This window comes from Peromyscus maniculatus, chromosome X (assembly GCF_049852395.1).
Source record: "Peromyscus maniculatus bairdii isolate BWxNUB_F1_BW_parent chromosome X, HU_Pman_BW_mat_3.1, whole genome shotgun sequence".
NCBI classification, from domain to species: Eukaryota; Metazoa; Chordata; class Mammalia; order Rodentia; family Cricetidae; genus Peromyscus; species Peromyscus maniculatus.
The window spans coordinates 97,918,310-97,990,398 of NC_134875.1; the positions used below are offsets into that span (position 1 = coordinate 97,918,310).

Below are 72,089 nucleotides of genomic sequence, written 5' to 3' on the forward strand. Positions count from 1 at the left end.
TTTTTATTTATTCTTTGAATTCATATACATTTACCCAACATATCCCTAATCCATAGCTGCCCCACATCCTTCCTCCAACACATTTCCCTCATGACAGCATGTCCTTTTTAAATATATAATAACCCAAAGTCCAATTTTATTCCCCACATGGACATGGATGTGGGACCATCCACTGGAACTTGGTTGATTATTCCTCTCCTAGCAGCCATTAATTGCCAATAGCACACCATATAGGTGCAGAGACTCATGACCCAAACTCCCATGCTATCACCAGATTTTTGAAGGCAGTAATAGGTAATACAAGTGATCTGATCCATTAAAATCTAACATTCACTTAGTAAAAATGGTGAATAATTAAGACAGAAGGAACAGAGTGGAAATCAAAGGAAAGGAGAAATCTGTATAGATCAATATAATCCAATAGAATTTTCTGTATTCGTAGACATTTTCTGTATCTGTGCTGTCAAATATGGGAGATACATATGATCATAAAACATTTAAAATGAGCAGAGTAAAACAACAGGCAAAATTGTATTTAAATATTTTTATTCATTGAGAATTTCATATAGTGTATTTTGATCATATTCACATTCTCCTCCTTCCAAATCCACTTCCACCCCCCATGCCACTTATTTTTCTTTCTTTAACCAATCAAGTCTAATTTCTGCTGCCCATGTATTCATGGGTATGAGGACATCCACTGGAGCATGGTAAACCTCTCATGAAGTTGACGTTTAAGGGTGATAGGTAAAAGAACACACAACACACACACACACACACACACACACACACACACACACTCCCTTACACTGTTAATCAAAACCCTAAGCTAAACAAAAGTCTGTTGTGGATATCACTCTGTATAAATAAAATTCTGATTAGCCAGTAACCAGGTAGGAAGTATAGGCAGGACAAGCAGAGAAGAGAATTCTGGGGACAGGAAGGCTGAGTCAGGAAATGCTGCCAGCCACTGCCATGACAAGTGAGATGTAAGGTACAGGTAAGCCACGAGCCACGTGGCAACTTAGAGACTAATAGATATGGGTTAATTTAAGATAGAAGAACTAGATAACAAGAAGCCTGCCACGGCCATACAGTTTGTAAGCAATATAAGTCTCTGTGTGTTTACTTGGTTGGGTCTGAGCAGCTGTGGGACTGGCAGGTGAGAGAGATTTGTCCTGACTGTGGGCCAGGCAGAACTGGAGAAAACTCCAGCTATGAAAGTCTGTAGTACTATACCTCAATAATAGAAAATAGGTCAAGATGCTTATTAACAAAGAAAAAATGTAGAGGATAAATCCACAATATTTCATAGTTTTCAAAAATACAATGCAAGGAGAATATTTACCTCACACCATCTTAAAAATAAATTGCTGGAGTTAAAGCTTATGATAAAAGAATCAGACACTTGTTGCTTGAATCCAGGTTCTACTGTTATTAGTTATGGATCTTGAATAAATTATTTAGCTTCCCAATATCTTTTTAAGGACTTCAGAACAGTTTTCATGAATACTTAAAATTATGTATGCATTAATTTTTTCTTATCAGAAACATTTGTGGACTAGAGAGATGGATCCACAGCTAAGAGTGTTTTCTGTACTTTCAGAGGGCCTAAGTTTGGTTCCCAGCATTCACATGGCCGCTCACTATACTTCAGTGCTTTCTGCTGGCCTCTGTGTGTACCAGACACACATGCAGGCAAACACTCATACAAATAAAATAAATGATAATAAATCATTAAAAATTACTATTTTACTTTTGTTTGCACAGAAATTAGTTTAATTTTAATATAGAAAGAAAATTGATCCTGACAGAATTTTTTAATTAAGAAACTAAGTTCTGGGAATAATAACCTATAACAATTCATGATGTCAAAACACTATATGAGGATTTTTATTCATAATTTGGAAAATCAATAAGAAGGATCAATGTTAAAATAGTTCAGTCCTGGATGTGGAAAGTGGTAGCATTAACCCCCCACTCCCTGTTTTGGGTAGGATAAATGAATCTTCCAGGGGCAGTGAGATGGCTCAGTAGGTAGGAACATTTGTTACTAAACCTGGTGAGTTGAAGTTGACCCCATGGACCCACAAGGTACAAAGAGAGAACTCCCTCAAACCATTCTCTGATTTCTACACATGCATCATCACATTCTTGGTAATAAAGTTCTATGAAACTCACCTTGGACCTCTCCCTATATTCTAATGTCTCCCACTTCAACATTTCTAAAAGAATTTCAGGGCTGGAGAGAGGGCTCAGAGGTTAAGAGCACTGACTGCTCTTCCAGAGGTCCTGAGTTCAATTCCCAGCAACCACATGGTGGCTGAAAACCATCTGTAGTGAGATCTGGCTCCCTCTTCTGACCTGTAGTCATACATAATGCATACAAAATAAATAAATGAATCTTTAAAAAAAAAAAAGAATTTCAACATTTCCACAGAACTACATCTAGTTCTCAAAGAACCATCTTATATATCAAAGTTGTTTAATTATTTTCCACATGTGACTCTCAACTCTCTTTACATGCAAAATTTTATTGTTGTTGTTGTTTGAGACAGGGTTTCTCTGTGTAGCACTGGCTGTTCTGGAACTTGCTTATAGACCAGGATAGCCTAGAACCCAGAGGTCCACCTGCATCTGCCTCCCAAGTGCTGGTATTAAAGGTGTGTGCCACCACACCCGGCTTACATGCAAAATTTTTAAATGACTCAGCAATATAAATATATAATGTAGGTATACCAATAAAACATTTACTGATAATTAAGTGATATGGAAATATAGGATATAGTTATGATAGGATAAAAGGGTGGATTGTTGAGCCTACTTTTATAGAATAACTTGTTTAAAATGTTTTACATTGGTATAGATTTTAATTTATTGATACAAATTTAATGTTAACTTTGTTATACTGTATGTGTATTTCTACTCTTGTTTAAGGTATTACGTTTGACAGCTCATTTAAATTGTAATGGATAATTAAGAAATACAGATTAATAATTAGTCTTCTATGATAGTCAAACTCATAGTCATGTTAAGTTTTCTAGGTATACATAGATATGTTTCAATTAGGTAAGTAATCTTCAGACATGTCAAAGACCTACAGAATATGGCATTTAAAATGTTTTAAGAACTTTGACTTTCTGGACATTGAGACATGTCTGCTTCTGGCAGCACCAGTCTACTTGAGAGAAGATAATGGGTATTGAAGAAACTCATTACAGAGTTTGCTTTCTTCATGGCAAAAATTAGTCACTGGGCAAAAAATTGCCCTTGCATTGACTGATTGACAGTATGTCATATAAATTGGACATGCAGGACCCATAGGAAGGTGACCATTGAACTTTGCAAGGCAAAATGGTCCTTCAAGTCCCTGTTTCATAGAAGAAACTGCCAGACATTCTACAGAACACACAGAGAAATGTAACAGAGAGACTCTAGGCCTGTAGGCTGAAGAATGGATGCCCCAACATTGCAGAAGAACTTTGGGTAAGTGTCCAGGTAGCCAGCTGTCTCTGTCATTCTAGATTTTTGGAAGTTGCTTACAATTCTCTTCCTGTTTATTTAAATAATATTGTATCTTTCTGAGGTCTTTGATGTACTTGAAGACTAGATAGTTATAATTATAATATTCCTTGGTTATGATCAGAGATAAGGTAGGTATGAAACCTTAGACTCACAAATATAGGATAGATAGAATATATTCTTTAATTTTGCCAAATACAAATAGACTAGACATTGTAACTGTAATTCTTGGTTGATAACTGTTTTGTTATATGTAATTTTACTATGTTGAAGTTAAAGCCTTCCTTTTAAATAAAAAGAAAAGGGGAACTGATAGGTGATGTCACTCTGTATGCTGTGAATGTGTTGCTATGATTGGTTGATAAATAAAGTACTGATTGGCCAGTAGCCAGGCAGGAAGTATAGGCAGGATAAGCAGACAAGGAGAATTCTGGGAAGAGGACGGCTGAGTCAGGAGTTACCAACCAGACATAGAGGAAGCATGATGTGAAGGCAGAACTGAGAAAAGGTACCAAGCCACATGGCTAAACATAGATAAAAAATATGGGTTAATTTAAGTATAAGAGCTAGTCAGTAATAAACTTGAGCTAATGGTCATACAGTCGTAAATAATATAAGCCTCTATGTGTTTACTTGGGTCAGAGCTGCTGCAGGACTGGCAGATGATTGAGATTTTTCCTGACCATAGGTCAGGTGAAACACAGGAACACTTCAGCTACAATTAAACATAAGAAAATTTATTTAAAGCAAATTTACATAACAATGAGGTATATATACTTGTTTATTTCTACATAAAGAACCATATCATGGGGTCTCCAAAATGGCTCAGTGGGAGTCATTGATGGGCACCTGCTGCCAAACTCAATGTCCCATCTTTGATCCCCAGAAACCACATGGTGAAAGGAGCAAGAACCACATGGTGGGAAGAGAGAATCCAATGCCCCAAGTTGTTCTTCGACCTCCATACATATGCCTCAGTGTGAAATCATACAAAATAAATATATAAAGTATAAAAATAAGAAATAAAGAAATATATAGAGATGCTGCCATCAGGATAAATAGTCTTCCCCAGAGATGAGCACACTAATTGGTTAGACAATACCAAATGGTCAGCCCTGAAAACTTATATATATACAAGTTACTTTATACAGACTGAGCAAGTTGCACTTATATTACATGGTACTGGAAGGTACTATGCACGCTGCTGTACTGGGAAATGCAGAGGGTGAGTCATCTACAGTCAGCTGTGAACCTTATATACTGTAATAATGAACTGCATGTTTAGGGAGTTATGCTGGTGAGACTTTATGGGTGTGGCTTCAGACAATCTCACAGCAAATTCCATTATCCCCTGGCTCTTACAATCCTTCCACCCCCTCTTCTGCAATGATACCTGAGCCTTAGGTAGGGGAGTTGTACTGTAGATATATCCTTTGAGACTGGGCTCCACATACATGGAGTTGCAGCTTTCTATAAAGGTCCCCATCTGTTGCAAAGAGAAGTTTCCTTGGTGTGGAATGAGGACTACATTTATCTGTGGGTATAAGGACAAATATTTAGAATGTAGTTGGGGATTATTCTGGTTTAGTAAAGTAGCAGTTATAAGTTCACCAAGATTCCTGACTCTATTAGTCCCACATAGTTGGCTATGTTTTCAGTAGCAGGCATGATTTCCTTGTTGTTGAGTGAGTCTTAAGTACAATTAGAGAACTATTGGTTATGGCCAAGGTATGGATCCAGCTACTGCCTCCCTTAGGGTTATCATGATATGCTGTGTTGTGGTTCTCGCCATACATGGGCGAGATTATTGGTTGCTTCCCACCTTTGAAAGCGTATATGGTACCTTCTGGTGGTGGCGCATGCCTTTAATCCCAGCACTCAGGAGGAAGAAGCAGGCGGATCTCTGTGAGTTCAAGGCTAGCCTGGGCTACAGAGTAAGTTCCAGGAAAGGCACAAAGCTACACAGAGAAAACCTGTCTCAAAAAAGAAAGAAATGTGATGTTTGTCTTTCTGAGTCTGGGTTACCTCACTCAAAATACGTTTTTCTAGCTCTGTCTGTTTGATATTACTTTCTTTTTTGAAAGGAATTTTTTTATTCATTTTACATACCAATCACAGATCCCCCTCTCCTCCATCCTCCCCTCTCACCTTCCCCCCACCCCACCCCCCATTCCCTCATCCAACAGAGTAAAGCATCCCATGGGGAGTCTGCAGAGCCTGGCACATTCAGTAGAGACATGTCCAATCCCTTCCTTCTGCATAAAGGCTGTGCAAGGCTTCCCACCATAGGTAATGGACTCCAAAAAGACAGCTCTTGCACCAGGGATAGATCCTGATCCTACTGCCAGGGGGCCCCTTAAGCAGATGTTTAATACTACTTTCAATTGCAGTTAAAGCTATAAAGAAATGTTGTCAAAAGTATGAAAGGGGCTTAAAAATGAACGAAAATTATCATGTGACCTGAAATATCTTTTACTCTTTTCTACTGGAAAACTCAAAGTATTGATAGTGTTTTAGGTGGGTTCAAGTAACATTTTGAGCCAATATTGCTTTATACACTCTGATACTATATGGACAATTTTATGCCTGTATTTTAATAAATATCCTTAGCCATCTTTTAAAAAAGCCCTGTGATTACAGAAATAAGTCTTAGCAATGGAAAATGATTGCTAAAACATTTAATATGTTTCAGAACATTTTGAGCTTCTGATCATGACATTTAAACAAAATAGTTTTCCTTTTCTGAAAGTGCTATCAAGTTATCACAGAGGGTAACAGTGTGACTATCTGACACACAAGTCTATAGAATTAAACCCAATTTTTTTCCTTTTATTGAAAATAAATAAATAAATTTTCCCCCTCACATAATATATCCTGATTATAGCTTTCCTTCTTCCCTCTACTCCATGTTACTCCTCCCCTGACCTCTCATCTGGATCCTTGCCCTTTCTGATTCTCATTAGAAAACAAACAGGCTTCTAAGTTATAATAATAAAATTAAGATAAAACAAAAGCTACCACATCAGAACAGTACAAAAAAATACAGCAAGAGAAGAGTCATAGAAAAGACAAAAGAAAGAGTGATGCAAAGACCCACTTGCCACTTGTTCATACACTCAGGAATCTCATAAAAACACTAAATTGGAAGCCATAATACACACACACACACACACACACACACACACACACACACACACACACACTCACACACACACTCACACACACACACACTTCCAAGACCTGTAGCATACAAACGAGAGAAATTAATTGATTCTGTGGGCCATGTTCTCCTGGTGTTCTCGACTCCTCTGGCTTCTACAATCTTTCCTTCCCTTCTTCTGCAGGGCTCCTTTAGCTCTGCCTAATGTTTGACTGTGGGTCTGTGGGTCTCTGTATCTGCTCCCATTAGTTGCTGAATAAAGCCTTTCTGATAACAATTGGGCTAGGCACCAATCTATGATTATAGCAGAGTATCATTAGGAATCATTTCATTGTTTGGTTTTATTGCCAGTCATGTTTGGTTCTATTCTAGGTCTCTTGTCTATTCAGCCTCTGGATTCTGGCCCTGCAGGCAATGTCAGTGGTGGGCTCCTTCTCATGGTATGAGTCTTAAGCTGGACCAGTCATTGACTAGCCGCTCCTACAAGTACTGTGCCACCATTACCCCCAGCATATCTTGCAAGCAGGACAAATTGTAGATCGAAGGTTTTGTGGATGGGTTGATTACCCAGTCCCAGAAGCCCACAGAAAAAAAAAAACTAAGCAAGGCTCATAGGTGTTCACAAAGAAATCTCTGAGTTCGGTCCTCTGCATATATGTTATGGTTGTGTAGCTTGGTGTTCTTGTGGGACTCCTAACAGTGAGCGGGGTTATCTCTGACTCTTTTGCCTGTTCTTGGGACCCTTTTCCTCCTATTGGGTTGCCTCATCCAGCCTCAACATGAGGGTTTGTGTCTAGTCTTATTGTAATTTGTTATGCCCTGTTTGGTTGATATCCCTGAGAGGCCTGGTCTTTTCTAAAGGGAAATGAAGGAATAGATCTGAGGGAGAGGGGAAATGGTGGGGTAACTGGGAGAAATAGAGGGAGAGGAAACTGCTGTCGGGATGTACTGTATGAGAAAAGAAGAAATTTTTAAAAACACACGGAGAAATTATATATGATAAAAAGAAGCCCTGAAAGGACATTATGAAGGTAAATCCAAAGATGCCACAAACTTCATTTTCTGTTGGCCATCTACTGATTGGTGTACAGCATATATTTAGGAATAGTTTGCTTCCCCAGTGACACACCCTAGGAGAAAACTAAATTTTTATGTGTAAATGGCTATCAATTGGAGATAGCTTCTGTGTTAGGAATGGGGGCATGTGTCCACTTATCCTTCCAGCTCCAGGATTCCATCTGGAGCAGACTTGTATAGATCCTGTGTGTGTTGTCTCAGTCTGCGAATTCATATTGCACTGATCATGTTGATTTAGAAGGCCTTGTTTCCTTGGTTTCCTCAATCACCTCTGACTGCTGTACTCTTCATCTCTTACTCAGGGTTCCCTGAACCCAGAGGGGAGGGATTTGATGGATACACACTGTTTAGGGGTGATTGTTCCTCGGCCTCTCACTCTCTTCCTACTGTCTTGCTGTGCAGGAGGAAACTTCTTTGATGATGGCTGATCTAAGAGTATAGCAGAATGTCATTAGGAGTCATTTTATTGCCACATTCTTTTAGTAGAGCACTACTACTTGGTTTTGCCCTAGGTCTCTGGGCTGTGTTGGGTATGGGTTCCATCTCATGGAATGGTCCTAAAGTCAAATCATATATTGAATTGTTACTCCTACAAATGTGTGCCACCATTCCACTAACATTTCTTGCAGGCAGGACACCATTGTGGACCAAAGAGTTTATGACTGGGATTGTGTTTACAATTTTCCTTTAGTAGCCTGCAGAGTACCTTCCTGTACCAGAGATGCTAGTAAACAGGAGTATAGGCTCTATGCAGACAGCAGATCAACTTCTCCACAACAGCCTGAGTTGTTTGGGTGTTCTCATGGTACTCCTCTTGCCAACAACTCAATTAAATATGACCCATTCCTGATACTGGAAGCTTCTTTTGGTGACAAGAGATGTCCAGTTGGGGCTCTGTCTCTACCACATTTTTGGAGTTTCATTTAGATCATCTTCATATGTGAGCATTTTTAGTAAGCTTATACTATATTAGGTTTCCATACTACCCCTTAAATGGCCCTTAATTTTAGCTGTCTCTTCCCATATTCCCTCCCTCATCCCCCTCTTCCCAACCCCTCCCGACTTAATCTTCCCATTCAAGTCCTCCCCAAATCAATCTACAACTTTCTAGCCTAGTTTTCTTGTCCCTTATTCTATGCCTTACTTCAGTTCTATGGACTTGGTCATCATTGGCTTGATAACTAATACCCACATACAAGTGAATACATACCCTATTTGTCTTTCTGAATCTGGGTTACCTCACTCAGGATGATTTTTTTCTTGTTCCATCCATTCACCTGTGAATTTCATGATTTCATTCTTTATGATGGCTGAGTAATATTCCATTCTGTGAATACACCACTTTTCTTTATTCATTGTATGTTGAGGGACATTTGTTGTTTCAAATATCTGGCTATTATGAATAGAGCAGCAATGAATATTGTTGAGTAATTATCTTTGTGGTAGGAAGAAGCAACTTTTGGTTATATGCCCAAGATTGGTAGAGGTGGATCTTGAGGTATACCAGTCCCCAGCTTCCTGAGGAACTGTCATACTAGTTTCCATAATGGCTATAAAAATTTGCATTCCCACCAGAAATTCTCTTACTCCACATCATTGCCAGCATGAACTATCATTTATTTTATTGATCTTAGCCTCTATGACTAGTATAAGTTAAAATCTTAAAATTGTTTTGATTTACATTTCCCTGGAGACTAAGGATATCGAACATTTAAGCATTTATCAGGCATTGGAGTTTCCGCTTTTGAAAATTTTGTTGATATATGTACCCATTTTTAATTATGCTATTTTTTTTTTTTTTTGGTTTTTCGAGACAGGGTTTCTCTGCGTAGCTTTGCGCCTTTCCTGGAGCTCACTTGGTAGCCCAGGCTGGCCTCGAACTCACAGAGATCCGCCTGGCTCTGCCTCCCGAGTGCTGGGATTAAAGGCGTGCGCCACCACCGCCCGGCTTAATTATGCTATTTTTTTTAAATCTAGGTTTTTTAAATTCTTTTATATGTTTTGTATATTGGCTCTTCTGTCAGATGTGTAGTTGGTAAAAATTATTTTGCCTTTCTGTTCTTCATAGGCATTTTCTTTTTTTTCTGTGCCTTTGACATGGGTTTCTTCTCCTTCCTCCATTCTTATTATTCTTAGATTTTGTCTTTGAAGAGTATCTCAGATTTCCTGGATGTTTTATGTCAGGATTTTTTAAGATTTAAGGTTTTCTTTGACTAGGTATCCATTTTTTCTATACTGTTTTCAATGCCTGAGATTTTCTCTTCCATCCTTGGTATTCAGTTGGTGAGGCTTGCCTCTGAGGTTCCTGTTCGAGTTCCTAAATTTTTCATTTCCAGATTTTCCTCAGTTTGGATTTTCTTTACTAATTCCATTTCCACTTTCAGGTATTGAACTGTTTTATTTATTTTCTTTCACTCTTTGTTTGTGTTTTCATAGATTTCTTTAATGGATTTATTAATTTCCTCTCCTCTTTAGGGACCTCTATCATATTAATAAATGCTATTTTAAGGTCTTGTTCTTAAATGCTTTAGCTATGTTGCAGAATTCAAGACCTGCTATGGTAGGTTTGCTGGGCTTTACTGGAAAAATATTGTCCCAGCTGATATTGATGGTGTTTTAACATCAGTACCTAGGCATCTAGGTTTAAGATGATTGTACTTCTAGATGCTGATATTTGGTCTTGAGTTTGGGAGTGGGTTTTTTCCTTGTTTTTTGTTGCCCTCTCTGGTTCTGAGGAAGTTGTGATAGCTATATGTTACTTGGTAGGAAGTTCTGGGATTCTGCTAGTTGTGCCTGGGTGGGTGGTTCTGGGTAAAATGTGTTTCTAGGTATTGGGAAGTAACATTTAGAAATAGGAATGAGTTATGAAGGGGGACTGAGGGAAACTGCAGAAAGAAGGAAAGCAGGTTGTTTCACCTGGATATGCTTAGTCCCTGGAGAACAGAGGCAGAGAGTGAGGAGGGGCATCAACAGTCAATCTGCTACAGAGCTGGGATGAGACTAGGGGATAGGACTTGGAGAAGTGGAGGGAGAATGAAGATCTGAAGCTCACCAACCTGCTTCTCTGGCAGACTTGGCTGATAGGTTCCCAGAAAATTCCTGCTGGAGTAGGGGGCTGGGATAACAGGATGAATGGGGAGGAGGGTTGTAAGGAAAGATCTGCATGACACCAGAGATGGGTGCAAAGAGGCTGAGCAGATGGTCTGCTAAAAGAGTTGGGAATGAGACTTCTTCCCCAGCTTGAGTGGCCTGTGGTTTTCCAGAACCAGAAAATGCCTGCTCCCACTAAACTTTAATTTCAGCAGCATCTATACTTCTCATACTTCTTATTGATATTTTTATACTTCTTGAATATTTTGCTTGTCATTTAATATGTTCTGGATTTCTGATACTCATTGGGTTTTGTTACCAAAGAACAACTGGTTTTGCTTACTTCTTCCATGAATTCTGTTTTGTTTTCCACCTTTTGATGTAAACTATCTTCAATCAAGAACATAAAGCCACAGAAACCTTAATTCTATGAATTTTTGACTTGGGTGATACATTTGACATAAACCAAAGTTTAAAGCCCCCTCTAGTTCACAAACATTTAATCTAGATATCTAACTTTCAGTCAAAATGTCACAATCAAATCCACTTCATTAAATAAGTTTATAATGTGTTCAGGTTACCTGGCTATCATACGTTTATTTGATGTTAAAACTTGGAGGAAAAAAATCCATGCATTTTATACTTTATTTTCTCTGTCAATCACTGGTAAAATCTGAAGTTCAAATTGTGATGTTAGTTGTTTTGTTTTATTTTGTTTTGGTCCCTTTATTCTTGTTCTTTGAGTATTCTATGCAATTTTTAGGCTATTTTCTCCATAGGGGTTTTTCTTAAAAAGGAGTATTATTGTTAACAGCTTAAGCAAACATTGCAGCAGTCAAATCAATGCATAGTCAGTGGAAGAAGAAAAGAAGCAAGGAGCTGAGTTTCTTAACCCATCTGCAAACTGAAAAGAAGTAACTAGTGGCAGACTTCTGTCATTATTCATAGGTAGTTTGTGTGTTCCAAGTTCTTTGTTCTAAACATCTTCTAAATTTTTCTAGTGGCAAACACGAAACAGCTTGAAAATAGCAGCTATCACTGAGTGGGACAGATTATGCTATTTTGGTTACTTTGCTTTACAGGTTGTTTTAAAATTTCCTGCCTCATTTCAATGATAATTTTGAACAACGAACATTAATACTTTTGAAGAGGAAGTTAAAATCTCTGGTAGAAAAAGTATAAAAATATTCTGTACAATAATATGTCACTTTGCAAAAGTTGAAATCAATTTATACATTGATGTTTAAATTTCTTCCTTTAGCTTCCTTTTTACTCTGTGATGAAAGAATAGCATGTGGTTGCACAAAATTATAAAATTATAAAACCTGAAGTTGCTTCCTGCTTGTAGTGGTTACTCTGTGGATATGTTTCAATTGCAACTTTTTTCTAGCAAAATTGCAATGCTCTTTTTGTGCAATTCCCTGACACTTTTACAACATATTTAAACTTTATCTAGCCAAATATTATGGAGGAAAACAATAAAGTACTAAAATCCAATGGAAGAGACACTACTAAAATGTATGCTGGGAGAACAGATTTTAGAAAAGGTTCTATTTAATATCTTTATGAATTAGCTAGAATATTTCTAAAACATTATGTTAATGACTTTCATGGGGTTTATTCCACTGGGCGATGTGGGCACTAACAACCACTAATATTGCCCAACAGATGTGAAAGTAACATCTTAAAATTGTTACTCATCTGCTGTTTTTTAAAAAATGCCAGCTATCCTTAGTCATTCATTTCCTTACATTTAATAATATTTTGAAATATGGCACTTAAGAAAGTAACTCCATTAGCTCAACACCTGGCTAATTGCCTAACATTTTAAGTCCACATTACAATATTAATATTTTTCATTGTTTTGCACCTTTATCTGAGAAATTGCTTTAGTCTGTCAATTTATTTGAAGTCTCTGGAGAGAAAAGGATATGCTTCTCCTAAATTGGGCTATTCAGATTTACATAGACCATGTCTGTAACATTGCTCTGTGTTCCCATCTCCATTCTCTAACTTTCTCTTTTTCAGACAAATACATGGTGCATTATTTCTACACAGTCTATCTATCTACATTTTCTGAATTAATTATTGTTCAAATAAGAGAAAGAAAATTTATCACCCCAGTCTCCATGTACAGAAGCTGGAATGAAGCAATCTTTTTTTTTTTTTTTTCTCGAGACAGGGTTTCTCTGCGTAGCTTTGCGCCTTTCCTGGAACTCACTTGCTGGCCTCACAGAGATCCGCCTGCCTCTGCCTCCCGAGTGCTGGAATTAAAGGCGTGCGCCACCACTGCCCGGCTGAAGCAATCTTTTGATAGAAGTATATACTGTATCATTTAGATAAAATATAAGCACTTTCGTGGCTTCTATGTTATTATAATCTCTGTCTAAATAAAGCCATTTCACAGTATACTAATTTTTCTCTTCCAAATATTCTCTTTCTCTACTAAGGATGAATATTTGCCCCGAGAATATTCTTTTTACTTAGATTCCCTGAAGTTTAGTCGACACACCCCTGTGGAACAGAGAACTTAGGCATGTGCTTTGATTACAGAAGCCTTAGCATGGAATCATTTTGGAAGGGGGAATCTAGAGAGTCATACATTTAATGTCACTCTTTTGACTATATCTCTTAACAATTAGGCATCTAAAGTTAATTTTAGATTTGGTGGAACTCTAATAAGTTTCTAAATTGAATTTTTAGAAAAAATAAATAACTGATACTTCATGTCATTTATTAAAATATCTTTGCACCTTAGATATTATCTTTGTGGTCACTAAAGATCTTTGGTTCTGAAAATGTGTTTGAAATGTATTCTTCTTCCCTTCAAGGACCATTGTATTTTCACTGAAAATATTCACGAAAACACAAGCTATCTGTTAAGAAAATCCACAATTTAATCTCTGAATAAGCCTTAAAATGCAATGTGGAAAAATGGCAGAGAGGCATGTTTTTCATGGTAAACTAGGTTTAGAAAACTCATTCTCAAACTATATTATCACTTTGAGAGTTTCCCAGTACACATCAACAAATTGGGGTGGGGGGCGGGGCGGTTCTGGGAGACTGCAGTGAAAACAAAATTGGAAGCTAAAGCATGCTCAACTTTGATTAAACTGGCTTACTCTAAAATTATTTGACTTTGGGTGGTGTGTGTGTGTGTGTGTATTTATAGCCAAATATACCACCTATCTTATTTTGGGAAATGCTGGTGTTAATATCATTTCATCACTCTTTGAAAGATTTGTTTGAGTCCCAGTAATACTTTTGCAAAATATCCATTGCCTTCAACTCACTTGGAAGTCCTCAAACTTGCTTTAATTTGAGTGTCATGATTTCTTGATATATCTGAATTTCCCCTATGAAATGAGAATAATATAGCTCCAGTGTCCTACTCCACCCTTATTGTGAGACTTGAGAGTCCCGAGCATAGTTACAAGCAGAAGTCTCTCCTATCCTTCTTAGATCAGTTGTCAAGCATGAGGAATGAGGAAAAGAGCTGGTACGTTTCTTTGTCCAGTGTTATTTTCTTTATATTGGAGTCAGCCATTTGTTTGAAGGATTCCAAATTATTGGAGGGAGAAATTTCAGATTATTTTTAAGAAGCAAGATAAAGACCCTGATTTGATGGGCCCAACAACACCAGAAGAAAATGATGCCATATAAAATTGCACCTTATCTGTCAACTCTGATATGGCACAGAAAGAATAGGTCATATGAAATGTCTCTTCACTAGGAGTCTTAGAGGGGAAATGACCTTGATTTGAAGGAAGATGATTTTAGATCACAGAATGAATATCAAAAGAACTACCTGGTGAATACTGGAAATCATCAAAAGTAAAACTGACAAAACTCCATATAATTCAAATGTTTGCCTTGGTGTTGATCTCTGGAAAAATTTGCAGACAACTGGACGAGGACACCACAACAAGCCTTCTTTCTTCCTCCTTTAATACTAGTCAGAGTAATCAAAGCTGACTGTACTACCTAAAACTATTCACCTATTACTTTTCATTAAGCTATCATCTTCCTTTTCCATGCTTTCAAACCATACTTCTGACTGTGATAAAGATATCATGACTGTGTGCAAGAAACATTAGTAAGTATATGTACAAATAACTGGTTCACAGGATGATCTGAATCCCAGAATACCTATGGTCTTATATAGTGCTTAATAGATGAGTACCAAGAGCTCAGGAAGAATTAGAAAGTCAAATAAAGAATTTTCTCAGCTCTCTTCTAGATTATAAAATGGCTTTATCAGTTAATGAATGATTTCTTCTCAATAATCCAGTGAAAGAGACATGTTGAAAAATGTCATAAAAATATAAAGAACACTTTTGGAATTCCCCATGGGAATTTTCAAGCTTATTAAATTGGTCTTCAAAGATATAGCAAAAGGAGGAGGCCACTTTTATGACCCTGTCAAAAAACTGAACTTCATCTATAATAAGAGAGTTTTATTTTATTACAATAACAAAACTAGCTTCTACATGACTGTCTTAAGTCTGATATTCATACAGCACAATGAAGAAGAAGTTCTTCCTTTCTGGACAATGAGACATGTCTGTTCCTAACAGCACTGATTTACTTCAGAGAGAAAGATGGGCATCGAAGACACTCCATATAGAGTTTATCTTCTTGGCAAAAATAGCCATTTGGGCCAGAAACTGTTCTTGCCTGGACTGCTTGACAAAATGTTGTATCAACTGGACATTCAGGACCCATAGGAAGGTGACCATTGAACTTTGCAAGGCAAAATGGTCCTTCGGGTTCTTGCTTTGCAGAAGAAACTGCCATGCATTCTACAGGACATGGAGAAAAGTGACTGAGAGACTCTAGCCCGATGGGCTAGAGATGGATGCCCTACCATTGCAGAGGAACTTTGGGTGACTGTTCAAGCAGACAGATGTCTCTGTCATTCTAGATTTTTAGAAGTTGCTTACAATGTTCTTCCTAGATAACTATAATATCTTCCTAGATAGTTATAATTATGGTTTTCCTTGGTTATGATAAGAGATAAGGTAGATATGAAACCTTAACTCACAAATATAGGATAGATAGGATATCTTCTTTAATTTTGCCAAATACAAATAGACTAGATATTATAACTCTTGCTTGATAACTGTTTTGTTATATGTAATTTTACTATGTTGAAGTTAAAACCTTCCTTTTAAATAGAAAGAAAAGGGGAAATGATGGGTGATATTATTCTGTATGCTGTGAATGTGTTGCTCTGATTGGTTGATAAATAAAGCTGTTTGGCCAATGGTGAGGCAGAATAAGGTTAGGCGGGACATTCCAACTAGAGAGGGATAAAGGAGAAAGAGCAGAGCAGAGGAAATGGTGCTAGCTGTCATCAGGAGAAGCAAGATGTAGAAGTACCAGTAAGCAACAACCCATGTGGCAAAGTATAATAGAAATGGGTTAATTTAAGATGTGAGAGATAGCTAGTAAAAAGCCCGCCATGGCCATAGTTTAAAAATAATATAAGCTTGTATGTGTTTATTTGGGTCCAAGTGGCTGCGGGATCATGGGGTCATGAGAGATGGACAGGACCAAAGAAAACTTTTCAGCTACATTGAATAGGGAAACAAAAATGTGTGGAGTGATCAAGTCTTTTTGTAGGTGGGAGATGGTACTAGTCTTATTCATGCTATGCAAACACCCTACCACTGAGCTATACTTTTAGCTTCCTATTAACTAAATTTTAAAAATAATTTGAAGTCATGGATATCACTACATTGCTCAGAATAGCCTTAAACTTTTAATCCTTCTGTTCAACCTCAGAGTATCTGAGACTACAGATATGCCCACTTGAGGTAGTCAGTTATTGATTTACCTTATTCCATTTAGTGTTTATGCTTATAAAATTAAAATACATGTACGCACCTAAATTTACCTGGCTTATTCCAAAATGTAGAATAAATTAATTGGTAATGATCTAGATCTCTTGATTACTGGTTTATATCATACCCAGATTAATCAAAAATCTGTTCTTTAGAAGAACTTTGAGTTTTGTCCAACTGGGAAGGATACTTCCACACAAATATGTAACAACAGCAACAACAGCACTAGCAACATCAACTGAAAATACCATAATGGAGAAATGCTGGCTATTTTTTTTTTAAGTTTTTCAAGACAGGGTTTCTCTGTGTAGCTTTGGATCCTGTTCTGGAACTCACTCTGTAGACCAGACTGGCCTCGAACTCACAGAGATCCGCCTGCCTCTACCTCCCAAGTGCTGGGATTAAAGGCATGTGCCACCAATGCTCAGCCATCCTTTCCTTTCTTAAGTAGCATCTTCTCTGTTTACAGTTCTTTTTCTTTGGGCTCTTAGAGCATGTGGTCAGATTCACAAGTTAGCAGCAGCAGTAAGACTAGGTTCCCAGTGTGAACTTTTCTTTTTCCCACACTGTTCATTGCATACCCTCTGTACTTAAGGCAAAACTTACATCCCTTAATTCACATTTCTTCATAATATCCTCAAATATAGCTACTCTCTTATGGAGTATCCAGTATCTTATGGGAAATTGGCAGTATTAACAAAAGCAAGCATGTCCTCATTTAATCTTTGGTCTAACCTCCTTAAAGGATTCTGAATAATTCTATTTATAAAACATTGAATTAGAGTACAGAGCCAAAGGAATTAAAAAATTATTACCATAAATGAACCTTTCAATAAAAGAGAGGAAAAAGATGATACATTGTGACAATAGCATTACCCACATGTGCAATGTCAAGTAATTGCAAATTTAGGGATCATACAAACATTCTGCATAGAGATATTTTCCATGACTGAGTTAAATCAATTAAAACAGGGGTAATATCAAACTCATACTAATTGTTATAAAGGACTATACATCACCAGTGTTTTTTCTCTGACAACTCAGTACCTGTGGCTCAGAGCCTGGCATGTTTTGTGGAGTTACCCTCACTTCACATTAGACTCAAAGTGCCAGTGGTCAACTTTACTGTAGGGACAATATTCAAGAGGTTTCATGGACACTTAATTTTTCAAGAAATCTCTAAGGGAAGGAGAAAAAGAAATCTATGAAAGAGTACTAAAAATATACCAACCCATTTAAAAATTATAGTCTTATTTAGCAATCCATCTAAACCTGCACTCAAGGCTGGAAAGATTGCTCAGCAGTTAAAAGCACTGGCTGCTCTTCCAGAGGTCCTGAGTTCAATCCCCAGCAACCACATGGTGGCTCACAACCATCTGTAATGAGATCTGACTCCCTCTTCTGGCCTGCAGGTGTACATGCAGGTAGAATACTGTATACATAATAAACAAACCTGCACTCAGTCCTCAAATGCCTTAGGCAGGATATTCAAACTAGACATCTCTCTTGAGGTGAGACAGAATATTGGCCTAAGGTGGAAACTACAGTTCAGAAGTGCTATGATCCTTAGGTTCTTAGATACCCAGTAAGAAACCTAAATTAACACTATTTGAGGAAGATGAAAAGTGTGGTCCCTTGCAATATTGACTTTACTCACAGTTCTCATAAGACATGAATGTCCCTAGCCTAATGTGGCTTATCCAACAGGAAAATAGAGGGAAAGCAATCTTATTGGGAAAGAACTCACACCATAGACAGTAAAGAGCACATGGCCAGGTCCTGTTCTTAACTATGGAAGAACTCAGGGGGAGCTATGAAGCTGAGCTATGTGCTTAGTTTTTTTGTTTGTTTGTTTGTTTGTTTGTTTTGTTTTCTGGATGGTGTCTGGGAATAATTAGCAAGATGTAATAGATTGAATTTAACTCTTCACAATCAGAAAGATGTCACTATAAGGAAATAAGGTGAGGACCCACTCACAGGATGCTCCTGAAAAGAGTGGTAGACCAAAAACATCTGTCCTAAGTCACTGACACAATAAATCTAAATGTCCCAAGTCTGGAAAATGGACAAGTAGGGAGGGAGGGGTCTTTACAGGGATAGGAGGGAAGTAAGAGAGGGATGGGGGAGAGTACCCAGGATGCATTATATATGTGTATGAAATTGTGAAAGAAATAATTTAGAAGGAAGGAAGGAAGGAAGAAAGAAAGAAAGAAAGAAAGAAAGAAAGAAAGAAAGAAAGAAAGAAAGAAAGAAAGAAAGAAAGAAAGAAAGAAAGAAAATGAAAAACAATGCCATATCCCTATTTCTATATCCGTGAGGGTTGAGAAATCAGTCTTAACTGAGGCATGTGTACACTTCTACTCACATGAGTGAAAAGGATGAGGACTATGTTTATGGCAGGTGGAGTCAGAAAAGTAGAAAAAATCTCAGGATCCTCAGAATCCACTATGTTGAGCCAGCATATACAATATGGGGTGCTCCTTATTTCTGCCTTGAAAATCTCAGTAAGGAGACTGATAGAATGTAATGAGCAGGCCTCAATTCTGCAAGGAAGAATTCTTTTTCAAATTCTAAACACCCTAAATGGGAAAGAGCAGGACTGTCCCCAATCAGGGAAACTCAGAGTTCTGCTATATAGCCTGAGAAACAAAAGCTGTGGATTCATGTAAGGCTTGGCTAAAGTGTCTGCTGTGACCTGGGAAGGTATGGGTTTCCTGTGGAGGCTGGAGGGCTTCAATAAGTACACTGAAAAATTACCTGGGTCTGCTAAACCACTCCAGAATAAAAGGAGGACACCAAAAGTCTTAACTCTATTTTCAGCCCTGTGAGCCAGAGAGAAATCTGTTAAGCTTTATGTCATATCTAAACTTCCACTCCCAGGACTAAGACATAGGAGGGCAATGTTTTCTGCTGGCAAATTTGAATCAATAGAGGAAAGGATCCTAGGACAAGTAGAAACTGTTCCTGATTGTGATGTACCAGACAGTGTTACAATCTTGTTACTCTCCTCTCTGGGAAAGCAGAGAAGTTTATCTAAAAGCTGAGAAGAAAGTTCCAATTTGGGAGGGACAAACAATATGGGGCAAGGCACACAAAATGAGGGGGTTTAGGAGGATTTGAGAAGTGGATGGAGGGATAGTGGGCAAAATGGGGCATTTGCTGCAGTGGGCTTCAGAGGCTCAAACAAGGAACTTTGTGTGCCACAGACTGAAGAGTGTGAAGGTCTGAGGAAGCTTGAATACAATAAGGAATTACAGGTTGTCTTCCATATTGAACTGATAGAGGGGTTACTTAGCAACCTGGCCTTGCTGTCAATCTTGAGAGCCAGCCCCTGACCGGATGTGATCTACTCTCACTTCCTATTGGAAGAGGAGGAACTGGGTTGTTGGTGCCCTGGGCAGAGGTGCTGGATGCCTTCTCGTAGACCAGCTGCCGTTCCAAAAGAAGCCTTCACAGTCAAGGTAAGGAACCTGAATATGTACTAAGATGATACCCCTCAGATAAGCAAAGAGGCTGCCCTCAATTCTACCTTTATGTCATGGGGCTTGTTCTGAGAAAGCCGTGGGTTGCAATATGTCTTGGAAGGTCTCAGAACAGAGAGGGGACCTTGATCTTAGAAAGGAACTCTGACACTGTGGTGGTATCCTATGCGATGATTAAAGCCAAACTTTGGACCCTACGTGATAAAGAATGCTCAGTCTAAACAATTGTGCTTCCACACTCGGCCCCGTTGCATTGTGCTCTAGAAGACCCCATGAAGATTAGGCAAGTAAACATGGAACAACCTGACTAAATCCTCAGTGGTTAGGGATTCTGTAGCATTCCCTCACCCCAAAAAAGAAAAAGAAAGAAAAAATAAACAACAGTAAAAAGAACATGTTTTTTTTTAATAAAAAAAAAAGAAAGAAAGAAAACTAAAACGCCCCAAATACCATGTATTTAGACAGCAAAGGAGCATGTGGGAGGGATGCAGAGGCAGGAAGAGATATGTTCAAGAAGCAAGGCCATCCTGAATTGTGTAGTGATACAATGTTTTGAGTGCAAGGAGCAGAACAAAGAAAACACAGAAGGGTTTAATCCTGTATTTAAGAACCACATACAATTTTAGATATAAGAGGTTTATGAGAAAAAAAAAAGTCTCTGAAGAAAAAGGAGGCAGGGAAAACGGGACAATGGCCAATGAATATAATCAAACTGTGTGTGTGTGTGTGTGTGTGTGTGTGTGTGTGTGTGTGTGTGTGTGTAAAATTCCATGATGATTCACATGATTTAGTATAATCAAAATATACAAAAAAGAAAGAAACGTATTAGTTAAGAATGTTGAAGCATAGTAGTATGTTGCAAGGGCTGGAAACAAAATGAAATACTGAAAGCGGTATAGGACTGATTAAGGCTTGTGAGGAATCTGACAAAATAAACTGTTGTCTCATTCTTTTTCCAGAGGGAGTGGAATAGGTTCACTTAGGCCTTGGTTTGCAGTGCCTAACAGAAGTAAAGTGTGTGGCAATGAACTGTGATGAGGGGACCACTTTCAGAAAAAAAAAAAAGAGGCCCATTTGGAGCCCCAGATTTGTTGTAAGCGGTGAAATGCTGCCATTATTAGCCGTAATCAGTGCTCTCAAGGCATTTTCACCTTCGGAAAGCAAAGGGGCGAGCTGCCACTTTCAACAGTTCTTTCATCTCGTTATTTTAGCCCAAAGGGTGAATATCCTCAGTCTAAAAAGCTTAGCATAGAGTGGGTGGTGCCAAGATTTTCCGGGAACTTAAGCAAGGGACCTGAAGGAAGGTTGAAGACCCAGGAGGGCCCAGGACAGAGAGGCTTTGCTAATCTCAGCACTCTGTGTACTCAGTGCAGATGTACTGAAGCTCCCTGAAGCTTTCTCCCTCAGGATTACAAGCAACCTTTGAGCTGTCGAATGAAAGTAGCAGAGGGGAGTAGCCTGTAAGATAGAAAGAGTTGATATAATCCTAGAACTGAGAGTGCTCAAACACTAGGAGACAGGGAGCCTTGTTGAACCTCAGCAGTGCCTGCCGTTAGTTACTCAGGAGACCAGGAGCCCTGTGGATTTGGGCAAAGTTAAAGGAATATTGATAAAAGGCAATACATTCAAAACATAATTAAGGTGCTTATATTATCTCATTTTCTCTGTCCACATATCCAAGGCAACTGCTCTGTGAGCTACTCTTTCCTGCTGTCACTGACCATATCCATCATGCCCAGGGGAAAAAAGAGTAAGGCCCGGGCTCGTGAGAAACGCCGCCAGACCAAAACAGGGTCCAAAGAGCTCCAGGATACTCAGACCATGACACCAGAGAAAAGAGAGTCATCCTCTTCCTCTGCTCATGCCTCTGGAGGTGCTGCCCCAAGTGCCTCTTCTGATATCTTTTCCAAGTTGTTTCAAGAATTGCCTGATGCCACCACTTTCAGTATGTGCCTTGCCAGCAAAAGCTCTGATAAAAGTGCCAACAGCCGACGGAAGAAAACTGGGAACTCCTCTAGGGCCCAGCACTCCAGGAAGAGCCCACGGAAGGATCTTCTAACAAGGAAGACAGAGATGCTGATGGAGTACATGCTCACCAAGTACAAACAGAAAGAGCCCCTGTTAAGAGAAGAAATGCTGAATGCAGTCAACAAACGTTTCAAGGAGCAGTTTCCTGAGATCCTCAAGAAAGCTTCCAACCGCTTGGATCTGGTTTTTGGCCTAGAGTTGAAAGAAGTCCAGCCCAATGGTCAATCCTATGAGCTTGTCAGCAAGCTAGATTTCCAGGATGATGGAAGTAGGAGCAGTGAGCTGGGTCTTCCCAACAGGGGCATCCTGATCCCTCTCCTAGGTGTGATCTACTTAAATGGCTACTGTGCCCCAGAGGAGGAGGTCTGGCACTTCCTGAAATCGTTAGGAATCTATGATGGGGTCCCACACCTCATCTTTGGGGATATCAGAAAGCTCATCACTGAAGAGCTAGTGCAGGAAAAGTACCTGGTTTACCATCAGGTTCCTGATAGTGATCCTCCATGCTATCAGTTCCTGTGGGGGCCAAAAGCCTATGCTGAAACCAGCCAGGCAAAGGTGATGGAGTTTCTGGGCAATGTCAGTGAAACTGGCTCCTCTACCTGCCCATCCAGTTATGAATCAGCTTTGATGGAAGAAGATAGAGCTCATGCTGAAGGTGCAACCCAGAAAAGCACTAAATGCAAGACTAAGAGACGTTCTAAAACCAAGTCCAGCCTTCCTACCTGCTAGTGAGATCTAAGGTAGTCTCTACTACATGACTGAAAGAACCTACTAATCTTTGCTTTTGTGATGTTCAAATTAGTTATTGATGAAGCTGTTTAGTGTATTTTATCCTAACGTTCACTTGAACTCAGAAGTTAAAAAGAACAATACCATAGATCATGCCTTCATTGCTGTTTACCAAGGTGAGGGTTGAAAGTTTGATTTGATGTGAAATGTGATTTGAAATTTCATAGTCAACTTTGGTGATGTACCATAAGGTAATATGGAATTAGAATATAAATGTGCCTGAGAGTAGGAGAGAAAAGAAGATATAGAAAAAGTAATAGACTTTCAGTTCATTTTTTGTTTTGCTCCACACTTTCTTTTTTTTAAACATGTAAGAGATGCATACCTACTTTGCTTATGATATTAAAGGATGTGTAAGAAACTAAATCACAATAAATTGGATTTATAGTTCAAGGTTTGTATTTTACCAAAACACTTAATTGAACATCTGTTCTTGGAAAGTCTTACTGGAGATGTTAAGAAAATAAGACCCAATACCTGCCCATATAATTATAGGTTCTAGAGGAAGCTCTTATTATGGATGAAAGTCAAATGTGGTCTACTTCCTAAAGAAGAAACAGGGGAATGTATGCTTGAATAGAAAACATTTTTCTTTCATTTTTCATTGCTTTGTGACAGAATGTTTTTGTTTTCTCTTTGTGTTTGGGGCCCCCAGAACTGTATATTTTATGGCATCTCCTAGGGTAAACATGAATAGAAATAAGCTCAGGTGGATACTACCAATGAAACAGCTCAAAATACTCACATTAATGAGTGCCACCCTTTAGTAAGACATACAGGACAAGTCAGATACCAAAGCCACACATTCAACATGAATCTTACTGGTCTTAAAAAGAGAACTCTAATAAATTCACTTCTTCTTAGTGGAGAGTTTGAGCATTACAGAATATCCTAATGTCACCAAGTTCACAGGGATAGTAAGTAAGATGTTCATAATGGGCCCCTGATCTAGAGCCTATGCTACTTCATTCATAAGCTGAAAACCAGAACTGAAGGTCTTTTTTCAGTACTCCTCACACATCATGTTTAATGTAGAAAAGGAACTTGTGCCCAAATTATGGAATTAGAATCCATAGTTAGAGGAAAAAAAATAGAACAGAGGGTCTGCAAGATGGCTTAGCACCTTCCACCATGCCTGAGAACCTAGGCTTTCTCTCTAGGATCCATGTGGTGGAAGAAAAACAGACTATCACAAATTGTCTTTTGACCTCCATAAGCATGCCATCATATGTGCCTCTTGCTCCCCCAAATAAATGTGTTTTAATAAATAATGAAATCAGATTAATGAAAGAAAAGTGGTCATTTAACAACAGTGTGAATATTTACATTTGCAATGTTATCCAATGTTGAGTGATTAGGTACTTCAGGTCAGGATGGTGAATACTTTGTTGTACAGCAACCCCCAGCTGACATGTAGCCTTGTTTCATTCAACTTCCACTATGGACAACTTATTTACTCTAGAAAGTAAGTCTCTTGTGGCAGATGTTAATGTAGTTCTACCTATAAAGAGGATGATCATTTTAACATGTTTTTGTTAAGTATCCTGAATCTGTTGTCCATCTCACATCACTCTTGGCACAGGAACCTATTCTCAAGAAGGTATACCAAGGTGAACTCACTTCAGACTTAAAAGCACTGGACATTTCCTAGAACTATTCAATCTCAGAGACAAAGTCAAAAGATACTGAGATATGAACACACCTATAGAAGAATTGAAGGTATCAAAACATCAGAATATATGGTACATAATGGGGAATACTATCCCATCTATTTTATGACACAGTCCCAAACACAGTTGCCAGTCTGATAAACCTTGGTTCACATACTCTTTTAAGGTTTAAAAGACATAAAGGCCTTGGGGACACCTCGCTGATGTGAAGTGAGAGAGGAAGGCCAGGCTTTGATAAAAATTAGCTAATGAACTGCGGTGAGGGTTGCACAAGACCCAAGAAAACAGGGATGTTCAACTAGGAACTTAAGGGAAAGAAGATACTAAAAGGAACTTTAGAAAAATCTCACTTCCATACCCCTAGAAGGAAAGGAATAGGATTGCCTGGTTGAATTTATCCCTTCTTTGGGGGTGAGGTGGTCTCAAGGGTAGGATCTCCTTGGACTGATGACATTGGGCTCCATATAGAAGACATGGGATATTTATTGCCTAGCAGGAGTCAACACAGTGATACAAAGCATGAATGGAGGGACTGAGACATGGTTATGGTGACAGTTCTTTTCAAGGCATCACAGAGGCAAAGTGTGTGCTATCTCATGTCAGCAGAGGCCAGATTTCCTGATTGTACCATTACCCTGCCAACGCATTACACATAACAGGACAACACAGACTCCTATCAGTTTTCACTGTAGGTGAACAGGATAGTGCAAGGCTTGATTCTAGGACTGTATCCCACAGCAACTGAGGTGGGAATATTGGGACTGCCAGGAGTTTGGACTGACACTTATTTGGTATTACCGTCATAAGGCTCCAGTCTGTGTTGTCATAGTTTTCATTCTAGTGATACCATTGACAAATGTGTAATCGGAAAATATCCACTTCACTTCCTTCTACTGGATCTCAGGGAGTCACAGGCCTCATATATAGGACATATCTTACAGTTCAAATGGAGAGGAACGGAGCTCGAGAGATTGCTCAACTGGTAAATTGTCTGTGGCACAAACAATAGCCCCAGAGTTCAACCCTAGCATGTGTATTAAAGAAAATAAGTGTGTCAACATGCTCTTGTAATAACAGTGCTTGGGTGCAGAAGAAAAAAAGGTTTCCTGGGGCATTCTGACCAGCCATCTAGTCAAATTGGTGAGGTCAAGGTTCAGTGAGAGACCTTGTTCCGAAACATAAGCTGGAGAGCAACTGAAAAAGACATCCCACATAGATTTCTGCCCTCCATATGCACTTGCACAAATGCAGGAACACATACAGCCTACCGTTCTGTCAAAAAGCAAATCAAGCTATCTGGATGGGGACTGAGATGCCCATTTATCTTTGATTACAGATGACAGAGAAATGTCCTACCTTGCCTTTCATTATCACACTGAAATGGCAGGAATTTATGTTAGGTGAGGCTCCCTCTCTTTCCTTCATATAATACCTAAGGGAAGAAAATCAGGAAATAACATTAGTTAGAAACAGTAGCCAAGAGACAATATAAGATCCAATGAGCCAGTCACTGGACTAAGTACTGTCCATTCCTTGTACACCTATAGCACCATCTAGAGAAGACAAAGCTTGCCAAAGCCACCTTACACAAGTAGAACCTGAAGGTCAGAGAATTTGATAATGTTCACACTTGACGCAGTTGGTAAGTGACAGAGATGGGACATCACCCAATGTTAAGATAAACTAAAGCCACAATATTTTACTTCTAGCGTGAGACTTACTTGACGTCCTCAATTATTTTTTTCCTAATCACAAGTAAATGTCAAAATATTGGAAGCAAGATCAAGAGAAATATGATCACCAAGTAATTCATAATGTAGGCCCCAATATATTGTGCACCATAATAAACTTATCTGGGGTCAGAGGACAGAACAGCAACTAGACAGACATAGAGGCCAGAAAATGGTGGCCCACACGCCTTGAATCCTCTGACTTGGGAAGCAGAGATCCATCTGGATCTCTGTGAGTTCAAAGCCACACTGGAAATAGCCAAGTATGGCGACACACACCTTTAATCCAGGAAGTGAGCCTTTAATCCCAGGAAGTGAGGGCATAAAGCAGAAAGGTATATACGGTGTGAGGACCCGAAACTAGAGTCCTTTTTAGACTTTTAAGCTTTTAGCAGCAGTTCAGCTGAGATCCATTCAGATGAGGACTCGGAGGCTTTCAGTCTGAGGAAATGAGACCAGCTGAGGAATTGGCAAGGAGAGGCTGGATGTGGCTTGTTCTGCTTCTCTGATCTTTCAGCATTCACCCCAATACCTGGCTCCGGGCTTGTTTTTATTAATAAGACCTTTGTGCTACATAGGCCAGGCTGCCTTAGAACTCACTGTGTAACCAAGGCTGGCCCCTGACTCTTGGAAATCTTCAAGCCTTTCTTTCCCAAAGTTGAGGTTGCAGCTGTGAACCAAACAAAACTCCTGGTTAACTGTGAAGTATGAAGAAGCCAAGCAAGAATACATTTGTTGGTGACTGGATTACGTATGTCTGTAATCTCACATAACTTCAAAAGATCAAGTTTTCAAAAGCTAAATCTGTCTCAACCATATAGTTTTGTTTTGTTTTTTAAGTTAACTTTTGAGAGGAAACCTGCTAATCAGGTTTGGCTGACTGAAGGTGTAATTACATGGCATTTTTCTTTCTATTTTATTCTGTATATTTTCTATTTTCATTTCTTCTTTTTTCCCTTTGGCATTTTGGTGCCGACAGCATGCTGCTTCATAGGTAAGTCCTATGTAGCACTCATGCAGCAAGGGCTTGGTTTGATTCTCCATCCTCCGGGCCTTATAAGCATGAGCTACCTTGCCCATCGTGTTTTGGGAAATGTTGTTTATTTTATTTTATTTTAAGTGCTGTGGGATGGTCTGTATATCAAATAAAACACTGATTGGCCAGTGGCTAGGCAGGAAGTAGGTGGGACAAGGAGAGAGGAGAATTCTGGGAAGCGGAAGGCTGAGGCAGAGAGACACTGCCAGCTGCCACCATGACCAGCAGCATGTGAAGTCGCCGGTAAGCCACCAGCCACGTGGCAAGGTACAGATTTATGGAAATGGGTTAATTTAAGATAAAAGAACAGTTAGCAAGAAGCCTGCCATGGCCATACAGTTTATAAGTGATATAAGCGTCTGAGTGATTATTTTATAAGTGGATTGTGGGACTGCGGGGCTTGGGAAACCTGGAGAGAAGCCCTCCAGCAACATTTAAGTTTTCACATTTACTCATTTGGGGGTGGGGGAACATGTATGGAGGTCAAAAGTCAACCTGCGGGAGTCAGTTCTCTTCTTCTACCATGTGTGTTCAGGGAACAGACTCAGGTCATCAGGCTTAGCAACAAGTACCAATACCTGCTGCACCGTATCACTGGCCACTATTATTTTTATCAATAAACTGAGAATTCGTGGAAATCCACTTATGATTGTTTGAATGAAAATGGCCCATATAAGTACATAGGAAGTGGCGTTATTAGGAGGTGTGGCCTTGTTAAAGGAGATGGGTTACTAGGCGGTGGGCTTTGAGATTTCACACCCTTGAGTCAGGCTCAGTGTCACTCTCTCTATGTTTTATATATGTATGCATGACTAAATAATTTCTGTAAGTAAGTAGTTTAAGATATGCATTATCTCAAAATTTTAAGGGACATTTTGTGGTAAGACTAGCTAAAGTCTATTCTATTTGGGAATACCCAATATACAGAACAATAACACAAATTAATGGAGTAAACTCGAACCTTGAGAGTTTTGAGGAGTGGGGCCCTGTAAACTCAAAGAGAAGAGAACCATGGGTATTCATCAGAAGACTACCCATGAAAAGAGTGTCACCTCAAAAACAAACCTCATTATGTTTCTGGATATGTGAGGGCTGGGAAAATGGTTCTTGTGTTAACAGTCTTCTCCAAGATTGAAACTTTTCTTCAGTCAGGGAAATTTCTTAAACCTGAAGGTAAACAACTCAAAATAGCCCAAGTCCCCGAAACTGACCAGACTCACTAGGCCCCTCCCTCACAGAGTAAGAAATAAAAGCTGAAGAGTCCCTCTCAGAGTTGGCAGGACCAAGCTGCAAACATTGAGACCAGACCAGCTGCCTGGAAGAAGCAGAAACCAGCTGGGCTGCCTAGATGAGGTTTAGACCAACCAAAGCTCCTGGAAAAGATACTCTCCACCCTGTTGAGCTGCCTGCAGGCTGTGAAGTGCTCCAGGTCCCAAGTGTTTGTGAGCGGTCACACATACTGGGGTGGGCTTTGATAATGCAACTGTCTTTGAGTCATTTTGAATCCTCTAAGTAACCCTTTACCCATATTCCTAAAAGTAACTCCAATAAAACTCATTGTTTCACCAAGTTGTACTTTGGTGACATCCATACTTCGGTTTGTCATGGTTCCCTATCTGGGGTGAACAGATGTATGTGTGTTGCATCTCCCAGGAAGTTGTTGTCACACAACAATGGCCTTAATTGAAGTATGATTTTACTTCCACTGAAGTAACTGAAGAAAGATGAATGATGTATTGAATAGATGTGACGTCAGAAAAGTAAAGCAGGACTCCCAGGATCCCAAGGATTCACTCAGAGTAGGCAGAGTTTGGTGTGCTTGCCATTTTACCTGAATGATCACAACAAGTAGCCTAATAGAATCTAATTCATGGACCCCAATTCTGCAAGGGAGTTTTGTTCAAAACCAAAGTCAAAGTGTTGGGATTAAAGGACTTGTTTCCCAAAATAAGATCTCACATATGAGCTGGGCAGGAGAGGCACATGCCTTTAATCCCAGCACTTGAGGGGCAGAGGCAGGCAGATCCCTGTGAGTTTGAGGCCTGGTCTACAGAGTAAGTTCCAGGATGGCCAAGGCTACACAGAGAAACTCTATCTCAAAAACAAAACCAAAAAAAGAAAGAAAGAAAGGAAGGAAGGAAGGGAGGGAGGGAGGGAAGGAGGGAGGGAGGGAGAGAGAGAGAGAGAGAGAAAGAGGGAAAGAAAGAAAGAAAGAAAGAAAGAAAGAAAGAAAGAAAGAAAGAAAGAAAGAAAGAAAGAAAGAAAGAAAGAAAGAAAGAAAGAAAGAAAGAAAGAAAGGAAAGATCTCACATACTACTATCCCTGCTGTGGTCGACATGTGAAGCTTGGCTGGAGTGCTTCTTCTGGGACTCGGGAAGGTGTAGACTCCTTTGGAAGGCTAGAGACTTAGGTCAGAACAGTGAGACCAACCCGAAAAGTGGAGCATGTCAAAAAACGCAACTGTTGCTTCCAGTCCTTTAAGGTCATTAAGAATGGTGTCAACATCTAAAGCTAAAGTTAGCACATCCTTCCATCTGAAGGACTAAGAAAGTGAGGGTTATATTTGCCCCTGGTGGGTTTGGGTCTATAAAGGGAAGGAGCCTATGATACATAGAAAATACTCCTGGTTATGTGGTACTAGAAAGGGCTTGTGACCTTGTCACCCTCATCCCTCTCTTCCTCCACCAGGAAAGCAAGAGGAGATGGAGTTTCATACAACACAGGGTAAGATATGGAAAGTTGGGCATGGTGGGGTATCTGGGGTATAAGGATAGGGATGGATATGGAGGAGTAGATGGGGCTACCATCAATCTTCAGAGGCTGTCAGTGAGCTCTGTGTGTAGCAGACAGAGGAATGTGCATGGGTTAGGGAGGCTAGGTGAATTAGGTGAGTACCATGAAGAATTTCAAGCAGCCTTCTATACTGCCTGCCTGCTGTGTGGTTCCATAGCAACCTGGCCCCTCTATCAATCGTCAGAGACTGCTCCTGGCCAGATGTAGTTTACCCTCCCTTTCTATAAAAAGGGGAGAAACTGGGTCTTAGTGAGCTTTGGCACAGTCACTGTGTGCCTTGCCTAGACTAGTTGCCAGCAAGTTCTGAGTGGCCGCCAGTCAAGGAAGAGACCCTGATTATGTGCTGTGTACAGTACTCCTCTGTGATTCAAAGAGGCAGTCCTTGGTCCTACCCCTAACGTTGAAGGGCTTGTTCTTGGAACATGTGGGTTGCAATGTACGTTGGAATGTCTCAGTGCAGGGAGAGGGCCTTGATCTTAGAAAGGAGCCCTGTCTCTGAAGATGATGGGATCCTAGACTACAAAGTCAAGCGGCAGGCTCTTGATGTTAAAGAGAGAAATTCCAACTGAAAGCATGTCCATGCTGAATTAGCCCTCACATGTGTCCTAGAAAGCTCCAAGCAGAATACACAAGTAAAGGGGATAAATATTATTTCATCCTCAGTGAAATTGGAAGTTAGAACAAAAAAAAGTGAAAAATAAAAAAGAAATGTGTTGCATGAATCCTAAATGGTCTTATAGTTAAAAACAAACAAACAAACCAACAAACCTGGAGCCAGATATTGGGGTAAATACTAAAAGATCAGAGAGACAAAGGACAAAGCCATTAGAGAAACTTTTCACCACTACCAAATCCTGAGGCTGAATGGAAGGCGAGATCCTATCTCTATGAATCCTCTGACTTAATCCTCCTGAGTCCTCAGGCAAAAGCTCTAGTTCCTGTTTCCTGACACCTTAATATGCTTTTCTCTGCTCAGCCATTTCACTTCCTTCCTAGTGCTGGGATTAATGGTGTCTGTGCTTCCCGAATACTGGTAGCAAAGACATGAGATCTCAAGTGCTGGGATTAAAGGTGTGTGGTTCCCAAGTACTGGGGTTAAAGATGTGTGCTACCACTGCCTGGCTCTATTTCTCTCCTAGATTGGATCAATCTCATGTAGCTCAGTGTGGCTTTGGATCTCTGCCTCCTGAGTGCTAGGATTAAAGGTGTATGCCACCACTGCCTGACCTCTATGTTTAACTCTGTGGCTGGCACTGTCCTCTGATCTTCAGGCAAGCTTTATTTCTTAGATTACAAATATCATCACATTTCCCATTTTTTGTCTAAAATAATAAAAGAAGGTTATAACTAATAAAAGAAAACTATATACAATAAATACAATAACTATATACAATATATACAGACAAGAATTACATAAACAATGTCCAGTCCATTAACATTTGATAGATTCAGAGAAAATACTCCATTATTTATCAAATTTGGTAAATCTATATTGTTGTACCTAATTTGCTTTGTATCCTAACTTGTATTACCAACTAAAAACTATCTTTTGATGTTTTTCAAACTTATACACTTTACATCTCTTTAGTGAGTTTCTTTTCTGAATTTGGTAACAACGAAAACTATGACTATCTAGGCTTCAACTCCCTCAGAGAGACCCGAGAAGGAAATTATATTAATTGAGTAAGCAGGAAGTGCAAGCAAGAGACTTCTAAAAAAACTGAGAAATGACAGAAAGAGATGGCTACCTGCATAGTTACCCAAGGTTCCTCTGCAATATTGAAGCATCCATCTTTGGCTTACAAGCCTAGCATATCTGATAGACTCATCTGTGAAGCAGGATTTTCTGAAGGGCTGTCCTACTTTATCTTGGTAAAGTTTGGCAGTCCTTTCTTTTGTGTCCTGCTTATCCCATTTGGACAGCATACTGTCAGCAGTTGAGGCAAGGATACTTTCTTGCCCAGTGGCTAACTTTTGCCATAAAGAAAGTAAACTTCATATGGAGTTTCTTCAATGCCCATTATCTTTTATGAAGTAGACTGGTACTACCAGGAGCAGACATGTCTCATAGTCATTAAAAGAAATCTGTTATTAAAACATCTTAAATGCCATATTCTGCAGATCTCTGAAGTGGTTGAAGACTATCTGTCTATCTGAAAATTTATCTCTGTTTGACTTTGAAAGCATACCTAACTTGGCAAGTTCCATTGGAATAGGTGACTAACAACTAACCTGCATTTCTTTGTTATCCTAAATAGTTTATAATAATAACTTTTAAGGACTAGCAATTTATGTTACATTCTGAAATGAACTGTGTAGGTACAATACGTTGAACAAGAGTAGAAATATATGTACAGTATGTTCCAACAAAAATAATCCCAATTTTGTATCAATATACACAATTTATAAACAATATACAAAAATTAATGTAAAATATTTAAAACTAGTTGCTTATTAAAAGTAGATTCAATAATCTACCTTTTTATTGTATCATATCCATATTTTCCCTTTTTTTCAGAGTAGATTCAATAATCTACCCTTTTATCCTATCATTTCTATATCTTTTTTCAGAGTAGATTCAATAATCTACATTTTATCTTATATCTATATTCTTTTTTTCTTTTTCTTTTTTTTCAAACAAGAACCCTGAATCTAATCTCTGGAAGCCAGGTTTTCTCTTATAAGAGTTGCCATGGGCCGGGCCGTGGTGGCGCATGCCTTTAATCCCAGCACACGGGAGGCAGAGCCAGGCGGATCTCTGTGAGTTGGAGGCCAGCCTGGGCTACCAAGTGAGTTCCAGGAAAGGTGCAAAGCTACACAGAGAAACCCTGTCTCGAAAAACCAAAAAAGAAAAAGAAAAAGAAAGCCAGAACCCACCAAGAGAGGGAAGAAGTGAAAGATCCAGCCATCTGCGTGGGGGCAGTGTGCTAAAGTGGCTAATCCTGCGGGTTTTGGAGCCCAAAATCCTATGGAGTTTGCTGCAGAGAGGCTGCAACAAAAACTTAGCCAGTGGGTTAGGGTGTCTGGCCCAGGCATGGTGGAGATTCTGGCCATGTATAGCTCAGGCCTGAGTCAAGACTGCAAGGCAACAGACAAGCGGCTTTTTTGTGAATTCCTGCCCCACAAGCTGACTGGACCTTAACCTGAGGTATTTTTTGGCTCTGGGAAAGAGTGGGATGTAGCACTCTGGAGTCCAGGATACAGCTGTCAGCCTCTGCAGTTCACTTCAAGGACTGATGGGGAAACCCACAGAGACAGCTGACCTGAGCTAGGGGAGGCTCGCGGACTCTGGATGGACAGCTGGGGAACCTGCAGGACACTGAACCAGGCCCTCTAAATGTGGGTGAGAGCTGCATGGCTTGGTCTGCCTGTGGGACCCCTGACTTGGATGTATCCCTGGTGCCTGAACTGGCCTTTTGGAGCACACTCCCTATGGTGGGATACCTTGTCAGTCTTGATGCAGTGGGGAGGGGCTTGGGCCTGCCTCAATTTGATGTTCCAAACCTTGTTGACTCCCCATGGGAGGCCCTATCCTCTCTGAGGAATGGATGGGGGGGTGAGGGGAGCAGGAGGAGGGGAGAAAGGGGGAACTGTGGTTGGTATGCAAAATGGAAAAAAATAAAATAATATATGCATATATACACACACATTTATTGTAAATATAATGTTATACATATATGAATGTGTGTTACTGAGGCAGGGAGGGCTGTGTGTGCAGCTGGCAGACTTGGATGCATACAGGTCAGGAGTTCAAGATTTACTGTTCCTAGTTGGGACATACTAGACAGAAGTTGTGACCTGGAAACTTTTATTCCCCCATCCCCCCCCCCCCCCACACACACATTACCCCGTCCCTGGGGTGGGGGGAGCAGAATTACAGAAAAACAGAGAAGTGTACCTGAAAGCTGAGAATTAAGCTCTAAACAGAAGAAGAGTCACACACTGCCTGGGGCAGGGCATGCAAAGGGAAAGGAGGAGGCGGCGTCAGGTGGTGTGGGGAGGGGATGAAGTAGGGCTGGTGGTGGATGGAGCATGATTTCAGTGGGGCCTTCAGAGGCTGAGAATTAAGCTCTGTGTGCACTAGACGGAGGAAAGGGTGGGGGTGGGGAAGGCTAGGTGTCTTAGGGAAGCACAGTGAGGAAAGCAGACTCTGCTGTAAACTGCCTCCACAGCAGAGGGGTTCCATAGCAACCCAGGCCTGCTGTCAATCTTCAGAGCCAGCCCCTCACCGGATGTGGTTTATCCTTGCTTCCTGTGAGGAGGGGAGGAACTGGGTCTTAGTGCCCGTGGCAGAGAAGCCGCATTTGCTGCTCTGGACCAGCTGCTGGCGAGTTCGGCCGGAGGTCTGCGGTTAAGGTAAGGACCCTGAATGTGTACCAAAGAGCACATAATAACTACAGATAACCCATGGACCACACTTAGTTCGACTCATTTTGACAGGCTTGCCCTGGGAAAGTAAGGGCTACAATTTAGTTTGCTATCTCAGAGAGAAGAGGGGGGACATTTTTCTTTAAAAAGGAGCCCTGGTTCTTAAGATACCAGCATCACAGACCACAACTAAATTAAAACTTTGAGTCCTCAGTGATAATAATTAGAATTACAACTAAATGTGTATCCATACCAAGCAGTTCAGGTACCACATTCTAGAAAGTCCCAGGCAATGTATGCAAGCAAACCCGGGGGTAGGACGTAACTTCATCCCTGAGAAATTAGGGAATTAAGTCCAAAAACATGAAAAAATGAAATATAATCAGTAGGTTGGAAAGATATTCCCCGGGTAATGCACTTTCCATTAAAGCCTGAGAACCTGAATTAATATTCCCAGGCCCCATGTAAATCTGGATACAAGTATGTCTGTAATCACAGCATTCCTAGCAGTGGATTAGAGGTGGAAACAGGAAAATCCATTGAAACCAGTGGGTGAAGTTTCTTACGGTGCAAATTCATGAAAACACACATGTGCATGTGCGCACGCGCACGCGCGTGCACACACACACACACACACACACACACACACACTCACTCTCTTAGTTAGGATCATTATTGCTGTGATGAAACACAGTAACCACTACAACTCTTATAAAAGAAAGTATTTAACTGGGGCTTTATTACAAGTTCAGAGGTTTAGTCCAATGTTGTCATGGCAGGGATCATGGCAGCATTCAGACATACATGGTGCTGGAAAAGTAGCTGAGATTTCTATATCTGGATTGGCAGGCACCAGGAAGAGACAGGCACAGGACATGGCTTGAGCATTTGAAACCCCAAAGCTCACCCGGTGATACATTTCCCCCAACAAGGCCACACCTACCCCAACAAGGCCACACCTCCCAATAGTGCCATTCCCTAATGACCAAGCATTCAATCAAATACATGAGCCTATAGGGGCCATTCCTATTCAAACCACTACACACACACTATGGTGTAGAGCCATGAACACACACACACACACACACAGTGGTGTAGAGCCATGAGAAAACACACACACACACACACACACACACACACACACACACACACACACAGTGGGACAGAGAAAAGGAGAAATGGCGGTAGGAACAGAAAAGTGCCTTGGCTTGCCTTATATCATCTCAATAGCAGATCTAGGGAGAAAAAAAAATCTTTGACTGGAAAACACAGCCACCAAAAAGGTCTAGCATATGCCAGTTACTGTGCCAATTACTTTATTTCATTACACACCTTCCACAGGTTGTAGAGAATAACTTACCAAAATCATTTTCATAGATTTGGAATCTGAAGTTCAGAATGTAATAACTTACACAGTTTGCCATTGGTTAAGTGACTGCCCTGAGATATCATCTATATTGTGAAATAATCTAATGCCTCAATTTTCTACTATTCTCAGTATGAGACTTGCCAAATACCCCTTAACTCAATTTTTTTTTCATTTTTGCTAATGTGTCATAATAGATAAGACTTACATACTAAAAATACAGCATATACTATATGGTAACAGCAATAAAACCATCAAAATTTGTGTTACAGAATATTATTTGTTTGTTTTTTGACAATGGAAATTAAACCATAGCCCAGGCTGCCCTGTGATTCACCATGTAGCTGAGGTCAGTCTCAGAGTCTTGGCAATCCTTATGCCTCACTTGAGGCATAGACTCTGCTGGGTGCAGCGATTACAGTTGTGAACCAAATCTTCTGGCTAACAAAATGCACACACAGAGAGCATCAAAATATCAGGGGATAAAAAAACATCTAAGACATCTGTTTCATTTTATAATTAGTATTTGAAATGAAATCTACTAAACCAGGCTGAAGAAAACTGAAAATAAAAGTCAGAGTTTCTGCTAGATCTTATTTCCCCCTCTACCAATTCTTCCTAGACCCTCTTTACTTCCCAACCCACCAAATCCACTCTTTCTTTGTCTCTCTAATTAGAAAACAAACAGGCATCTAATAATAAAATAAGAGAAAATAAAAATAAACCAGTGTAGGACAAAACAAACAGGAGGGGAAAAAGCCAAAGAAATAGCATAAGAAACACATACAAGTACAGAGACATACACATTATATATATATTTTTTCTTTAATTTGGTACTTTGGTCTTGAGAGGGTGTCACTCTATAGATATAGTTTTTGAGATTATAATACAATTACACTATTTCCTGCTTCCATTTTCTCCTTCCAAACCCTCTCATATATCCCCTCCTTGCTCTCTTTCTAATTCATGGCCTCTTATTTCACTAATTCTTTCCCCCTTTTCAACAATTATCCCTTAGCCTTAGGTCCATGACTTATGTTGTAGATGTATTCACTGGGACTGGGCTCTATATCTCTGTATTTTAATTGGTTGTGGTTTTCTGTTATGGTCTTCTTCTGTTGCAAATAGAAGTTTTCTTGATGTGGGGACTACTTTTATATGCGGGTACAAAGGTAACTATTTAGAATATAGCTGGGGATTATACTGGTTTGGTAAAGTGGCATGTGTAATAGGTTCTTATGCTGGCTAGTTTTATGCTGATTTGACACAAAGCTAGAGTTATCTAAAAGGAAGGAACTTGAATTGAGAAAATGCCTCCATAAGATTTGGATGGAAAGTCGTGAGCATGGGAGACTTGTCCTCATTATTCATCTTTCATGTGGCAGCATGGGCAGGGGAGATATTCACACACACACACACACACACACACACACACACACACACACACACACACACACTGCTGCCCATCAATATCTGAGGCAGGTGGGAGAGCTGGCTCTGAGGTCAGAAAGGCAGGAGAGCTGCCCTTGCCCACCACAAGCTGCAACACTTGGGAGAGCAGGCCCTGCACCTCGCCCGAGCAGCACAATAGAGCCAACCCCACTGTCAGAGGTGTGGGTGAGCCAGCCCTGATGTTCTATGGGAGAGCTGTCTCTATTACCCATCTGTCATGTGGCAGCATGGGTGGGGAAGAGATGCCCTCCCACCCCTGCCCCTCAACACCTGAGGCAGGTGGGAGAGCTGGCCCTGAGGTTATAAGAACAAGAGAGCTGGCCCTGGCCCTTACCAGCTGCAGCACTCAGGAGAGTGGCCCCTACACCATGCCTGGGCAACACACTAGAGCTGACCCTGAAGGTGTAGGTGTGGGAGAGCTGACCCTGAGAATATGAAAGCATGAGAACTGGTCCCACCCCTTGTTCATTGCTGCAAGTTAGAAACTCTCCAGAGCAATGCAGCAGAGCTCACCCTTGTTGGTGAGGACAAGCGAGAGCTGGCATGCTGACCAACCCTGCAACTACCCAGGCCCAGAACCAGGGTTATGTGTTGTCCCACCCCACCGTCCATTCCATCTGGGATCTGCAGGAGCATGTGAAGGGACTGGTACTGCAGACCCAAAGCTGCAGTGTCTTCACAACACACGGCAAGAACCCGACAACCAACAAGAGTCCTAGTGAGGGCCCAGCATCAATAGTGTAGCAGAAACTAGAGACCTCAAACCAGACCAATGTCTTTTTGCAACTAACACTTGCAAGTAAAGATTTATAGATAAAAGGGGGGAAAGATCTGGCTGGAAGGCATTTTCTTAATTAGTGATTGATGGGGGACAGCCCAGTCCATTGTGGGTGGTGCCATTCCTGGGCTGGTGGTTCTGGCTTCTATAAGAATGCAGGCTGAGCCGGGCGTTGGTGGCACACGCCTTTAATCCCAGCACTCGGGAGGCAGAGCCAGGCGGATCTCTGTGAGTTCGAGGCCAGCCTGGGCTACCAAGTGAGCTCCAGGAAAGGCGCAAAGCTACACAGAGAAACCCTGTCTCGAAAAACCAAAAAAAAAAAAAAAGAATGCAGGCTGAGCAAGCCCTGAGGAGCAAGCTGGTAAACAGCACCCCTCCATGGCTTCTGCATGAGCTCTTGCCTCCAGTTTCCTGCCCTGTTTGAGTTCCTGTCCTGACTTCCTTGTAATAATCCCTTTCCTCCCCACGTTGCTTTTGGTCACAGTGTTTCATCACAGCAATAATAATCCAAACTAAGACAGTTCTCCTTCAAGATCTGTGACTTTAAAACTTGGAGAAGAGAGTTCCTGAGCCACAGTGGCCACCATGACTGCCATGGCTGCATGGAACTGATATTACTCCTACATCAGCTGAGGGCTGAGGAAGACACTTTACTGTGATTGTCAGATGTTAACTTTCTAAGTAATGAGGAGCTAATTTGAATAAGAGAATAACATGCTAAATTTTTTATTCTTATTTTACTGAGATAACTAGAAGTTTTCTCTTTATTTTTTTTATTTTATTTTATTTTTTTTTTGAAACAGGGTTTCTCTGTGTAGCTTTGCGCCTTTCCTGGAACTCACTTGGTAGCCCAGGCTGGCCTCGAACTGACAGAGATCCGCCTGGCTCTGCCTCCCGAGTGCTGGGATTAAAGGCGTGCGTCGTCGTCGTCGTCGTCGTCGTCGTCGCCGCCGCCGCCGCCGCCGCCGCCGCCGCCGCCGCCGCCGCCACCACCACCACCACCGCCCGGCGAAGTTTTCTCTTTAAAATATAGTCAACTTATATAGAATTATTTACTAAATTAGTAATTAAAATAGAATTAATTACTGAAGTTCTTGTGATTTTTAGAATTATGGATCATGTTTTGACTGTTTTCCATTTACAACATAATGTTATTACTTACATACACAAATTGAGAATCTTTGGATATTTTTTGTAGCCAAAAAGGAAAAACATTCTGTGAATAAGTATATTATTACATCATGTGGGTGGGTTGGGATCACTCAGCAGGTGGGGGCACCCACTTCCAAGCATGATGATCAGAGTTGGATCTCTAGAATTCATATGGGGGTGTGTCGCAGCTGTTATTGATTGTACCCTGACCTCCAGAAACCCACTACTGTGCATGCACTAAATAAATATTTAGTAAAAATTTTTGTTTGTATTTAATAAATATGTTTTATTTATATTTAAAAATATTTACTAAAAATTTAGTAAAAACATTTAAAAAAATAGTACTTTTGAGACAAACACTCTTGCCTTCCAAGCCTAGTAACCTGAGTTCCAGCAACAGAGACACTGAAAAGATGGAAGGGGAGCACTGACCTACAAAGGTGTCTTCTGACTCCTGTGTGTGTGCATGGCACATAGATGTACACACACACACATCATACACTCACACATACTACAGACATACACAATCAAAACATAAAAAAGAATATGACTTATAATTTGTGAATTTAAGGTATATGTAATCATATTTTTGATCCATGTATAGATAATAAATGATTCGTATGGGTCAACCACTTAAGGTATGCATTTTATTACTTTTTATGTGATTTTTTGTGGTAAGAGCACACAAAAATCTATTCTGTTAAGGGATATCCAGTACAAACTGCAAAATCAATAATACAAAAGCGATCTTGAGTCTTTAGAATCAGGAGGCCTGGTCCTAACTGGAGTGAATGTGAAAAGAGCAGTCAGTACTCACTAAATAATGAGTCCTGAATAGAACAGCACCTAAAACAAAATCAAAAGTATGTTTCTTGTGAGGACCGCAAACGATGCTAACAAAACAGTTGGACTGAGGAAGGTGAGGATAAGTTTGTAACAGATCTGGAGACCTTGGACTCAGATCAGTGGAAGCGCGGTTCTTTCTGAAAGTTAACAGCAACAAGCATAAGAGACTGTAATGGGTGAAAACCCAGTTATGTTAGGGAAAGTTCTAATTCAAAAGGAGAGACCTATGTGAGAAGGAAAGGAATTGCCCCCCAAATGGAGGCTTATAGTGTCCTGGCCCTCCTGTCAAGCCTGAGAAGTCAAACTGTGAGCACCATGGGAGGTTTGCCCAGATCATCTACCCTGGGACTTCCTATGTTGGAAGATGGAGCTTCCTATGTTGCCTGTGGGACTTTGGGCAGTACAAGGAAGGCTCATTTGGCTTTATGAGGCCATTCTTGAATAGTGACGTTACAAGATCCAATGCCATTTCCAAGGTGTCTTGTGAGTGTGTGCGGGTGGGGGCCTGCATGCAACACAAGGATGTGGTATCCAAAATGAGGAGGTGGTGGCACGTCCGAGAGTGAGTGATAGGCTCATGGCAGGGTGGGCAGGGTATGTGGTACTGTCATTCTTGAGAGGCTTCCACTGTGTGCAGTGGACTGAGGAAGGTGTTAGAATTAGGTAGGCTACGAAGATTTAGACGAGTACAGCGAGGAATTGGAGAGTTTTCACGGGACTGGGCCCATAGCATTGGTATTCCATTAGCATCCTGGCCCTGCTGTCAATCTTAAGGCCCTGTCCCCACCCCGGATGTAGTTTATTCTTGCTTCCTGTGGAAGGAGGAGTCGGTCTTAGTGCGCGCGCGCGCTGTGGCGCAGACGTCCACGTCGGTTGGTTGGTCGGTCGGTCGGTCGTCACCGGATCCTTCTAAAAGAGGTCCATAGTCAAGGTAAGGACCCTGGGTAGGCACCGAGACCGTACTGCAAGGCCCTGCCACAGAGCCCTAAACCAGAAGGCAAAGTCGGCCTCGGAATCGAGACGAGAACCCCTAACTAAACGTGTGTCCGCGGAACTGTCCCTCGCGGAACCCGGGACTCGAGTGTGCCTTCAGGCCTAGAGCATAGGAAGGTGGAGGGCCCGACCCCATTCCTATGAAAGCGGAGTTAAGCTTTAAAAGGGAAATAGAAAGTTAATTTTTTTTAAAAAAGTGTGATTTAAAAAAAAAAAAAAAAGGCCGCACTTGACTGGCAGTTGGCCACGCCCAACACCTAGCGCGAGAACGGGAACTGAAGGCAAGCGATATCGCGAGAACAGGAACTGAAGGCAAGCGATATCGCGAGAATGGGAACCAAAGGCAAGCGATATCGCGAGGTTTGAGTGCCATCTTTTTTTTTTTTTTTTTTAAAAAAAGGGCAGGGCGGCGGTGGTGTGCGGCTTTAATCCTAGCACTCGGGAGGCAGAGGCAGGCGGATCTCTGTGAGTTCGAGACCAGCCTGGGCTACAGAGCGAGTTCCAGGACAGCCAGGGTTGTTACACATAGAAACCCTGTCCTGAAAAAAAAAGGGGGGGGGACCAGCATATAACTTTTTTATTTTAAAAATAAAATACTCTTCCAGGGTAGAGGCTGGAAAATTAGCTCCGTGTTTGTTTAGCATTCGTGAGCCCTAGGTAAAGTTGCAAAGATGGCAAAAGCAGTTGTCATTAAATATGAATAAATACGTGAAAGAGTTAAAGCCTCCTTCCAAAACTCACGTACCATTAGAAATAAGAGGATAAGCTAGGCTGTGGTGGTGCTCACCTTTAGTCCCAGCCCTCAGGAGGCAGAGGCGGGGAGATGTCTCTAAGTTTAAGGCCAGCCTGGTCTACGGAGCAAGTTCCAAGACAGCCAGGGCTTTTACACGGAGAAACTCTGTCTCAAAAAAGAAAGGGGGGGGGTGAGAAGAGGATAATGGGAAATTAAGTGGGATGAGGAGAAAAAGAATGAGGAAATACAGCAGTGGGTGAGGGAAGTGGGCAAAGTATGAAGTGTACAAGGTATACATATGAAGAATTTCACAGCAGTTCCCATGACTTAGTAAAATGAATGCAGACAAAGAAAAGGTGTCAGTTTAAAATGTTTGAGCAGGATACTAGCTAGCATCCTGGTTGAATGCAACCTGAATCCCCTAGCCCACAGCATAGGGATATTTAAAATGCCGCTGAATTCGGAGCTGGTAAAGTGAGAGCCCTCTCTGCTCCTCTCAAAAGTATTCTCTGAGAAGGAACGGCCTTGGTCTTGTATAGGCCCACTTTAGCCTTGGTATCCAGTACCCAACATCAGTGAAGATATAGGAAGGTGAGGGAATCACTTCCCAAAATAATGGGGCCTCTGAAAGTCCAGGTGCTATAGTGTGACCAGGACATGTAGTCCTGACTAGCCACAGTCAGTGTTCCCAGGGCATTTTCAGCCCAAGAGGGCAAAGGTTAGTGCTGTGAGTTACAGTATCTTCCTCACATCTTTGTGTGTTTTCTGTCAGTGTGCATCCTGCCTGTTTGTCTTTTTATATTTTTTTAGACAGCTTTTCTGTACATAGATCTAGCTTCCCTAGAACTCATAATGTAGACCAGGATGGCTTTTAACTTACAGAAATCCTTCTGCTTACACTTCCTGAGTGCTGTGATTAGTTTTACTTTTGACTCTTTATTTCATTTATATGCACTACGTTTATATCATTTCCCCCTTCCTTCTCCTCTCTCTGACCCCTCCCATATATCCCCCACTACCTCTCAAGTTGGTGGCCTATTTTCTCAGGTTATTATTGTTACATATGTAACAATATATAAATATGTACATATATTTTTATATATTGTTATGTATAGCAGTAATAATATAAAGTAAGTAGTAAATAATATAAGTGCATATATGTATTATATGAATATGTAAATAAAACCTCTTGAGTCCATTTAGTGTTGCTTACATGTATATGTTTTTAGAACTGACCACTTGGTAGCAGAAAATCAGTTAGAGTGACTAGCCTGCAGAAGACTGATTATCCCTCTCTTAACAGCCATTGTCTATAGTGCTTCATCTAGGGGTAGAGCCTTGTGAGGTTTTCGCCATCCGTGTTGTCATGTGAATTGGTGTTGCCATTCAAGTTCAAGTCTTCTTTAGGCTTTCTTCCTCCTGGATTCTGTGAAACAGTACAGTAGCCTAGTACTAGATGTGAGTAGAATTGAGAAGTGTTCCAACACCAGAAAGAGGGAGCCATACTTTACCTCAGCAGTGTGTTTAAGGTGACCAGAAGGTGAGGGATGCAGTGAGTTCTTGGAACACTGATGTCATAATAATCTGAGAGAAGGAAGGGGAAGGAAGTGGTGAAAGCCAGAGTGTTCTCAACATGCTCAAAATGCTCATAGTACATTTTTTTCCTGATTCAGGTATATCAGTTACCTCCTCTACTACCAAGATCCCTGCTGTCCCTGACACTAGCCGCCATGCCCAGGGGACAGAAGAGTAAGGCCCGTGCTCGTGAGAAACGGCGCCAGGGGCTCAAGGACACTCAAGCAACGGCAGCGGAAAAAGGAGAGTCACCTGCTTGCTCTGATCAAGCTTCAGGAGATGCCAAGCCAAGCACTTCTGCTGGCTTCCCACAGCAGTCTCAAAGCTCAGCCTCCAGCACCACTGCCAGCAAAGGAATGGGCCCCAAAGGGTCTGGTAAAGGTGACCAGCGCCAAGGAAATGGAAAGGAGAGTTCCTCTGGGGCTTTACTCTCCACTGGAAGCCTACAGATGGATCTTCTGACAAGGAAGACAGGAATGTTGATGGAGTACATGCTCTGCAAATACAGAGTGCAGCAGCCCATGAGGAGGGGAGAGATGCTCAAAGTTATCAACAAAAGGTTCAAGGAGCACTTCCCTGAGATCCTTAAGAAAGCCACATACCGATTGGATGTGGTGTTTGGCCTTGAGTTGAAAGAAATCCAGCCCAATGGTCAATCCTACATGCTTATCAGCAAGCTTGATTTCCAGGATGATGGAAGTCAGAGCAGTGAGCTGTCTATTCCTACCAGGGGCATTCTGATCCCTCTCCTAAGTGTGATCTACTTAAATAACTACTGTGCTTCAGAGGAGGATGTCTGGCACTTCCTGAATGTATTAGGAGTCTATGATGAGATCTTACACCTCATCTTTGGGGATATCAGGAAGCTCATCACTGAAGAGCTAGTTCGCGAAGAGTACCTAGAATACCTTCAGGTTCCTAACAGTGATCCTCCATCGTATGAGTTCCTGTGGGGCCCAAGAGCCTATGCTGAAACAAGCCAAATAAAGGTGATGGACTTTTTAGCTAAGGTCAGTGAAACCATGCCTGGGGTTTACTTATCTCGTTATGAGCAAGCTTTGGTTGAAGAGGAAGAGAAAGCCAAAGCCGCAGCTGAAGCCGCAGCCAAGCCTGGCACTAAGGGCAAGGCCAAGGGACATACTAAGACCAAGTTAAGCCATCCTACTCACAAGTGAGATATAGGTAGCCTCTGCTATATGATTGAAAAAGTCTGTTCATCTTTTTGCAAATAAGTTGTTGATAAAGTTTTGGGGGTGTTTTAGCAAATCGTTGGGGTTAGAACTTGGGGTTAGAATGTATACAGATAAATTCTGTAGACTGTTCCTTCACTGTTGTTTACAAAGTTGAGTGCTCAAAATTTTGGGATCGATTTGAAATACAGTTTACAATTTGAAATGTTCTAAGAATTTGATGTTCAGTAAGATACTATGGAATTAGATTAAGAAAATACTATGAAATATGAAAGAAAAATATTCAGAGTGTTAGGCTTTTAATAAATGTTTTCTTTTAGTCCTTGTCTCTTTTTTTCAGTGATGTCAGAGATGTATATTGCCTTTTGCTTCTGGTATTAAAATACGTATGAGAGGGGTTGGGGGTTTAGCTCAGTGGTAGTGTGCTTGCCTAGCAAGTGCAAAGCCCTGGGTTCGATCCTCAGCTCAAAAAAAAAAAACAGTTTAAAATACGTATGAGAAATGAAATCACAGAGAAACAGATCTCTTTTTACAGGTTCATGCTTTTACCCAAATATATACTGAGTATCTATCTACTCTTGCAAAATTGGTACCCTCTGTACTGGAAATGTTTAGTAAAAGAAGCAGCAGGTCTGTAATATGCAATGATACATTCTCTGAGAAGCTCTCATTATTGGAGAGACTAGAATAAGATCTCTACTTCCTAAAGAAATAAGAAATGGGGTGATGTTTTGCTCAACAAAAAGGATTTTTCTGTATTCATTGCTAGTTATCTTCAGGCAAAAAGATCTTGTTTTTGCTTTTTTTTTCTTCATGACCTGGCATACAGCACTTTTTGTAGAATCTTTTAGGCAAGACATTAAGAAAAAAATATGGATAAAAATGAATTAGATTAAAATGCTCACCTTATTAAATGACATTTTCTGATAATTCAGTACAAGAGAGATTCAAGCATAGATCTGTTGTATTATACACATGTATCACCATTATACAAGAAAACTTGTCAAAATCACTTCTCTTATGTTTTTGGTTGTGAGCCTAGCCTTTACCGGCTGAGCCATCAATGAAGGGCGACAGTCGAGGGAAAGAGAGCGGGAGATCCTAGCTGGATTGAGAAAAGAGAGGGAGAACAAGGAATAGGAGACCATGGTAAATGAAGACCACATGAGAAGGGGAGGAAGCAGAGAGCTAGGGAGGCCCACGGAGATCCACAAAGATACCCCAGCAAAGGACTGCTGGCAATGGTCGAGAGACGGCCGGGACTGACCTACTCTGGTGATGGGATGGCCAAACACCCTGATAGTTGTGCCATAAACCCTATCCAAGGACTGAGGAATCTGGATGCAGACATCCATGGCTGGGCCCCTGGTGGAGCACTGGGAGTCTAATTAGTGAGAAAGAGGAGGGTTTATATGAGCGAGAATTGTTGAAGCCAAGGTTGGATAAAACACAGGGACAAATAACCAAATGAATGGAAGCACATGAACTATGAACCAAAGGCTGAGGGGCCCCCAACTGGATCAGGCCCTCTGAATGGGTGAGACAGTCATTTGGCTTGATCTGTTTGGGAGGCAGCTGTGCGGTGGTACCAGGTCCTGGGCTCGTTGCATGAGTTGGCTGTTTGAATCCTGGGACTTATGCAGGGACGCTTGGCTCGGTCTGGGAGGGGGTGACTGGACCTGCCTGGACTGAGTCTATCAGGTCGATCCCGGTCCTCAGGGGAGACCTTGATCTGGAGGAGGTGGGAATGGGGAGTGTGCTGGGGGGAGGGAGAGGGGGGGCGGGAGGGGGAGAGCAGGGGAATCTGTGGCTATTATGTGGAACTGAATGGTGTTGTAAAATAAAATAATAAAAAAAATCACTTCTCAATGGAGAGCAAGAATATGAGGAATTTAAATGTTCCCATGTTGACATGGCTAGTAAGTGAAAGAGTTTAGATTAGACATGTGATTTAGAGACCACACTACTCCATTCCTCTTAGGTTGAGGCGCAATGTGGCTCTTATTTCAGTTTTGTTTTCAATGTTTCTAAATATGTCTGAATTGCTCACACTGCCTCCAGCTCTAGGAGACCTGTGCCCTCTTCTGGCCTCTGCCAGCACCTACACACATATACCCACACAAATTCCAAAGGCTATCAGAGCCCAGGAGCAGCTTACTCATGTCAGGTGAGAAAAGAGTGCTGGACTCTTGATAGGAATAAGCTGACAAACCTGAATGAGAATCATGTAAGACCCAAGTAGAACAGAAATGCTCAGAAAAGTGGCATTCTGAAGCTAAAGGTAAACAGAAGGAAGGTCATCTAAGAACACCTCATCTCTATCTCTGGGATGCCATGAGAACTGTCGGGTTGAGCTTACTCTTTTGTGTAGTAGGAAGTTTTTCTCAGCTATAGCATCTCCTTAGGTTGATAGGGATGGGCTTAATTAAACAGAAAGTGTGTATGTGTGTGTGTGTGTGTGTGTGTGTGAGAGAGAGAGAGAGAGAGAGAGAGAGAGAGAGAGAGAGAGAGAGAGAGAGAGAGAGATACTGCCTACCAAGAGTCAACACGGCCGGGTGGTGGCGCACACCTTTAATCCCAGCACTCAGGAGGCAGAGGCAGGCGGATCTCTGTGAGTTCGAGGCCAGCCTGGGCTAACAAGTGAGCTCCAGGACAGGCACCAAAGCTACACAGAGAAACCCTGTCTCGAAAAACCAAAAAAAAAAAAAAAAAAAAAGAGTCAACATGATCCCAAGTGTGAATGAGGGGAATAACACAAAGAATGCTGAGAGACATGGGTATGGTAACCGTGAATCATGTTCACTTCCATCTGGGACATTGAAAGGCCTTAAAAAATAACACAAAAGTGTTCTGTCTTAGGCCAGCAGAGGCTAAGTTTCTAGCTTGTACCAAGAACCTGATAGCTCCCTACACACATACTTCTTTCACTGTTACTAACCTTGGGAGCTCTTGGGTAGTCGAGGACAGCAAGGCAAATTTCACTTCTACCTAGAGAGTGTCTGAGATTTGAGGCTGTTGAAATGAGACCAAAGGTTTCAGATCAAGTCAGGATATAGCAGCATATCATTAGAAATAATTTCATTGTTTTCTTTTCCAGTTGTGTTTGGTTCTAACTAGGTCCCTGGGCTGTCCAGCTTCCTATTTCCTGGCCATTCAGGCAGAATAGGGCATGGGCTCCCTATCATAGTGTGGGCCTCAAGTTAAACCAAACATCAGTTAGCCACCATTGTCCCAGCACATCATACAGGTAGGACAGATGGTCGAGGGTTTTGTAGCTGGGTTGATGTCCAGGTTTCTCTTGCTGTAGCCTGCAGAGTACCTTCTCATGCCACTGACATGTCCAGTCATCATCAGAGAGGCTTCTGGCAGCAGATGGGAGCAAGTAGAGAGATCCACAGACAAACAAGCAGAGAGAGAGACTCTAATTTGGAGGTCTCCACTGGGCCTCTCCTCTTGGAGCTGAGGGAACCCTGGGGATTAGAGGAAAGATTATAGTATCCAAAGAGGATGGAGGACACCAGGAGAACATGGCCCAGTGAATCAACTAAGCAGGGCTCATATGGGTTCACAGAGACCAAAGTAGCAAGTATGGACCTCCATAGGTGTGTGCTAGGTCCTCTGCTATATGTTATGACTGTTAGCTTGATATTTTCGTGGGACCTCTAACAGTTGGGATCAGGAGTATGGACGACTCTTGTCTGTTCTTGGGACATTTTCCTCCTTTGAATTGCCTTGTCTAGCCTCAATATGAGGGCTTTCATCTTGTCTTAATTGTATCTTGTTTTGTCCTGTCTGGCTGTCATCTCTTGGAAGCCTGATCTTTTCTGAAGAGGAAATGCCGAGTGGAGCTGGGGGAGAAAGGAGGAGGGAGCTGGGAGGGGTGGAGGGAAGGGAAACTGTGGTTGGGATGTATTGTGTGACAAAAAAAAATCTCTTCAATAAAGGGGGGGGGGTTCCAATACAGTTGGACTAGAATTTTCTTTCAAAGAAAAAATTTAGTAGATAAAAACTTACCAAATAAAATTAGTATATGAATCCCTTATAAGCACAAACAAGAATAAAGTTATTTAAAGTCACTTCATATGAAAAGAAAAAAGGGAAGATTGCCAGTTTGTGTCAGGGGTTGGGTTGATTAAAAAGAATGTGTGGGCCAGGCAGTGGTGGCGCAAGCCTTTAATCCCAGCACTCGGGAGGCAGAGCCAGGCGGATCGCTGTGAGTTCGAGGCCAGCCTGGTCTACAAAGTGAGTTCCAGCAAAGGCGCAAAACTACACAGAGAAACCCTGTCTCGAAAAACCAAAAAAAAAAAAAAATGTGTGGACATTTATCTCATATTGGTGAGTGACACACATAATCCTCTCTATTGTCACCACCTGGGACCCAAGGTAATGACAAGCAGATTCCCACTTTAGGTGAACTGGACAGTTGAGGGCTGGGTTCCAGGCTTGTGTCTCCCAGCACCTGAATTGGAACTATTAGGACTGCCTATACTTCGAATGGAGGACATCCTTTTACTGCTCTGTGATGAACAACCAATTGTAAAACCTTGATCTACTTTTCACCAATTTCTTTCTGGTATGTAGCCAGGAAATATGTTTCTTTACCTTCTTCTGCTGGTTCTCAGGAAGACAGACACAAGGCTCATGTAGAGAACAAACATACCTTAACATGAAGGAGGGGAGCATGGTTAGCGAGATGGTTTAGTTGGTAAATTTTGTGTGGCCCAAGCATGAGTACCTGAATTCAATCCATAAGCACATCTTAAAAACGAGGTGCTGTGGTGGGCTCCTGAAGCTCAGTACTTCATAGACAGAACATTCTCCTTGGCTTAGCTGGCCAGCCTGACCAGCCAAACCAGTGATATCTAAGTTAGTGAGAAACCCTGTCTCAACAAATAAGCTTGGAAATAATTAGTAAGACATTTAAGTTGACGTCTAGCCTCTACACATGTGTATGACAGTCACGCATATTTAGCATTTAACATACACTCGAAGGAAGGACTACAGTGTTAACCAGGAAGCAAGTCAGTGATACCTGGGTGGGGCCTGAAGCGACCTTAGAATCACAGGGACAGAAAAATGTATCTGTTTTTCATTATCACACTGAGAAACTTACAGAGCAGAGGTGTCAAATGACTCTTCATATATCTTCTTTGTGTCTAGAACAAGGACATAAAATATTGTTTGAAATTCTCAGCCATGAGACAGCAGAAGGGGAATATCTTATATATAGCAGTCATAGTTTCAAGTGCTTGCTCTTCGTTACACAAGTTCCATCACTTGCAGAGAACAGGGCTTGCCAAACTAACTGTAAATGTAGAACCCGCAGTCCAAACAGTTTGAGAACTTGCACATTTTGAGAACATTGTTGCTAGCTGAAAGAGCTGACAATTCCTCATGGTGTGAGGTAATCTAAAGCCATAGTAGTCCACTCCAGCCGCAGACTTACCCTATGTCCCTTTATTCAGTGTTTTTTTTTAAACTAATTCTTCCTATGATGAAGCCAAGCCTTTAGCTTAGGAATTTTATGAGCCCCTGATGATCAAAGCACTAAAGAGAAGAGAGACTTGTCCCCTCCCACTCAAAAGTTTAGAGGTTGTAGATGTAATTCTAAACAGTCTTATTGAATAAGAAACAGAGCCAAATAGAGAGTTAAAAGCTCAAGAGGTCAGAGCAATAGCTAAGAACCTTTAGCTTACCAGTCGCTGCCGTCCTTCCCCTGAGAGAGAGACCTTCTCCTGTGTGACCCGGTTTTTGTTTGTTTGTTTGTTTGTTTGCCTTTCTGTTCTGCCTTCTCACTGGTTCTAAACCCAACCACATGACTTCCTCGTCACTGCCTGTCTGTACAGACCTCCAGGTCTCTGTGGTTGGTACTGGGATTAAAGGTGTGTGTCTCCATGCTGGCTGTGTCCTTGAACACACAGAGACTTTGCCTGCCATGTGATCAGATTAAGGGCGTGTGCTACCACTGCCAGATTTCAGTTAAAAGGCTTGCTATTAGCTCGGACCCCCAGGCAACTTTATTTATTAACAAACAAATAAAATCACATTTCAGCACAAATAAAATATCACCATAAGAGGTGTCAGGAGAAACATCACACTCTGTGCAATGACTGCACAGAGAAACCAAACAAACTTAGCCTGTTCGTGAGTGAGAAGGAACTCTTTTGGTGTGCCCAGGAAGACATATATGAGGGACTGGTCCCCTTTTGTCTAGAAGCCCCTCATGTTTGGGTAAGCAGGCAGGATAATCCCAAGACCCAGTGGGAGAAGGAGGTTGCAACATAAAATATAAGAAAGTTAATTCCACAAGCAGCACATAAAACTGACCCCAAACACATTCCTTAGCTAGCATGGGCAGATAACTTTTCAGGAGAGAAGGAAAATAATACATACATACTTGTGTATATGTATAAAATTTCCAAAAAGGAAAATGTTTGGATGTTTGGAGATAAATTACCATCAAGTTCTCTAGCTGTCTTTATGTGTGATAATTATTAACTTGCAAGTATTTGGGAGGAAAAAAAGGAAGATCTAAAGATAACTACCTCCAAAGTGGTTTATCATGCAGATTTAAGAAAGTCCTAGGCAAGCCAGGTGACAGTGGCACGTTCCTTTAATCCCAGCACTCAGGAGGCAGAGCCAGATGGATCTCTGTGAGTTCGAGGCCAGCCTGGTCTACAGATCAAGATCCAGGACAGGCACCAAAACTACACAGAGAAACCCTGTCTGGAAAAACCAAAAGAAAGAAAAGAAAAACCTTCGGAAAGGTTAAAAAAAATTAGACAGCCTGCTTTAATTAAAATGTAAAATATTGACAAAAATAACTGATAAAATTGGCAATCCATTATAAAAAAAAGAGCCCTTAAAATATATGTGAGTTAAATGAGATGCTAAAATAAAAAATTAAAAACTTTTTAGAGTTGATATCCTAAGGATAAATTCTAAAATAGCTCCCTCCTCATCTCTTTCTCTGCCCTTTCCTCTTCATCTCTTATGTGTCTTACAGTTTTCCTTGAGCAGCTTTTTTTCTCCTTTGAACTCCCATGCTTACATTAAAGTGTCTTCACTACACAAACCAGTCCTAAATTCCTTCCAGCCTTAAAGCTCAAAGTCTCTGTTTGGCCTGAGTGGAGGTCCCTAAAGTTTAGGGGAACTCCTCAGACTGTTAATGATTACCAAGTGAGGCTAGGTCTGTGTCCTCACCACAGCATTCCTGAGGATTTATGCTGAGATCCATCTTATCTGACATTTGACTGACCAGTCCTTCTAAACTTTGGTTCTGTTTTCCTTTGCTTCTGCTTTTTCTAACCTCAACCCCATTAAATGTCCCAGTGTCACTAACATCAAAAATAGACATCACCTAGATCCACCCATAGTCTGCTACTGGATCTGTGTAGTAACACACTGCTTTTCTGGGGAGTATCTTCATAAAACCTGTTTCCCCTGCCTCCTGTAACAGGTCTGGCAGAGACAAAGATTCTACAGAGGCATATCAAAGAATGGGCCATAAGGATGGGGCGGGGGGGGGGGGGGGTCCCAGGATTTTCATTCTGGGGAAAGGAAGATATCTTTATCCTCCTCCCCTTCCCAATATGAGCACAGTAAATCTTTGCTTTCTGGTTTTCATTTGGTTCTTTTAATCAGCTTGTTGTGGAAGTGTCTTGAGATGTGACTTGGCATGAGTTGTGACCCCAGGTTACCTGCTAGAAAACAGTCTGGGACACAATAAAAAACATTTTTCCTTCCTTGGCCAGAAAGAGAAAAAAGAGAGAGAAATTGTCTTGTCTATAGGACAAATTTCACTTTTTGATCTTTTGTGTTACTAAGCCTTTTTCACATCTTAAAGAAATAGGATAAACTTTGTAACATTTTTTTTCGTAACTGGATGCACCTAATTTCATGTAATTGTGTCATGTGTCTATGATAATTATTTTTGTATATTTTCAGTTGTTTTCATATGCTGTTTGTGTCAAAGATTTTAATACACACTGACGATTTCAATTCTTTTTCTAAATTCCTTTTTGTTATGTGCTAAAATTATTCTTTTGGTATGTCCAATTAAAATGCATTTGCACATTCAGATTTAAATATTTTGGTCATATAAGTAAGGTCTGGTAAATACATACTACCTTATAAATTTGATTACTTTAACATCTTATCACATATTAAAATACCTTTGAGAATATAAAATATTTCATAAAACTTTAATATATACATAGATTTTGATAAGGATTTCCTTCCAAAAGAAGATTCAGCTTATATAATATATAACAAAATTCATGTGATTTCTTCAAAATAAAAACATTGAACTGTGAAATGTAAGATTATTTTTTCTATTTTCTTTTTTTGTTTTTTTTCTTTTTTGTTTTTGTTTTTCGAGACAGAGTTTCTCTGTGTAGCTTTGTGCCTTTCCTGGAACTCACTCTGTAGACCACCAGGCTGGCCTTGAAATCACAGAGATCCGCCTGGCTCTGCCTCCCAAGTGCTGGGATTGAAAGTGTGCACCGCTAGTGCTGCTGCTGCTGCCGCTGCCGCCGCTTTTTTTGCCGCCGCCGCTTTTTTTTTTTGCCACCGCCGCTTTTTTTTTTTTGCCACCGCTGCCGCCGCATTTTTTGTTTTTTCAGGACAGGGTTTCTCTGTGTAGCTTTGGAGCCTCTCCTGGAACTCACTCTGTAGACCAGGCTGCCCTGGAACTCACAGAGATCCGCCTGGTTCTGCCTCCCGAGTGCTGGGATTAAAAGTGTGCGCCGCCGCCGCCGCCGCCGCCGCCACCGCCGCTTTTTTTTTTTGCCACCGCCACTTTTTTTTTTTTTTTTTTTGCCACCGCCACTTTTTTTTGCCGCCGCCGCCGCCGCCGCTTTTTTTTTGTTTTTTTCAAGACAGGGTTTCTCTGTGTAGCTTTGGAGCCTGTCCTGGAACTCACTCTGTAGACCAGGCTGGTCTCGAACTCACAGAGATCTGCCTGGCTCTGCCTCCCAAGTGCTGGGATTAAAGGTGTGCGCCACCACTACCCAGCAATATTTTTATTAAGATTGGATTATATAAATTAATAGATTTATAAGTTTACTAAAGATCTCTATTTCCTTTTCACAATGATGACTATAGAAAATATAATCCAAACAAACAAAAACTTGCTTAATCTTGGTTTCTTAAAATATATCTTGGGCTGGAGAGATGGCTCAGCCGTTAAAGGCTAGGCTCACAACCAAAAATATAAAATATATCTTATGTATGATTATGTATATAAACTATCTACGTGTGGTTATGGTTTACTTTTACATAATATACTTATTGCCACATTGGCTTATAAGTAAATGCTTATGTAAACTAAAATTGTTAACTTGGTTTGTGACAGGGCAAGAGAGTGCTGACTTTTCTCCATATTGTATTCTTGCTGAGGCCATTTCATGTTTAACCAGAATTTGATCTCTTTGTTAGAGAATCTCATGGAAAATGTCTCATATCTATTCTAGGACCCAAGGCCAAGACACCCCCGTTAACTTACCAGCTTACTATAGCTTCTATTAAACTGCCTGCTTGTTCAAAGCTTCTTCTCTAGCTAACATCCTGTCTTAGCTTATGTTAAACTGCTTGCTTGTGCAAACCTCCCCCTACAGCTGCAGAGTGAGATACCAAGATGTGGTTTGTGCCTTTAAAAGCCTCTTGCTGAAAATGCTCAGGGTTTATACTTGGGTGTTGAATACCTGAGTGTAATTGAAGACAGCAGGAATAAAGACTTTGAATTGGTTATAAACTGTGTCTGAGTGGTCATCTTTGGTGTGCTCCCCTGTAACATTTTGGAGGTCCCCAGTGAGGTCCCCAGAGACTGGACCTAGACACTTAGGGGCTTCAGGACCCCCAGAAGTGGGGAAGATGTGCTGGCTGAAGAGGACTCTTAATGGGTGTGCGTCTTGAGATGTTATAGGGTCCCAAGAAAATCCTCTTTGACCAATTGCTGCCAGGCACTCTGATGTCGCCACTCAAAAGAAAAAAAAGATAAATCAAGGGCTATCCGTTCTGAACACCTGAGATAAGAGACCAAACAAGCTGGAAGTGAGTGCTCCAGAGGGAAGTTGGGGAGAGGTCAATTTCCTCTGGAGAGGCTGGGAGAACAGATGGAGAGTTTTGGGTTTCTTTGGGCTACCTTCCCCAGGTCAAAAGGATTCAGGTCCCCAACAAGAGGGCACAAGTCATAAGCCTTGGGGTAAGGTGGGAGGTGTCTCTCCCACCAGAGAAAGCCATTATTTATATTACAGGGAAACGAGTGGCTACTGCAGATGCCAGTATCACCATAAAAACAGCAGCAACCAGCTGACATGGGAGTGGGGGAGGGGCACTACAAGCATGAATGGACATCCAGCAAGGCCCATGAGACTGCAAGAAAACATGGGAAATGGTGCATCACCCCGGGATTAGTGGGTTAATGAAGTGAACACTCCAGGATAGCTTACTTCCCCTTCCATTTTAGATGTTTCACTGACCAACAGAACTGGCAGAACACACACAGAGACACACCAGAAGACACAGTCATACAGAGCCACATAGGAAAGATGAACTGGGGTGGCCATAACATATTCATACACCTGAACACAGCAGGGAAATCAATCCAGTGGTGTCTCACATGGATCTGTGGTAGGGTCTGACTTGCCCTCTTGTTTCCTAACTGGATGATACCTCTTACAGACCAAATTTACCCCCTCTGGAGCACTCACTTCCAGCTTGTTTGGTGTCTTTTCTCAGGCTCCACTAGTGGTTCTGAGGTACTGGTCCTGTTCTCTGTGTGGAGATGGGAAAAGCCTTAGTGCATGGAGGGAGGAGAAGTAAGTCCCACAGCACTGAGCTCTCTGCTCCCTCCCACGCCTGCTCTAAGCAGCAGGTTTTCCCCAAGGAATGGGGAAGTACTTCCCCAAATTGTGCTGGCTGTGTATTGGGGGGTGGAAGTTGTATACCTTTCTCATTTATGGTTTATTCTCTATCAGTGACTTGCATAATTGAAAGACCCAAACCACTCCATTTTTGATAAGCTGCAGGCCCTTATCAGCTTTGTTGATAAGGAAATCATTTTGGAAAAGAAAATTGGTGGAAACTGTTTTAAGGTAAGACAGTGTTGGATGCTTTTTTTCACCAAACATTATTGGGGGAATTAAAAGCCATGGTCAGAAAACCTACCAGCTAACTTACTATGTAAGTCTGGTCATTCAAGGACCTGATGAACTGCCTGCTAGATTTATAGAAACACTCTGTAAGACATATTAGGTAGCTATTGGGGGAAAAACAAACAAACACACAAACAAACAAACAAAACGGAGCTGGAGAGATGGCAGCAGTTAAGAGCACTGGCTGCTCTTCCAGAAGTCCTGAGTTCAATTCCCCCCGCAACCACATGATGGCTCACAACCATCTTCTAGTGGGATCTGATGCCCTCTTCTGGCATGAACGTGTACATTCAGATAAAGCACTCATACATAAAATAAATACATAAATCTTAAAAAAGAAAAAGAAAAAAATTACCAGCCACTAATATGGCCTTTGTCATGCAGTTGGCCCCAGGCATGAGGGGAAAGATCCAGGCATTAGAGAGATATGAAGGTATGAATAGGTTTCAACTTTGAGAGATTGCTCAAAAAGTTTGCAACAGCTGAAATTCAGCTAAAGAGAGACAGTGAAGGAAACTCTTCCATGTAGTGATCACTGCCCTTGAGGAAACAGACAAGAGAGGAAATGGGGGAGATAGACCAAAAGAAGTGGTTCAAAGACTTGCTAGCATCATGTGATGGGGCCCCAAGTGGCGATTTCTTGGAATTTATAAAAAATATCGACAAAGCACCTTGCTCCAGTGTGTAGATGGCCTCCTCATAGCTCTGACCATTGAGGAGGAATGCGGGTAGGAAAAAAAAAACCCTTACAGAGGCTTTCCAAGCCCTGAGGTACTGAGTCTCATTAAAGAAGGCTCAGGTGTATATCCCTTGGGTCACATACCTAGGCTAAAACCTGGAGGAAGGAAAGCCAATGCTTTCCCAGGACCATATTTCAGCCATCCTACAAATCCCCACCCCCACATAGCAAGAACAAGTATAAGAATTCCTGAGGGCAATTGGATACTGCTGGCTATGGATAGTGGGATTTGCTGAGATAGCCAAGCCCCTGTATTCCAGCTCCTGGGGTATATATACAGCCTTTGGGATGGACTGAGACTGAGCAGAGGGACCTCAAAGCCTTGAGAAAGGCCCTGGTGTCTGCCCTGGCCCTGGCCCAACTAGACATTACTGAGCCATTCTATTTGTACATGGATGCAGCTAAGAGATATTTCCTAAGGAGTTCTCATACAAACCCTGGGACCCTGGAAAAGACCTGTGGCATATCTGTCCAAGAGACTTGACGTGGTAGCAGCTGGACAGCCAGCATGTATACAGACAGGTCACAGCTGCCACCACCTTGCTGGTAGAGGAAGCTGACAGATTAACTTTAGGGCACTAACAGTTCCTGACAGCCCCACACTCTGTTGAGGCCCACTTGAGGGAAGCATCTGAGAGATGGATGTCTAACACCCAGGGGTACCAATACCAAGCCCTGCCCTGCTTCTTCATCAACCCCACATCCATTTCAACAAGATGCCAGTCTTCAACTCCACTAGTCCCCTTCCAGATGACAATGGCATGGGTCCATTGCATGGTTATCTTGAGGAGAGTGACTTGATCTAGTCCATCAGACCTGATTTGACTGAGGTCCTGTTGGTAAGACCTCAATTGTTCACTGCTGTGGATATCGTTCTGTATAAATAAAACACTGATTGGCCAGTGGCCAGGCAGGAAATATAGATGGGACAAGGAGAGAGGAGAATTCTGAGAAGTGGAAAGCTGAGTCAGGGAGACACTGCCAGCCGCCGCCATGACAAGCAGCATGTGAAGATGCCAGTAAGCCACAAGCCACATGGTAAGGTATAGATTTATTGAAATGGATTAATTTAAGCTATAAGAACAGTTAGCAAGAAGCCTGCCACGGCCATACAGTTTGTAAGCAATATAAGTCTCTGTGTTTACTTGGTCGGGTCTGAGCTGCTGCGGGACTGGCAGGTTAGAGCGATTTGTCCTGACTGTGGGCCAGGCAGGACCAGAAAAACTCTAGCTACAGTTCACCGATTGGAGCAGTTTTGCCTGAAACAGGATCAGGTATGCAGGTCACTGGTGGTGACCCAAGACTATATGGGCACAATCTTTAAACAGGGGAACCTCAACTCAAGAGCTGAACTTACAGCTTTGACTCAAGAAGTCTGCTGGGGGAAAGACATGGCTGTCACCATATACACTGCTCACCAATATACTTTCACCACAGCTTATGTTCATGGGACTCTATATAGGGGAAGAAAATTCCTAGCCTCAGCAGAAAGAAATTAAAAATAGAGAAGAAATCTTAGCCCTATTATAAGCTATCTGCTTATCCAAGTGTTCTGGTGGAGGCTCCACCTCAGCCCCCGGCACCCATCTCTCTCTTCCCCAACCCTGCCTTGTCTCAAGCCCGCCAGACACCACTCCTCCCCAGAGATGCTTAAGACCACTCCCACAGGGTATTTTAACTGCACCTCAGAAAACAGACACGTGGTTTTTCGGGATATTTTTCCCATTTCCTCTGTGTGTGGGGGTGTGGGGTGAGGGGGTGGGAATCAAACAGAAGGGCTTTACCCATTAAATGGGCTTTTTCTAATTCGGTTTGATTTGGTCTGATTTGGATTGCTGTCTTGGTGGAGAGGCTTATCAGGGTACAGAAACCTTTCACCAGGAGGGTGGCCATTGTCCATTGCAAAAGACATCCAAAAGGGGATTTCCTAAATCAGAGCAGCTGACTTGATCACCTGAAAAATGGCCCTAGAATCAGTGGGACCCCTCCAAGTCTTTATAGCTCTTCAGGAGCCCAATTTATGTGCCACCCCTGAATGCAGACCAAGATTCAAAGGACAAAACAAAAAGTGGCTAAAGAAGATACACAGGGTGGTGGAGGAGAGGCAACTGGCTGTGGATCTCTACCTAGTCAACCTCCCCTTTGCCCTGCTCAGGGCCTGATATACTCTTTATCAGGAGGGGCTTCCTCCTTTGAAGTTATGTCTGGGAGAACACCTCTTATCCTTCCCACACTCCAAGGTATTCCTTAACTTCTGTCAAAGTAGCTGGTGTCATCCCTTGAAAAGAGGCCACTGAGGATGACACCAGATGCACTGTCACATGGACAGACCCCTTAAAGGTAAGACTGACCAGAGTTTACTAACCCAGGATACACAATCCCCATCAGCCCCAAAACCTGGACATGGAAATTCAGAAAAACCAGGCATGGAAAGCTCTATCTTCCAGGTGAATCTCTGCTCCCTTACCAAGGATGGAATAATACTGGCCTAGGGGATAGATGGGTGTCAGTAAGTCAGATGGTGAAGAAGATTGGCCAGAAAAAGACCTTCAGGGATCACAATTTTATGCATGTCCTCAAAGTACTAATGGTTTGACTAAATGTGCCTCCGTCAAATCACTGGAAATTTATACCTCCACTTTATATTTCCTGGTCTATGTTATCCCTCAGGTATATGCCTATAGTAGAGAAGAAAGGAGGGCTCATGTCGGCCTTGAATCAGTGTTAACAAAAATCAAAGGGGCCCTGATTCTGGTCCCACTCCTTGCTAGTATGGGCAGGAATGGCCAGTATAACTACCACAGGCACCTCAGCCTTGATTGTTGAGAACCAGAACTTCAGGGAACTTAGTTCCCAGACAGACTTAGACCTTGGCCTCTTGGAGAATTCTATTTCCAGGCTGGAGAGTCAAGTTGACTCCCTCACAGAAATAGTCCTACAGAGCTAAGGAGGCTAGGCCTCCTTTTTATGAAACAGAGAGGACTTCACATGGCCTCAGGAGAAACTTGCTGTTTCTATACCACCCAATCAATGATAATTATGGAAAACCTTGTCATGGTCAGAAAAAAACAACCTTAAAGAAAGGAAAGAAAGAAGGCATAGATCAGATCATTGGTATCAGTCTCTGTTTACCTTACTGTCAGCAATAGCCAGACCATTGATTTTTATTCTGACCTGGTTAATGATGAGACCCCTGTGTCCCCAACTGCATGGCCAACTAAGGTACTGGTCCTTGGGATCAATTATGCTCTAGAACAGGACAAATCAACAATCTGACTCAAGCTCATAGAACTAGTGGGGAATGTGACAGGGCAAGACAAGGCAGAGATTCCTCCATCTTGTATTCTTGATGAGACCATTTCATGTTTAACCAGAGTCTGACCTCCTGGATGGAGAATCACATGGGAAAATGTCCCAAATCTATTCTAGGACCCGAGGCCAAGATGCAGCAGCTAACACCTTAGCTTCTGTTAAACTGCTTGTTTTTTCAGAACCCTACCCCTTCCAACTAACAGCTTATCTTAGCTTCTCTTAAACCCTTGCTAGTGCAAATCTATCCCCAACGTTACAGAGCAAAATACCAGGATGTAGGTTTTGTTTTAAAAGCCTCTTGTTCTAAATCAGTAGTTTTCAACCTTCCTGATGCTGCAATCCTTTAATACAGTCCCTCATGTTGTGACCCCAACCATAAAATTATTTTCATTGCTACTTCATAACTATAATTTTGCTACTGTTGTAAATCATAATGTAAATATCTGTTTTCTGATGGTCTTAGGTGACCCCTAAACTACCCTAAAAGGGTTGTGACCCACAGGTTGGGAACTACTGCTCTAAATGCCTGGGGCAAATAGGTATTTGGGACCTAAGTGTAGCCCCAGCCAGCTGGAATAAATACTTTGAATTGACTATAGATTGTGTGTGAGTGGTTATCTCAGTGGGCTCCCCATACAGGTTCAGCTTTATTTTGACTCATAGTAAACTAAAATTTCAAGAAACAAAATAATGATAAAAGACAAAAAGTATATTTAATCAATATGATCATATAGGTAAAACAAATAGAGTTTGGTAATGGTCCTAAATCTTTCTTTGGGACAATTAACATGAGTTTTTTTTTTTTAATCTAAAAATTTTAAATCTGCTTTTCAGGACAAGACATACATAATTATACTACACTGGTCAACGTTATCTCCTAGATCTTTATCCTAATTCTGGTTCTACACCATGGACTCTATTGCCTGAGGGTATAAATTAACTTTAAGCTATGATTACTCCTACTCCTGGGTAAGTTTTTCCTCTCAGATAATTGCACTCTCTTGAGAGACTAAACTCTTTATTCCAAAGATTAAAAGAATAACTTATGTTAATGTATATATGACACAAATATTTTAAGTATTTTAAGAATAAAAAAAATCACTACCACCTCTTGATAAGCAAACAAACAAACAGGTTTTTCAAGAGTCTTATTTTAGCCAGGCATATGTAAGAAAAAACCCTAAATAAATTTAAATTGTCATTTTGAAAACCTACTTTGAGGCTTACATAGACATCTTAGAGTTTACAGATCATCTTAATGTGTTACTCCTTAGTGATATATTTTTAAATTATTCATCTTTTTTTTCTTAGTTAAAAATTATAATGATAGGCATAAGTGCAAAACTTTATTCAGCTCTACATGCCTTATCTGACTTTTGATGCCTCATAAACACTAATGAAAAGTAAATGCTTTTCATGAAAAAAATCCAAAGTACTTGTTACAGTAACTTAAATCTTTAACAAGTAATTAAAATTTAGTTAAGAAAACAAAATCTATTAATGCACTTTACGTAAGTTTACAACTATTATCTAAGATAACATATATCTACTTTGTTTTAGATATAACCAACTGAGCTTTCATTTAAAATTACCTCATTAAAGTTTTTTTCTAAATTTTAAATTAGCAATCATAATGTTAAGATTAAATATGTTGTAAAAGACTCTTTAAAAATAAATATGGTTGTAACTAAGTTAAAATAATATGTAGGTTAAAAAATTAAAGGTTAATTCAATACCCTGAGATGTAATGCTTGATTTTCTACAAAATTTTTTCTCTCTTTTTTTTTGTTTGTTTATTTTTTGAGACAGAGTCTGTCTGTGCAGCCTGATTGTCCTGGAACTCACTCTGAAGACTAGGCTGGTCTCAGACTCACAGAGTGCTTAGATTAAAGGCCTATGCCACTACCTCCCAGCTAACAATATTTTCTCAAGTATTGATCTGTTCTTAGTATTCTTTCACTAAATGGACATTTAAAACCTATGATTAAATTTTAGGGTTTTTTTTTTCTTTCTTCCGGAGCTGAGGAGCGAACCCAGGGCCTTGTGCTTGCTAGGCAAACGCTCTACCACTGAACTAAATCCCCAACCCCAAATTTTAGCTTTTTAAAATGTTTTCCCATTGGACAAAGCTTTTGCTGTTTGGATGTCAGTCATTGCTTTAATCATAAAAAAATGTTCTGTTTAGAGATTGATATCTACTTAAAATATAACTAATAAATTACATAGTGATTGTAAAACTTGTTCCACTGGATAAATATTTTAAACTGTGTATAAAATTTGGTCTATTAAAATAATGACACATAGTATTGTAAAAAAGTTTTAACCATGATAATTAATGTTCAAAATTAGTTACAGAGTCTTCTTCAAAGAAAAACAAAAGATGATCTCATCAACTAAAAGAGGGAAAAGGGATATCACATCAAAGACTCCATTCTGATTTAAGATCAGGACTATCTCCAAGTACTTCTTATTCACTCTTAGGAGATGGTAAACTTTATTACATTGTCCAAGAGCACGTTCATGGGAACTTTGAAAATGTTGGATGATACTCATCTTCAACACCACTGACAGTTGAAAACCCTGAGTACCTAAACATTTTTCTCACCTTTTATGTTTCTTAAATATTTTTGTAACTAGATTTAAAAAAAATATTTATGACATCCAATATTCTACTTGGTATATTTATAAATGATAAAATAATACTAGTCTTGATTTTAGTGAAGTTACAAATGAAAATATATTGTTTCATCTGATTATATCTTTTTGTTATAACAGTTTGCTTACCCTAAGCTCCTACCTTATACAAAACTAATGTTTGAAATATTCAAGTATTTGTCTTTATAAATATATGCATATATTTTCTCATGATTTAGTATAATTTAGATAATAATATATAGTTTTTAAATTAAACTTTAACATTTTTTACTTTACCTAGAGTTACTCAAAGATTTGGATTAATTCTTATTTATACATTATAAATAAGATAATATAAATTATACAAAAGACATCAGTGTCTAACAACCACAACATTTATGATGTTTAATATCTTCAATACTGATGTTTCTTGATGTAATTAGTATCTAAAATGTTGTATAGTATAATTAACCATGATTTAAAAGTTAAACAATTTTGTATTTTAATATAAAAAGACAATAGTACAGTGATTCCTTTGAAAATCCCATTTCTAACTATTTAAATATAAGTAAGATAGTTCATTGCATACAAATAACTGTAAATACAAGGAGAACTATATAGTCAATCTTTTTAAAATGTGTGTAAATTTTGGTCATTTTAGATGTTGGTTTCATCTGTTACTTTCACTCTATTAGGCCAAACTGCATTCTTGATTACTTAATTTTAAGTATAGTAATTTTATGTCACATGTAAATGTTATGTCAGATACAGAGGATGTAAAAATAATTCAGATCTGTAACATTAATGGCTAATGGTTTTGATATGATCTGAGACTTTCTTAATGGCCTATACCAGCTATTCCTCTCTCCTGGAGACTGCTATCCTGCCCACTACCCAGCCTCATCTACATCACATCCTAGGAATGAGCCTTCCTAGCTACATGGGACCTTATATTATTTAATATATTTTATGTGGTCCCTGCATGCACAAATTGTGATGCCTGAGTTACAGGGAGAATCATAAATGAAAAGAAGCTGTGTCTGGCTGTGAAAGATTAATTCTCAAAAATAAATTGTCTATGGAGACTGATAAACTGATTAAAATCTCACTGCTGTGGAATGTTTCAGGTCCAGTGGCTAATTACCTTATCGTTGGCAAGTTTATTTCTCCTTGTCTCTGTCTGTGTCTGAGCCAACATCTTGTGACTGATAGAAACCTTTTCAAATCTATTAACTAACAGACCACTAGCTTCCACTAAACCAATGCTAAGAATGTCATCAGATAGTGTCTTGGGACCATAGAAAAGTTTCTCCCATCTTGTATCTGACTCTCTGAAGTTCCCATCAATGCATTTTAAATTTGCCTTGATTTGTCACTTTCTTTATTCTGTAAAACTATAAAAACTTATGACACTTCTTCCACAATGGAACATAGAATTTGAGGTAACCCAAATCAGTGTTATCAGGCCATGGACACTCAAAATGGATCCAGAATAAACTATCTTGTTTCCTTAAAATATTTTCTAATTTTTATTTTTGTGTGTATGAGTATTTTGCCTGCATGTATTTAAGTGCACTACATGCATGCAGTGCCCATGGAGGTCAGAAGAGGGCCTCAGATCCCCCTAAAACTGTTGAGAATTAAACCCAGATCCTCTGCAAGAGCAACCAAGCGCTTCTTAATTGCTGAGCTATCTCTCTAGCCCTTCAGTTTTCTTTTTATTTCTGTAACAACATCATAACAAGTAAACCCTCTGATCTCAAAATACTGGTAGTAACATATAGGGAGATAAACGAGATCACCAAAATAATTGTGAAGACCTCTTATGCGTTTGTGTATCTTAGAGAAACAGTTTCGTACTGCATTACCGACTGTCCCAGGGCACTCCATGCAGCAGATGATGCGGCAGTCATCATATCTTTCCTTCATGAGTGCAGTGATTGAATATATGATCCAAAATATCTGACTAAATATAAGGTATGGAAATAGAAAAAATAGAATGTCTTTGGTGGTGACTGAATTGTGTACTTATGCGATATCAGACAGTTTCAAAAGATAAAGGGCTTATAAAAATCTATCTGAGCCATCCAAATTTTTAAAAATAAAAGTTTAAGAAGCAACCTTAATAAATCAGGCTGACAAAAAAATGAAGGTATAGATAAGAGTTTTTAGCCCTTTCTGAATTCCATAATCTTCTTTGTATTTAACTTATTTTTAATTTTTTTCTTTAGGAGTTTGATCTAGACCAGGTGTTCTCAAATGAAGCTGACATTGACATAGTTTAGACTTGACCTGAACTTTCCATTTTCCTGGCTTAACAGGAATAAACTGCCATGTCTATCAGGCATTTTTATTATATAAAAATGGTGGTTTGCAGGCCACCTCCTAATTTTGAACCCCTGACTTATGTTGTCCATTTCCTGATGTTTTTATGACATAGGAGAAAAATGTTATCCTTGCATGAATTATTACTGAAAATATACACTCAACAAGACATCATTCAAACATCTACCCAAATGTAATATCATGCCCAGGATTCCTCAGACAATAGAGACATGCTATTAGATAGCTTCTCTTGAACCTACTGAGAGCATTGGCCAAAAGAGAGTGACAGAAATACAGAGAAAAAAATATTCTCAGATTTGAAGAGAAAGTAGAGTTTTGTTCCCTAAAATTCTTACTCTGCTGCTGGGTTTTTCGAAATCCAAACATGCCAAACCTAATGTAGCCCACAAAAACTTCTACCTGGGAGATTTCTCCAAAGAAAAGAAGCTACACTGGGGACTGAAAAGGGCAATCTAGGTTTATTGAGAGAGAAAGTGATCACTGAATCACAAGCACGGGATTGAAATAATATGTACAGATATATATGATTAATATAAATATATGGATATGGATATTTATACTAAAAGCAAAAGACTTAATGAACTGACAGCTGTTTTTAGGCTAGGCAGAGCTATGAGGATGAGGTAACCCTGATTTTTCTCCTGAAGGAGGTTGGGAGTGAAATACCATGTCCTTAAACAGTCAGGAGGCTTGCCTTTAATGGGTACAAAGGTGACAACAGCCAGGAACAGTCAGGAGGACCAGATTCAAAAAGAGTGATAAAAAAAAATCTCTTAATAAAAAAAATGAGTGCTACCTCAAAACCCTCAAACCCTCAGCCATGCTTCTGGCTGGACAGGTGAAGAATAGGAAACAGGTCCTAACTGGGGTGTGACTAGATATCCACTTCGGGTACTGAGGGGAGTGAATTCTATGGTAGAAGCAAATGGCCCAAGATCAGTAGAAGGGAAGATGCCAGGAACCCCAGAAGCCATTTGTTGAGCCGGCAGAAAGAGTTTGTGGTGCACCTCCTCTCTGCCTGCAGTATCACAGCAAGCAGCCGAATAGGTTTTAAGGGTCAGGACCTCAGTCCTGCAAGGCAGAGTTCCTGTTCAAAGCCAAAGTCAAGCTGAGAGACCCTCTGTGGAATGAAAGGAATTGTCTCCTAAGACCAAGTGTGAGCTCAGAATCCTGGCCCTGCTGTTGGAACCAAGAACCTCCAGCTTTGAGCACCATGTGAAGAAGTTTGCCTAGATTGTCTGGTCTCCTCTGGGACGAAAGAAGGTGTGGCTTCTTCTGGAGACTGGACCTTAACCTGAGGCATTTCTTGGCTCTGGGAAAGAGTGGGACTCAGCACTCTGGAGTCCAAGATAAAGCTGTCAATCTCTGCAGTAAATCTAGACTTCCACTTCAAGGACTGATGGGGAAACCCACAGAGACAGCTGACCTGAGCTAGGGGAAGCTCACGGACTCTGGATGGACAGCTGGGGAACCTGCAGGACACTGAACCAGGCCCTCTAAATGTGGGTGAGAGTTTCATGGCTTGGTCTGCCTGTGGGGCCCCTGACTTGGATGTATCCCTGGTGCCTGAACTGGCCTTTTGGAGCACACTCCCTATGGTGGGATACCTTGTTCAGTCTGGGGACTGAACAAAGTATGCAGTGGGGAGGGGTTTCGGCCTGCCTCAATTTGATGTTCCAAACCTTGTTGACTCCCCATGGGAGGCCTTATCCTCTCTGAGGAATGGATGGGGGGGGGGGTGAGGGGAGCAGGAGGAGGGGAGAAAGGGGGAACTGTGGTTGGTATGCAAAATGGAAAATAAAATATGTATATACATACACACATTTATTGTAAATATAATGTTATGTTATACTGAGGCAGGGAGGGCTGTGTGTGCAGCTGGCAGACTTGGATGCATACAGGTCAGGAGTTCAAGATTCACTGTTCCTAGTTGGGACATACTAGACAGAAGTTGTGACCTGGTAACTTTTATTCCCCCATCCCCCGCCCACACACACACACATTACCCCCTCCCTGGGGTGGGGTGGGGGAGCAGAATTACAGAAAAACAGAGAAGTGTACCTGGAAGCTGAGAATTAAGCTCTAAACAGAAGAAGAGTCACACACTGCCTGGGGCAGGGCATGCAAAGGGAAAGGAGGAGGCGGCGTCAGGTGGTGTGGGGAGGGGATGAAGTAGGGCTGGTGGTGGATGGAGCATGATTTCAGTGGGGCCTTCAGAGGCTGAGAATTAAGCTCTGTGTGCACTAGACGGAGGAAAGGGTGGGGTGGGGAAGGCTAGGTGTCTTAGGGAAGCACAGTGAGGAAAGCAGACTCTGCTGTAAACTGCCTCCACAGCAGAGGGGTTCCATAGCAACCCAGGCCTGCTGTCAATCTTCAGAGCCAGCCCCTCACCGGATGTGGTTTATCCTTGCTTCCTGTGAGGAGGGGAGGAACTGGGTCTTAGTGCCCGTGGCAGAGAAGCCGCATTTGCTGCTCTGGACCAGCTGCTGGCGAGTTCGGCCGGAGGTCTGCGGTTAAGGTAAGGACCCTGAATGTGTACCAAAGAGCAGATAATAACCGCAGGAGCTGTGCTCGCTCTCGCCCGTAGGTCAGCAGGCTTGCCCTGGGAAACTGTGAGTCGTCTTGTAACTCTGCATGTTTCTGGGAGGAAGTAGGGACCCTGGTCTTAAAAAGGAACCCTGATTCTGAAAATGGTGGCTTCCTAGGTCACAGCTAAAGCCAAGCTCTGGCTTCTAAATGGTAAGGAGAGAACTTTGAACCGAATTCTTGTCCACAATGTGCTGTCCTGGCCCTGGGCTCTAAAATGCCCCAGGGAGAGTACACAAACAAAGGAAGTGGACTGGACTTAATCACCTCAAGATAGGGAGCTAATGTTTAAAAAAACGAGAGATGTAAACATAATTGTGGGGGGAAAATTTAAAAACACGAGAAAAAACCCTAATGTCAGTGAAATGTGCGCTGGGTCTGTAAAACTTTAATGGTGGAACGAGAGAACCAACTTGTGCAATTTCTGTACAGATTTTTAAATGCCTGAGGCGGCCCTTGCAACCTCCACCTCAGAAAAACAAAGAACTGGAAAAAGCCGCGAAAGGCACGGGGTTGGCTGTGCCCAACACGGGGTGGTGGGTGGGTCTCAGTGAACCAAAAGGAAGAGATACTTTGAGGCTTAGGATAGCCACGCCCAGCCCTTGGGAGTCCGAGGAAGCCTAACTTCACGTAGCCATGCCCAGCCCGTGGGTGTAGGAGGAGGACTAACCAGGTGGCCACGCCCAGCCCGTGGGTGTAGGAGGAGGACTAACCAGGTGGCCACGCCCAGCCCGTGGGTGTCAGGACGCCTACCCATGTGGCCACGCCCAGCACTTGGGTGTCAGGAAGCCTAACCGTGTGGCCACGCCCAGCACTTGGGAGTCCGAGGAAGCCTAACCAGGTGGCCACGCCCAGCACTTGGGAGTCGGGAAGCCTAACCAGGTGGCCACGCCCAGCCTGTGGGTGTCAGGAAGCCTAACCGTGTGGCTACACCCACCCTGTGGGTGTCAGAGGAGGCCTAACCGTGTGGCCATGGCCAGCACTTGGGAGTCAGGAAGCCTAACCATGTGGCCACGCCCAGCACTTGGGAATCAGAGGAAGCTTTAACCGTGTGGCCACGCCCAGCTCGTGGGAGTCAGGAAGCCTAACCGTGTGGCCACGCCCAGCACTTGGGAGTCAGAGGAAGCCTAACCGGGTGGCCACGCCCAGCACTTGGGAGTCAGAGGAAGCCTAACCAGGTGGCCATGCCCAGCACTTGGGAGTCAGAGGAAGCCTAACCAGGTGGCCATGCCTAGCACTTGGGAGTCAGAGAAGGCCTAACCAGGTGGCCACGCCCAGCCCAGCCGGTGGGAGTTAGAGGAAGCCTAACTTGTGGTAGCCTCGACCAGCGTATGGAGGTCAGAAGGAACCATACATATCTGGAGACTTTTATATTCTCCTGAACTACTTTAAAAATCAAAAACGGAGGGAGAAACAGAGAGCACAGCTGGGGAATAGTGTTTGCTTAGCATTGGTGAAGCCCGAGGTAAAGTTGCAAAGCCGGCATAAGCAGTTGTTATTAAATGTATTTAGCCGTCAGGAGGCAGAGGCAAGGAGATCTCTCTGAGTTTAAGGCCAGCCTGGTCTACAGAGCAAGTTCCAAGACAGCCAGGGCTGTTACACAGAGAAACTCTGTCTCAAAAATAAAGGGGGGGTGAGAAGAGGATAATGGGAAATTAAGTGGGATGAGGAGAAAAAGAATGAGGAAATACAGCATTGGGTGAGGGAAGTGGGCAAAGTATGAAGTGTACAAGGTATACATATGAAGAATTTCACAGCAGTTCCCATGACTTAGTAAAATGAATGCAGACAAAGAAAAGGTGTCAGTTTAAAATGTTTGAGCAGGATACTAGCTAGCATCCTGGTTGAATGCAACCTGAATCCCCTAGCCCACAGCATAGGGATATTTAAAATGCCGCTGAATTCGGAGCTGGTAAAGTGAGAGCCCTCTCTGCTCCTCTCAAAAGTATTCTCTGAGAAGGAACGGCCTTGGTCTTATATAGGCCCACTTTAGCCTTGGTATCCAGTACCCAACATCAGTGAAGATATAGGAAGGTGAGGGAATCACTTCCCAAAATAATGGGGCCTCTGAAAGTCCAGGTGCTATAGTGTGACCTGGACATGTAGTCCTGACTAGCCACAGTCAGTGTTCCCAGGGCATTTTCAGCCCAAGAGGGTAAGGTTAGTACTGTGAGTTTCAGCATCTTCCTCACATCTTTGTGTGTGCGCGCGTGCGTGCGAAATCTGTGTTTTCTCAGTGCATGTGTATATGTGTGTGTCAGTGTGTGAGTGCATGTTTGTGGAAACCAGAGGCCAAACTAAGGTGGTATTCCTCAAAAGCTATCCATCTTGTGTTTAAGATAGCATTTCTTCATGGCCTGGATCTGGCACATAGGCTAGCTTTGCTGGTTGCAGAGGCCCAGGGATCCTTCTGTCTCTATCCCAGAACTGAGATTATAAGTGCAATCCACCACACTTTACTTTGCTTTTTACACATGGAGTCTAGGTTTAAAGCTCAGGGCAAGCTCATTATGGATTGAGATACCATCCTAGCCCATCAGCATGTCTTATTTCAACCCAGAGGTAAAATTCTTAGTTTGATATTGTAGGACCGAGTGAAAAGAAGGGTCATGGTGCTATGCTTAACATGGAGCCTAGGAAAGGAACCGCAAGTAGGGTTGAAGACACCAAAGAACATTGGATGGACCATTTTAGAATTCTCAGCACTCTGTACACAGTCATTTCAATAGATTGAGCTCTCTGAAGCTCTTCTCCAGGTTCCTAGGCATCTTTCATATGGCAAGGAAAATAGAACAGTTCTGGATATGATTAGAACTAAGAGTACTCAGGCAACTCTGTAAGTCAGAATTAATGGGAGCCAGTCAGGAGAACAAAAGCCCAGTGTATTCTTACCACAGTGTTCTCCTCAAAATATGGGAAAAGAAATGTTAGGGAAAGCCAAGGTGTCTGAAATCTGCAGAAACTGCTTATAGCATATTATTTTCCTGATCTAGGTGACAAGATCACCTGCTCTGCTACCCAAGCTACAGATTTCTCTTCCTGACCACAGCCATCATGCCCAGAGGAAAGAAGAGTAAGGCCCGTGCTCGAGAGAAACGTCGCCAGGTCCAAGATGAGGCCCAGGGGCTAAATGATGCCCAGGCAAAGGCATCAGAGAAAGGAGAGTCACGTGCCTGCGCTGATCAAGCTTCAGGAGATGCTAAGCCAAGCACTCCTGCTGGCGTACCACTGGGTAAGACACCCAACATTACTGCTAGTAATAACATGGCCCTCCAAAGGTCTGGTAAAGGTGCAAAGGGCCAAGGAGAGAACGAGAGTTCTTCTAGGGCCCCACTCTCCACTGGAAGCATGCAGATGGATCTTTTATCAAGGAAGACAGGACTGCTGGTGGAGTACATGCTCTGCAAGTACAAAATTAAACAGCCTGCAAAGAGGGGAGAGATGCTCAAAGTTATCAACAAAAGGTTCAAGGAGCAGTTCCCTGAGATCCTTAAGAAAGCCTCGTATCGCTTGGATATGGTTTTTGGCATTGAGTTGAAAGAAATCCAGCCCAATGGTCAATCCTACATGCTTATCAGCAAGCTTGATTTCCAGGATGATGGAAGTCGGAGCAATGAGCTGGGTCTTCCCAACAGGGGCATTCTGATCCCTCTCCTAAGTGTGATCTACTTAAATAACTACTGTGCTTCAGAAGAGGAGATCTGGCACTTCCTGAATATGCTAGGAATCTATGATGGGGTCCCACATCTCATCTTTGGGGATGTTAGGAAGCTCATCACTGAAGAGCTAGTGCAGGAAAAGTACCTGGAATACCGTCGTGTCCCTGATGGGGATCCTCCATCCTATCAGTTCCTGTGGGGTCCAAGAGCCTATACTGAAACCAGCAAGATGAAAGTGATGGACTTTTTAGCTAAGGTCAGTGAAACCATGCCCAGTGCTTACTCATCTCTCTATGAGAAGGCTTTGATTGAAGAGGAAGAGAAAGCCAAAGAGGAAGCTGCAGCCAAGCCTGGCACTAAGGGCAAGGCCAAGGGACATACTAAGACCAAGTTAAGCCATCCTACTCACAAGTGAGATATAGGCAGCCTCTGCTATATGGTTGAAAAGATCTGTTCATCTTTTTACAAATAAGTTGTTGATAAGGTTTTTGGAGTGTTTTAACAAATTGTTAACTTAGAGTTAGAATATATACAGATAAATTTTGTAGACTGTTTCTTTCCTGCTGTTTGTCAAGTTTAATGTTCACATTATGAAATACAAATTGGTATTTTGCATGTGAGTTTGGCGGTGCTACATCAAAGTAACATGGCATTTATAGAGGAAGAATCTTGGAGACAGAAAAATCGGTAGCAAAATACTTGAAAATGGACAAAAAGTGAAAGTTGGTCATTTGTTGTTTACCCAGTTACTTTTTTCAAACTTAAGAGATGTACACCTTCATTTGTTTTTGATATTAAAGAATGCATGAGAAATTCAATCACAGTGAGTCAGATCTCTTTTTTAAGACTCGTGCTCTACCTAAACAGTAATTAAACATCTAGTCTTGGGACGTCTTCAGACTTGATACTGAAGATGTTTATTGAAAGTAGATGTAGTGTCTGCTCTTGCAGTATTAGATTCTAGGAGAAGATCTCATT

The 72,089-nt window shown here is 41.3% G+C and overlaps 2 protein-coding genes and 1 pseudogene across 3 annotated transcripts; all 3 read left to right on the forward strand.

Moving 5' to 3' along the window:
* Positions 1–19,882: 19,882 nt before the first annotated feature.
* Positions 19,883–23,390, forward strand: LOC102924160 (melanoma-associated antigen B4-like). The gene is made up of 2 exons (XM_042269044.2): positions 19,883–20,156; positions 21,859–23,390. The coding sequence occupies exon 2, from the start codon at positions 21,909–21,911 to the stop codon at positions 22,935–22,937; it is 1,029 nt and encodes a 342-aa protein (XP_042124978.1). The 5' UTR covers positions 19,883–20,156; positions 21,859–21,908; the 3' UTR covers positions 22,938–23,390.
* A 17,622-nt stretch (positions 23,391–41,012) lies between these two features.
* Positions 41,013–44,998, forward strand: LOC102921359 (melanoma-associated antigen B4-like). Its single transcript, XM_006987531.4, has 2 exons — positions 41,013–41,119; positions 43,588–44,998. The coding sequence occupies exon 2, from the start codon at positions 43,645–43,647 to the stop codon at positions 44,662–44,664; it is 1,020 nt and encodes a 339-aa protein (XP_006987593.1). The 5' UTR covers positions 41,013–41,119; positions 43,588–43,644; the 3' UTR covers positions 44,665–44,998.
* A 22,284-nt stretch (positions 44,999–67,282) lies between these two features.
* Positions 67,283–71,929, forward strand: LOC102921060 (melanoma-associated antigen B4 pseudogene; annotated as a pseudogene). The gene is made up of 2 exons (XR_013048051.1): positions 67,283–67,384; positions 70,446–71,929. The product of XR_013048051.1 is annotated as a melanoma-associated antigen B4 pseudogene (transcript).
* Positions 71,930–72,089: the final 160 nt, after the last annotated feature.

What these genes read in the sequence shown, in the direction of transcription:
- LOC102924160 (XM_042269044.2), top strand. Translation starts at nt 21,909, where the DNA reads ATGCCCAGGGGAAAAAAGAGTAAGGCCCGGGCTCGTGAGAAACGCCGC.
- LOC102921359 (XM_006987531.4), top strand. Translation starts at nt 43,645, where the DNA reads ATGCCCAGGGGACAGAAGAGTAAGGCCCGTGCTCGTGAGAAACGGCGC.